The sequence below is a fragment of the Kogia breviceps genome, chromosome 4, assembly GCF_026419965.1.
Source record: "Kogia breviceps isolate mKogBre1 chromosome 4, mKogBre1 haplotype 1, whole genome shotgun sequence".
In the NCBI taxonomy this organism is placed as follows: Eukaryota; Metazoa; Chordata; class Mammalia; order Artiodactyla; family Physeteridae; genus Kogia; species Kogia breviceps.
The window spans coordinates 171,747,675-171,817,713 of record NC_081313.1 but is presented as its reverse complement, the minus strand read 5'-3'; the positions used below and the strand labels follow the sequence as shown (position 1 = coordinate 171,817,713).

Below are 70,039 nucleotides of genomic sequence, written 5' to 3'. Positions count from 1 at the left end.
GTCCAACACTCACTGCTTATTTTAATATCATAGTCACTATTGTATCATCATATTCTATGCCAGGGGGAATTAATTTATCACATCAACTACCATATCCCAGTTTTCATTTCATTTTCATTATCACTTGATTTTTTTCTCTCATTGTTCCTACACTAATCAAGAGTGTACCAATTAAGAGTGGATATTTAAGTGAAATAGAAACTATAGGCTTCCCAGATAAATATTTAATTAATGGGATCAAGTGAGGCACCTAAAAGACCTTAATGTACTTTTAGGCTACTTCCATCTAGTTTTTGCATTCTTTGTGACTTTGGAGTTACATTTAAATTATTTTATACATCAGGAAATTTGAGTTCTCATTGTTTGGAATTGTTAGAAAAGCCTATGAATTAGTAGGGAATATTATGTAAAAATTGACTAATTTTTGTCCATCTGTTTTGGCAATATAGAGAGAACACTTGATTCTATTTCAGTTGCTATGAAATAAGCAGATGGTGAAAATAATGTCAGCTCAGGGGAAGACATTATCTTAGTTGACATTATATGAGACATTATCTTATATCTCAGAGTATCCCCAGGTTGAGTTCATCCTTTCTTTGTTTCTGGGTTCTACGTGATGACATTCACAGGCAACGCAGCCATCATCTTACTTTCCCTCCTGGATAGCAGGCTCCACACCCCAATGTACTTCTTCTTCCCAAATTTCTCAATTTTGGACATGTGCTTTACTAACTGCATTGTTCCTCAGATAATGGTAAGCTTGTGGAGAAGTTAAGAATATCAGCTACATAAGCTGCTTTGTTCAGTATTCTGTGGCTTTGGCTTTTGGCTCCATGGAGTGTGTGCTTTTTACTGTATTGGTTGTTGACCATTACGTTGTCATCTGCTGGTCCCTCCACGCTGCTACAATCATGCACCAACAGATCTGTCACCTTCTTGCAGCCATGTCCTTGCTTACAGCGCTTGCCAACTCTCTCCTTCAGGCTTCACTGTCCATTGTTTGGCCTCTATGTGACCACTGCTGTGTGGATTATTTTCTTTTTGATCTCCTGGTCATTATCAAGCTCCTTGTGGACACTGATCCAACTGAACTGAAGATGTTATGTTAATCACTCACTGATCACTCATTGAATATCCTTACTATTCTAGTCTGCATCATCATTACTTCTTCTGACTGAACAACCATGTATGTGGTGGGAATGCCCTCTGCTGGCAAATAAACTCTGGAACTTGTGCATCCCACCTGAGGGTCATCTTGCTGTTCCCTAGAACCATCATGTTCATGTATTTCTCTAAAGGAGAGGAGAAAGGAGAAAAATAATACTTGCAGTAATAATGGCTGAAAATGTTCTAATTTGGTAAAAGATATGAATCTCCATATCTAAAGGGTCAATGGACTCTAATTAGGATAAACTAGGAAATCAAAGCCAAGACATATTATCATCAAACAGTCAAAATACAAAGGCAAAAGCAGAATCTTGAAGCAGCAAGTGAAAAACTAATTGTCACATATAATAGTTCATCAATAAGATTAGCAGCTTATTTCTCATGAGCAATGACAAAGGACAGGATGCACTAAAAAGCCTGATTTAAATGCCATATTTAAAGTACTAAGAGAAAAAATATATCAAACTGGGCTCTACATCTAGTAAAACTATCTTTAAATATGAATGATAAAGATGTTCCAAAGATAAGCAAAAGTTGAGGGAGATAATCATTAGCAGATCTGACTGACAAGAAATGCTAAAGGGAACCCTGCAAGCTGAAAAAAAAATGTCACTTGAGAACTACTCAGTGTCATATGAAGAATAAATGCTGGTAAAGGAAACTATGTAGATAAATATAAAAGCGAGTATGATTGTATTTAGGTTCATAGGTTCTCTTTTTTTCCTATATTATTTAAAAGTCAAATGAGTAAAACTTTAACATAAATCTATGTTAATAGACACAAGTATATAAAGGTAGAGTTGTGACAGTAAAAATATAAAGGATATATGTTTAATACATAGGGTTTTATAACATCTTTATTGGAATATAATTGCCTTACAATGTTTTGTTAGTTTCTGTTGTACAACAAAGTGAATCAGCTATACGTAAACATGTATCCCCATATCCTCTCCCTCTTGTGTCTCCCTCCCACCCTCCTTTTCCCACCCCTCTAGGCGGTCACAAAGCATGGAGCTGATCTCCCTGTGCTATGCAGCTGCTTCCCACTAGCTATCTATTTTACATTTGTTAGTATTACATAGTTTCTCATACTATAGAAACTATGTTGATATTAATTCAAACTAGATTATTCTAAGTTTAAGGTGTTACTTTTGACCCTCAGGGTAGCCATTAAGAAAATAACTAAAATAAGTGAGAAGAGAATTAAATGGTACACTACCAAAATAAAAACAATTAATTTCCAATTAAAAGGCAGAGAGACAATAATTTTTTTAAAAAAACGTAATTTAACTACATATCATCTACAAGAAACACACTTTAGATCCAAGACACAAGTAGGATAAAAATGAGAGGATGGAAATAGATTCTATATAAATAGTAAACAAAAGAATGCTGAGGTGGCAATCCTAATCTCAGACAACGTAGAAACTCAGGTGAATTTCTTAAATAAGACAAACTAGGAGATTGTATATTGACAAAAGGACCAATCCATCAACAATAGTTTGTGGTATTTGGTAGCTTATTCAGGGGAACAGTTAAAATACCCACTGTACAGGGCTTCCCTGGTGGCACAGTGGTTAAGAATCTGCCTGCCGATGTAGGGGACACGAGTTCGAGCCCTGGTCCGGGAAGATCCCACATGCCGCGGAGCAACTAAGCCCGCGCGCCACAGCTACTGAGCCTGAGCTCTAGAGCCCATGAGCCACAACTACTAAAGTCCACGCACCTGGAGCCCGTGCTCCACGACAAGAGAAGCCACCGCAATGAGAAGCCCGCGCACCACAACGAAGAGTAGCCCCCGCTCACCACAACTATAGAAAGCCCGCGTGCAGCAATGAAGACCCAACGCAGCCAAAAATAATATAATTAATTAATCAATTAATTATTTATTTTTAAAAATACCCACTGTACAGAGTGTACAAAGAGTGGCTTGTGCAGGATCCAAATCATTTGGTGATTTGGCAGACATCTGTACCAAAAAGGGTAGTGCTAGAGTCGTCTACAAGCTCCCAGAGAGGTTTGAAGTTGCCACTCGTGGAATCTGCAGAGTTTGTTACAATATTTTCCTAGTATGTCACCAAGGGAAGTCCCAAGGTCATGTTTGTGTTCAACGCAAAGAGAACATTTTTCATTAATTGTCTTTATCTGGTCAAGGGCCGGTCCTTGAACTTCTATACAGGTGGTCTGGGCCCCAAATAACTCACCAGAAGAAAATAACGCAGTGGTTATTTTTCAGTCTTGGATACCATAGCTGGTCATTCATCCATGTTTTCTACTTTAGCCCACCAGGTGTTCAATCAGCAGGGATGAAGACCAGTTCTGGTTCTTTCGCTCTATCTAGATTTGATATAACCAACAGTCAGATTGATTAGTTAACCTGACCAGTGTTTAGTAAACAGGCATAAGGGAGGGTTTGGTTTGTGCTCAGCGTGCTGAAAAAGTTAATAAGAGCAACACACAGTCTGAAAAAGAGTCTATAGTGGAGACCTAGAGAGTGAAGTAGGACAGTGAGAGACAAGTACTCTCCAGGCAGTTTTCTAATACATGATTAATAAATATGGGTAATTTGTTAATTATTCAGAAAAAGATTGTTTGTTTTTTAATATGTACACCATATTACTCTACTGATGGAAAAGTTAATTTTTCTTCCAGATAACATATACAGTCACTTCATATATCAATAGCAGTAATGCAAATTCATTTGCCTGTGTGGCCCAGACATTTATTGGGACATCTATTAAAGGTCCATCCAATTCAGAAGGATTTAAATCAGGCTGATTTTCTAGTAAGGAAAGTAGGAGGTGTTGTAACAGGGAAGAACAACTCTGACTCCATATTAGATCTGTTCCTCTTTAAACTTTGTGCCTTGTTACCTGTGCTTAGTCATGCTGGCTCTGCACTTTTCGAATGTTGCCTATAGCCTTAAGTATACAGGATAGTCTGTTCTCAGGGCTCTAACTAACCCTTAAGAGTCCATTCATACAGAGATAAAAAGTTGCAGAACAGAGAAGAGCATTTGTCTTGTTGGGGGGTTACAGGAACATCCTGACCTGACTTACATGGACAGCTGCAAAAACAAGAGTTCAACACCAAGAAGTTTGCCACAACAAAACACACCCCTACCTCACCTTGCTTTTAAAAGTGCTTTGTTGAAACCTTCCAGAGAGTTTCAGTTTGTTTGGCCTCACTGTGCATCGGGCACGTGAACTTGCATTCGGTTAACGGTGTGAGGCTTTTTTTTGTGTGTGGTACGCGGGCCTCTCACTGTTGTGGCCTCTCCGGTTGCGGAGCACAGGCTCCGGACACGCAGGCTCAGCGGCCATGGCTCACGGGCCCAGCCGCTCCGCGGCATGTGGGATCCTCCAGGACCGGGGCACGAACCCGTGTCCCCTGCATCAGCAGGCAGACTCGCAACCACTGCGCCACCAGGGAAGCCCCAGTGTGAGGCTTTAACTGAGGGCAGCGAAATAAACGCCCCTCCCATTACATTTTATAGAGGCATTAAATTTACATTAAAATCTCCACCAAGAAGTTTACTGGTGAACAAGTGGAAACTAGAATGGCCCAATGCATGTTATTGGGGGGGGCAGCCTAAAGATATTAGGGTGGGCTGAAATATTGGCAATGAAATAGTCTACCCAGAGTTTCCAACTGCTTGAACAAAATCACAGGTAGAGGCAACTTCCACTGAGCAGATGATAGAGGACGTTGCACCAGTGTCAATTAAGAATCCAGTGCCTGATTCTGTATTTTAGGTTTAATGATAAGTTACAGGGTGCAACAGAGGAACAGCTGACTCTGTCATTTGTGGGGGAATTGTCCCTCAAAAGGAGAAAAATGAACCTTCTGGCAGTCCTGGGCACAAAGGGATTGCTCCTTAAACCTTTCTTTCTCTTAACTGCAGGACAATTTCTCTTACAACCTCCTGATTTCTCACAATATCTGCAGTTGTCTGGAGGCAAATAGGAAGAGGGCTTCAAATTATTCTCAGATTTATGTTTTTGTTTCTCTAAATATTCAAGTTGTAAAACAAGAATTGTGGCTATTAAACTTTTTTTCTACATTTCTAGAAGCTACTTTCAAAGAACTGAGTTGTATCCTCAATTACCACACTTGCAGTTATTTTGAATTTGCTGTCCAGTATCACGGTGAAAAATTCTCACTGGAGCAGATATTAGTGTTTCCTGTGCTCTGGGCTTCTGTTTTCAATGCAGTTTTCTGCTAAAAATTTTGTATAAAACATTCAACAAAAGGTTCTGGATTCTTTCCTTCTTTTTTGAATATATAATTCAACCTTAGACCAACTAAATTTATGGGCAAAGGCCTTTAATATTTTTACTATCAAACCTTGAATATTAGCTTTCATTTAGGTCATTTCTACTTCAGTTGACTGGGAGAGGTGCTGGCCTCTCTGTTCCTCTCTGAAGGGGTTTTGTTTACCCAGAGTGTCATCTGGCCTACCTAATAGATACAGTATAATTTGGGGCTGGAAGAAAACCCTCTAGCAGTCAATTAAGGTCCCTATGATTGGGATTGTGAATAACAACTAATCTTTCTAATTCTGCCCTGAATTGATTGGATCTTCTGAGACTGGAGGTAAAATGTTTTATAATATAAAGATCTGAGGTTTTACAAGGGATCTGAAATTTTAGGGATGGGGTACAGTATACTTCAACAAAGGACATTGCATAGGAATGCCTGAAGCTGGCAGAGGCTGGTTAGCAAGATCTGGAAATTAGGAGTTATAAGGGACTGCAAAGTGAGCTTTGTTGTGCTTCTCAAGTACTCAGCTGAATTCACTTCTGACTGTCAGCATTTACAAAATAATCTGTATTCCCCAGGACTAGAGGTCAAGCCAATGTGCTCTCCGAAAAATCTTTTTAAAAAGAGAAATCAAAACAACCAGGCTGGGGCTTCCCTGGTGGCGCAGTGGTTGAGAATCTGCCTGCTAATGCAGGGGACACGGGTTCGAGCCCTGGTCTGGGACGATCCCACATGCCGCGGAGCAACTAGGCCCGTGAGCCACAACTACTGAGCCTGCGCATCTGGAGCCTGTGCTCCGTGCAACCAGAGAAGCCGCGATAGTGAGAGGCCCGCGCACCGCGATGAAGAGTGGCCCCCGCTTGCCACAACTAGAGAAATGGCCCCCGCTTGCCACAACTAAAGAAAGCCCTCACAGAGAAACAGACCCAACACAGCAAAAATAAAAAAATAAATTAATAAACTCCTACCCCCCACATCAAAAAAAAAAAATCACCTCTCCCTCCTTTGTTCCCCTCCGCCTTCCCTCCCCTATCCTCTCCTGGTAACTTTAAAACAACAACAACGACCAGGTGAGTGCTTTATGGGAAGGTTGCAGGAGTTTTAAGATTTAAGAGAACTGGGTGAGCTGATAGAGCTGGGTTATGAGGAATAGGTCATACCAGGATCCCAGAGGTCCAAATGATCTTATGGAGGAGGTGCAGGAAGTTGGGATTGAAGAGGAGTATAAAAGGAAAGAGAAGGGGAATTTACTTCAGATTTTTTTTAAAATTTGTTCTAAGTCTGGCTTCTGTTAATTCATTTTATTAAAGGATTCCCTAAGAATAGCATCATACCATTTTGTGTTCTCTTTTCAATTAGATCTTCCTGTAAATACCAGTATGACAGTTGTTTATGATGAGGGGGACGTAGTGAAAGACTAGCATTGACATATATTTACTACCAAATGTAAAATAGATAGCTAGTGGGAAGCTGCTGCATAGCACAGGGAGATCAGCTCGGTGCTTTGTGACGATCTAGAGGGGTAGGATACGGAGGGTGGAAGGGAGGCTCAAGAGGGAGGGGATATGGGGATATATGTATGCATATGGCTGATTCACTTTGTTGTACAGCAGAAACTAACACAACATTGTAAAGCAATTATACCCCAATAAAAACGTATAAAAAGAAAAGATTTTCAAACATAGAAGTTTTCCAGTTAAAATGATTCATTATCCTGTCACTGACGAATGGGATTTCCACTAGTATGTTTATTTCAATAATGACTCGATCCAGTAAGACTTTTGTGTGTGTGTGTGTGTGTGCTAGGCGGGCCTCTCACTGTTGTGGCCTCTCCCGTTGCGGAGCACAGGCTCCGGACGAGCAGGCTCAGCGGCCATGGCTCACGGACCCAGCCGCTCCGCGGCATGTGGGATCTTCCCAGACTGGGGCACGAACCCGCGTCTCCTACATCGGCAGGCGGATTCTCAACCACTGCGCCACCAGGGAAGCCCAAGACTTCTTATGGAAAGATACAGAGGTAACTTTTTAGGCTCAGAATAAATCTTTACCATGTATAAAACAGGCATCCCTAATGTGGCTGCAGATGATGTAGCCCCCATGATCGAAAGGTCTACTCCCAATATAGTCTGAGACAGTAAAGGCTTTTGTTGCACATGTGGTAAGGATGGTGTGATCAAATGTTGTCTCTGTTCTGTCATGACAATGTGAGATGCCTCCAGTCATAAATCTACTCATCTTTGGCACCAGCCAGTGCTACTGGAATGAGACTTTTTCAGCACAAAGCAAGGAATGTTGAGACAAGAAATGCCTCTATAGACTAGGACCCCTTATGACAAATACCTGTGAAATCTGGCATTGTCACAAGAAGAGAGAGATGCTTGTGATTTCCTGTCTCATGCCCCAGTCTATCTGGCCACCAAATAGATCCACCCCCAATAAATGCACATTTCAGAATGCAGTGACCAGACAGAATATTCTCACTGGTCATAAAGTCAAGCTCTCACAATATAGACCAAGATGGAAGGAATAAACTCTTCTGGTGTTTTTTTTTTTGCGTTACGCGGGCCTCTCACTGTTGTGGCCTCTCCCGTTGCAGAGCACAGGCTCCGGACGCGCAGGCCCAGCGGCCATGGCTCACGGGCCCAGCCGCTCCGCGGCATGTGGGATCTTCCCGGACCAGGGCACGAACCCGTGTCCTCTGCACCGGCAGGCGGACTCTCAACCACTGCGCCACCAGGGAAGCCCAACTCTTCTGTTTTTTACATGAGGGACCCACAGCAACATTTGTCTAAACAAACACTAGTGGGTGACAACCATGAACTCACCAGTCTGTGAGGCTTGCTTGAAACAGCAATTTTATAAAGAACCTATGCCTGCTATTCTGCCCTATGGTTCTTCCTCCTTGGGACAAATGACACAACAGACAGAGACAAAGAAAAGCAGAGACATTTTCTGGGAGGAAATGACCAATAAAAATGAAGATCACTCATTTACCATATTTTTATTTGAGTTGCTATGACAAAGGAGAAAGTTCCACACATATTTTCTCCTGCTAATCTAAATTTATAGAGAAAAATGACTTTTATCAGTTTCACTTCCACTGGCATTTCCAGGCAGAGATCCAGAAGGCTAATCTGTTAAGAACTTTTACCTTCTGCCAGCTTAAGTTTGTGGTCACAGTACCTCTCAATTCTGTAGCCTTAAGGGGAAGAGAGTGGGGTCCAGCTAGAATCCTGGCAACTAAAACAACTGCTGGGAAGGAGGAAAAGTAGCCCTCACCCCTTCTCAGTTCTTTCAGATGGTTTAACAATTAAATTGACACCAGACAGATTACCAAAGAAATAAACTAATTTATATGAACAGAGGTCTCATAGAAATGAGACCTTTGAAGACACTAAAGCAGCCACTCATATATCATTTTTAGAGAAAGAAACAATTATTTGTGAAGATTTAACAAAACAGAGGGGTTTGTGCTTCGGGCAGCAAACTTATGAAGAAGTAACAAAGTTTGTTTACATAGCTTCCTTAGCCTAGAATTCCCATATCTGGTGATAAGGATGCTTTCTATTATCCTGTTATACTGACAGTACATTCACATGGGAGATTTATTTCCTCTTCCAGGAGAGGGGGAGCAGAGAGTGCTTATAAATATAATTTTGTTTCATCAGTGGTTTCTCAAGGAAATTTACTATATCCAATATACCATTGTAGCCTATCTTGGGGCAGCCTGTCCTGAGGACTGAGAGGGACATCCAAATGCTCCTAAGTATGAATTTTTGACAATCATTGTAAAAAAGGTAAAAGAGTGCCCTATCCACATGCAACTGTCTCAAACATGTTTCATTCGAGAAGCTTTGCCTTTTATCTCATTATGTTCCCTGAACTAGATGGTTTAAGAAATAATCAAAGGAAAAAATATTAATGCACTTTTAGAATTTTACCTAACTAAAGTTATGGGGTGAGAAATTCTTTTTTGTTTGTTTGTTTCCTTTTTTTGGACAGACTTTTTTTTCACATCTTTATTGGAGTATAAATGCATTATAATGTTGTGTTAGTTTATGTTGTACAACAAAGTGAATCAGCTATAAGTATACATATATATATCCCCATATCCCCTCCTTCTTGAGCCTCCCTCCCACCCTCTATATCCCATCCCTCTAGGTCATCACAAAGCATCGAGTTGATCTCCTTATGCTATGCAGCAGCTTCCCACCGGCTATCCATTTTACATTTGGTAGAGTATATATGTCAATGCCACTCTCTCACTTCACCCCAGCTTCCCCTTTGCCCCCTGTGCCCTCAAGTATGTTCTCTACTCTGTGTCTTTGCTCCTGTCCTGCCACTAGGTTCATCAGTACCGCTTTTTAAAATTCCATATATATATGTTAGCATACAGTATTTGTTTTTCTCTTTCTGACTTACTTCACTCTGTATGACAGATTCTAAGTTCATCCACATCTCTACAAATGACCCAATATCATTCCTTTTTATGGCTGAGTAATATTCCATTGTATATATGTACCACATCTTCTTTATCCATCCCTCTGTCGATGGGCATTTAGGTTGCTTCCATGACCTGGCTATTGTAAACAGTGCTGAAATGAACACTGGGGTGCATGTGTCTTTTTGATTTATGGTTTTCTCTGGGTATATGCTCAGTAGTGGGATTGCTGGGTCGTATGGTAGTTCTATTTGTAGTTTTTTAAGGAACCTCCATACTGTTCTCCATAGTAGCTGTATCAATTTACATTCCCACCGACAGTGCAAGAGGGTTCCCTTTTCTCCACACCCTCTCCAGCATTTATTGTTTGTAGATTTTTGGATGATGGCCATTCTGACTGGTGTGAGGTGATACCTCATGGTAGTTTTGATTTACATTTCTCTAATCATTAGTGATGTTGAGCATTCTTTCATGTGTTTGTTGGCAATCTGTATATCTTCTTTGGAGAAATGTCTATTTAGGTCTTCTGCCCATTTGGGGATTGGGTTGTTTATTTTTTTGTTATTGAGCTGCATGAGCTGCTTGTAAATTTTGGAGATTAATGCTTTGTCAGTTGCTTCATTTGCAAATATTTTTCTCCCATTCTGAGGGTTGTCTTTTCATCTTGTTTATGGTTTCCTTTGCTGTGCAAAAGCTTTTACGTTTCATTAGGTCCCATTTATTTATATTTGTTTTTATTTCCATTTCTCTAGGAGGTGGGTCAAAAAGGATCTTGCTGTGATTTATGTCATGGAGTGTTCTACCTATGTTTTGTGTAAAGTAGAAGCAGAACAAAATGAATTTATTGACCAATTTTTTTTTCAGAAATGAACTGAAAATTTCATTTTCTAGCAGAAGGGCAAAAAAAGAAAAAAAAAACGACAACCCCCAAACCAAAAAAACCTCTGTACCATTCCAGTGACTTGACTAATGACCCAAGTGTGTTGTGTGAGATGGTGTGTGAGGAATGCAGCATCTCTGAAGGCAATAAAGCAAATCTGGGGGAGCTTGTTTCAGATGTCAGTGCCTATCTGCAGGCGAACACCCAGTGGTCATTGTGGTCCAGGTTCTCACCTCTTGCAATCTCAGGCTGAGCAGCCTGTAAACTTTTTTTTTTTTTTTTGGTAAATTCACAAAGCTTTGGAAGGAAAAGCAATAAATTAATATTTTCCAAAAAAAGACATTTCTAACGGCACTGGTTACATGAATGAATCAGGATAATCTTATTTCTGTAAGATGTGTTCACCACTCTGTGCTGCATATTACACACTCCCTATGGAGATGTGTAAAATATGTCAAGACTGCTAGTTGCATGAATGAATCCATATCATGTTTTTGTGTGGAACAGTGTGTTTCCCACTCTGTACTGCATGTTATACACTCTCCCAAGTCCTAGCCCGAGCCCAAGGCTGAATTTAAATCCAACAACAAACACCAACATGAATACAAACATGAACACATACACAAACCAGACCCAACTCCAACACTGAATCATGACCTTATTCCTGCCCTAATCCTCACCCTAACCATAATATTTACCCCAAATTATAACCCTAAATCTAACTTTATCCTTATCCAACCCCAACCTTGTCCCTCATTCTATAGGTCTTAAATTTTTATCTTGACCCTAACCCTCAAAAGTTGACCTTCATTTTAACCTTAATATTGTCATTGAAATTGAGCCTTGCCTGATTATCATGGTACTTTCAGACCTGTATTCTGTCTCTACTATATGACCTTTTCTATCACTGACTTTTTTTTTTTTTTTTTGGTTGTATCGGGTCTTAGTTGAGGCACACAGGATCCTCGCTGTGGCATGTGAGATCACTTCTCTCTAGTTGTGATGCACGGGCTCAATAGTTGCCCCATGGCATGTGGGATCTTAGTTCCCCGACCAGGGGTCGAACCCATGTCCCCTGCATTTGAAGGTAGATTCTTAACCACTAGACCACAAGGGAAGTCCTTCTATCACTGACTTTTAATTTGACCATGACCTTAATCTCCTATATCTGTGGGGTTGTTTTGGACCATGAACTTTACCTTGATCTTGAACTTGAATCTGACTTTTACCTTGACCCTGAGAGTCGAAATACTGCCATTGACTCTTTCTTAATGGAAATTTGTCCTGACCTTGGTGTTTTGATCTTGACCTTGAAGGTGACCTTGACATTTTTCAGATGCATATCATGTGTGAAACTTTCTCTCTAACCTTATTCCTTACTGACCAATAATTTGATCTTGATTTTTACCTTGAAGTTGACACTGACCATTTTTAATCTCTGTTCTGTCCTTTTGTTTCTTGCTTTTCTATTACAAATTGATTATTTTGAACCTTGCATTTGAATTTTGACATCTCCTTTGACCTCACTTTGTCCATATCCTTTGTCCTTTAACTTGATCTTCACACTGATTCACAATATATTCCAACCTTGATTATCATCCTATCAATTTACACCACTGAAATCCAATTTGAACTTGACCTGTCCTTTAATACAACCTTTAATTTACCTAAAGGTGACCATTACCTTACCTTGAACTTGCACCAATTACCCTATATCCTGTCCTTGTCTATCTTCCTGACATTTCTATCATTGATGGATAAATTGGACCCTGATCTTGACCTTGGCTTAACTTTGAATATTACCTTTAAAATCTTGAACTTGATTCCAAACAAATCCTGTCCTTGTCTATCATCCTGTCCATTTTATCTCTAACTGAAAATTTGAACTTGACCATGATTTTTAAAAATTATTATTATTTATTTTATTTGGGGCTGCATTGGGTCTTCGTTGCTATGTGCAGGCTTTCTCTGGTTGCGGCGAGCGGGGGCTACTCTTTGTTGCGGTGCGCAGGCTTCTCATTGTGGTGGCTTCTCTTGTTGTGGTGTATGGGCTCTAGGCACACAGGCTTCAGTAGTTGTGGCACATGGGCTCAGTAGTTGTAGCTCGCGGGCTCTAGAGCGCAGGCTCAGTAGTTGTGGCGCATGGGTTTAGTTGCTCCGTGGCATGTGGGATCTTCCTGGACCAGGGCTCAAACCTGTGTCTCCTGCATTGGCAGGTGGATTCTTAACCACTGCGCCACCAGGGAAGCCGTTGACCATGATTTTTATCTTTTCCTTTACCTTCATTTTCATATTGACCCTTCATTAGAACATTTTCTATCCCTAATTTTGATTCTATCCTCCTGCCCATCTTCACCATCAACTGATAATATAATCTTGACCTTGAATTTGAACTTGATCTTGAACTTGATCTCACACTTGGTGTGACCAGCTGCAAACCTTGAACCTTTTTAGAACTGTAAGAATATCATCATGACCATTTCTTTCATTGATTGGGGATTTGACCTTGATCTTGGCAATAACATAATTTTGAACTTGAAAGAGATCCTTGTCTCCTGCTATGGTTCAAATATTTGTGTCCCCTCGAAACTCATATGTTGAAATTCTAATGCCCATTTTATGTGTATTAGGATGTGGGACCTTTGGGAGATAATTAGGTCAGGAGGGCAGAGCCCTCATGAATGAGATTAATGCCCTTATAAAAGAGGCCCGAGGGAATTCCCTGGCAGTCCAGTGGTTAGGACTCAGCACTTCCACTGCAGGGGGCACAAGTTCAATCCTGGTCAGGGAACTAAGATCTGCAAACTGTGTGGCACAGCCAAAAAAAAAAAAAAAAAAAAAAAACAAGAGGCCTGAGAGAGCCCCCTTACCCCTTCCACCATGTGAGGATACAAGAATTCTGCAACAGGGAAGAGGGTTCTCACCAGAACCCAACCATAGCACCCTTATCTTGGATTTCTGGTGCCCAAATAAATTCATGTTGTTTATAAGCCACCCTGTCTGTGGTATTTTGTTATAGCAGCCTGAACAGACTAAGACATGTCCCTATCTTCCTGATAGTCTTCTTAATGACTGATAATTTATCTTGACCTTTACTTTCACCTTTCCTTGACCTTGACCTTTTCAGACTAATATCCTATATCAGACTATATTTTCATACCTCTAACACTAACTATTTGAACCAAGCTTAGATTTTTACCTTGACCTTGACCTCACCTTGACCTCACCTTGACCTTGACCCCTTTCAGGCCCATATCCTGTCCTTATCATGACAACTTTCTGTATCACTGAATGATTATTTTAATTTGACCTTAACCTTCACCTTTATATTGACTGATACAGACCAACTCCTGTCCTTCACAATCTTCAATGTTCGTTTCTACCCCGTCTGAAAACTTAAACTTGAATTTGACCCTGAATATGAACTTGACCTGGCATTGTTCTTGACCTTTATCTATTCCAGTTTTGTGCTCTATTCCTATCATTCTGGCATTCTCTACGACTAATAATTTTCCTTTGACCTCAACTTAATACTTTTTTTTTTTTTTTTTTTTTTTTTTGTGGTACGCGGGCCTCTCACTGTTGTGGCCTCTCCCATTGCAGAGCACAGGCTCTGGACGCGCAGGCTCAGCAGCCATGGCTCATGGGCCTAGCCACTCCACGGCATGTGGGATCTTCCCAGATTGGGGCACGAACCCACGTCCCCTGCATTGGCAGGCAGACTCTCAACCACTGCTCCACCAGGGAAGCCCTCAACTTAATACCTTTAACTTTACCTTGACCCTTATTTTAAACAAATCCTGTCCCCTATCTACTGTACTGATCCTTTCTATCACTAATTTTTAATATGACCTTGATTTTGGCTTTTTATGATACTGAACTTGACCATGGCCTAATTTTGACCTTCACCCTTTTCAGAACCATAGTCTCTGTAGAAATATTATCCTCCCCATTTCTAATAATGACTGAGAATTTGACCTTGATCTTGTTGTTGACTTGACTTTGAAATTGACATAATCTTGAACTTGATATAAACACTAGTTGAATATATCATGTCTCTGACTGTCTTCCTGAATTACTCTCTCTGTGACCAATAATTTAACCTTGGCCTGACATTGTGACCTGACTGTGAACTTGACTTTGCCCTTTTTCACCCATGTTCCTCTTTTCACCTATGTCCTGTCCCTTACAATTGTCTTGATCTTCTCTGTTACTGACCAGTAATTTGTCCTTGGCTTAAACCTCAACTTTGCTCTTGCCCTTGCCTTTCCCTCAAACTTGATCTGGACTTGACCTTGACTCTTCTCAGACCCATATCCTGTATCCTGTTAATTTTTATTACTGACTGATTATGTGACCTTGCTCTGGGCTTTTACATTGACTCTGTTTCAGATCAAACCCTGCCATTGACCATCATCAATGTATATTTCTATCACTGACTAATAATTTGACCCTGACCTTGACCTTTTGAAGACCCATATACTGTCCTTGACTAGCATCCTCATAATTTCTATCACTGTCTGAAATTTTTACTTCAGTTGAGTTTGGCCTTGAACATCACCTTGAATTTGACCTCAGGTTGACCCTGGCCTCAATGCTTTTTAGACTCTTATCCCGTGCTGGGTAAAGAACCTATACCACCACCTCTGCCAAGTGTCACAGACCAAAAGTAGCAGTGAGGTCAGGACATGTGGACAGATGAAAGCCAGCACATGTGCAATTCAAGCAGGAGTCATCTTGGATGGTGGAAAGTCTATAGCCCATTATTCTGAATAGCCAAAGATTAGCATATCACCACCATTCTGGTCGCCCAATCTGGCTGCCAGGTCAGAAAATACACCCCTACCCACATCAGTATGCAATATCTACACCACAGGCTGACTTCCTGGAACTTCAACCTGGCCACTGGGACCCACAAGAGCCTCATCACTGAGACCTAGAACCCTGTGGGCCATCTGGTTGCCTCCTTATATGGAGAGGCAGGAAGGCCTGGATCCCCATGTGCCCCACTCCAGACCCAGGCAAGGAGGGTACAGTCCAGGCCTTCAGAAGAGGACTTGGAAAAATTTTCAGGAAGCTCATCGGATGACCCAATCCCATACATACTACTCCTGGTCTCCACAGTCTTAGCCAGTGGGAGGGTCCCCCACCTGCCAATCAACCCACCTGCACTATCCCAGGTAATACCTGAACAGTGACAGTGGCATCCCTCCCCTATCTGTAAGTAAATATGTGGCAAATGTTTTCCCCTGACACACTGGGCATAGCAGAACAACCCTGCCATCATTGCCAGCCTCCTGAAACTCTGACTCAGGCCATAAAGGCCAGATTCAACTCCATTCCAGGGACACCCACATCTCTGGAGAAGCCACATAAAGGCAAAAGCCAGTCAACTCCCAATAGCCATCTTGAGCAGGAATAGGCCTATTCCAGGTCCTTGTGTTGGGGCAAGAGCTCTGCCACTTACCTGGCCTCATCCAAATTCCCCTCATAATCTTGGTCTGGGAAGGTTGAAGTGGCTGACTTGGGATAGTACCTCTTCTGAAGGGATAACTAGAAAAAATTTTAATGTGTACATGTAGCAACCATGCCCCATGTGGTCTCATGGCAGTGTTAGGGTACCCTTCTTGGGCCTCTGGCCATCTCCACAAAGGGGAACTTAGAAGAAATTTTAGGAAGCACATCCAGCAACTGAGTCCCATGAGGAGCCACAGCAAGGCCAAGCATTTGGAGAATTCACATTTCCTGATTTTAAAACTTATTACAAAGCTACAGTAATCAGAACAACATGGTACTGGAATTTAAAAAGACGTAGACTAATGGAATAGAATAGAGAGCTCAGAGATAAACTCTCACATATATGGTCAAGTGATTTTTAACAAGGGTGCCAAGGCCATTCAATAGTGAAAAGGACAGTCTTTTCAACAAATGGTGCTAGAAAATCTAGATCTCCACATGTAAAAGAATGGAGTTGAACCCTTACCTAACACCAAATACAAAAATTAACTCAAAATGGATCAAAGAACTAAACAGGAAACCTAAAATTATTAAGCTCTTAGAAGAAAACATAATTGAAAATGTTCATGACATTATATTTAGCAATGATTTCTTGGATATGACACCAAAACATAAGCAACAAAAATTAAAATAGGTAAATTGGACTACATCAAAATTGTAAACTTTTGTGCATCAAAGAATATAATCAGGGCTTCCCTGGTGAGGCAGTGGTTGAGGGTCCGCCTGCTGATGATGCAGGGGACATGGGTTTGTGCCCCGGTCTGGGAAGATCCCACATGCCACAGAGCGGCTGGGCCCGTGAGCCATGGCCACTGAGCCTGCACGTCCAGAGCCTGTGCTCCACAATGGGAGAGGCCACAACAGTGAGAGGCCCGCGTACTGCAAAAAATATATATATATATATAATCAATGGAGTGAAAATGCAACCCCACAGAAAGAGAGAAATATTTGCAAATCATAGATTTGATGAGTTTAATATCCAGAATATATAAAGAACTCCTATAGCTCAACAACAAAAAAAACAAATAATTTGATTTAAATATGGACAAAAGACTTGAATAGACATTTCTCCAAAGATATTACAAATGACCAACAGCCATATAAAAAGAAGCCCAACATTACTAATCATTAGGGAAATACAAATCAAAACCACAATGAGATATCACTGCACACCCACTAGGACAGCTGCTATCAAAAAAAAACCCAGAAAATAACAAGTGTTCGTGAGGAAACAGAGATATTGGAACCTTCCCGCACTGCTGGTAGGAAGGTAAAATAGTGCAGCCACTATGAAAAACAGTCTGGAAGTTTCTCAGAAAAATAAAAATATAATTACCATATGAGCCAGCAATTTCCCTTTGTGTATATGGCCAAAAGAATTAAATACAAGGTTTCAAAGAGATATTTGTACATCCACATTCATAGCAGCATTGCTCAAAATAGCCAAAAAGGAGAAGCAACCCAAGCGATTGATGAATGAATTAACAAATGTGGTATAGCCATACAATGGAATATTATTCAGCCTTAAAAATTAATGAAATTCTGACACATGCTAAAACATGGGTGAAACTTAAGACATTGTATGTTATAGCAGGAAAAATAAGGCACAGACCAACATCAGAGAGACCTGAGACATCCAGTAGTAACCCACGGGGTCCTTTCTCAGTCTCACAGAACATATTTCATCTTCAGATCATGAATCACCAAAATTGTGTGAGACATCTTCGTCTAAGTGGAGCCACAGCCTCATCTGAGGAAGAGTTTGTAATGCCTTTCTGAGCACACCACCAAAGGCAGGTTGCATAACCGGTCTCAACAGTAGAAATCAAAGAACACAACTGAAACCAATTGCAAACCATCAATCTGTATGTTTTCTAAAACCAATACTGATAAACTGCTAAGGCTTCACCCTCATGTTTTGCAGACCCTAGCACAGATCTATATCAATCACTAGCTAGCCACATTTCATTCCATTTTTGCCCAGAGTCAGAACCAAGACACTGGTGTTTCAAAGATAAACCAGGGTTGAAACAGAGTACCTGAGATTAGACCTGTACTTACATGGTCCAAGCCTCTGACCATTAGTCAAGCATTTTGAATTACAAACCACTCGTTATTATCCTTCCTTCTGAATCATTCAACATTTATAGAACAAAAGAAGTAGAAAGATATTACTAATTATTTGTATCTTGCAATGAAGGATAGATATTGCTTGAAAAAAACATTTCAGTTTACCAAATATTGCAACACAGACTTACTCATAAACAAGTACAAACATGACAACTCTTTTACCTCCTTCCATTATTAAATATGAACTTTATGAAAAGTATCAATAGACTGATGTAATGAAACAGTTAACTGATTATTAACAAAATCTGTTTTCTCTAAGCCAATCAGCTTTCTTCAGAAGAACAGCCTGTGGGAGTTTTAATTCATTCTCCCAATAAATTTGATCACTGATATCAGTTTAATAGTGAAATCAAATTTACCTTGGGCTTCCCTGGTGGCGCAGTGGTTGAGAGTCCGCCTGCCGATGCAGGAGACATGGGTCCGCGCCCCGGTCCGGGAAGATCCCACATGCCGCGGAGCGGCTGGGCCCGTGAGCCATGGCCGCTGAGCCTGCGCGTCCGGAGCCTGTGCTCTGCAACGGGAGAGGCCACAACAGCAAGAGGCCCGCGTACCACAAAAAAAAAAAAAAATTTACCTTAAAATTATACCAGTATTACACCAAAATGTGGTTCACTATAGATTCTTACAAAATAAATCAGTTAAATTACAGTAGTATTTATTTCAGCCTTCTCAGCAAAATCAGTCTTTGTACATATGTTGTCATGGATCAGGGTATAAGTCACAGGTCAAGTCTCAGTTAATTATGGATTCCAGAGCTCTCATAGGCAGAACTGTTGCCCTGTTTCATATACTTAACACTACTGAACTGTACACTTTAAAATTATTAGGATTATAAATTTTATGTTATGTGTATTTTTGAATAAATAAATAAATATTTTTAAAAACATTTTCAATTCCCCCTCCAGAGGAAGGGCACTGACTTGGGATGGGGAGAATGCCCTGAGAAGGTGCCCAGGGCCCGGCAGCATCCCACATGGGGTCCAGTTGTTGAATAAGCAACCCCCCCCCAAATTTTTCTGTCTCCCTCCAGAGGAGGCAACTATCCAGAACCATCCAGGGAGGCATCCTGTGCCAACATGGGACCCCACGTGAGCACCATTCATCACGTTCACCTCACAGAAATGCCTTTCAATCCCCCTTTCATAGTGAGGACCAGCCAGTCACAGAGGTCTGGGGAGAAGGCCTTGGGCCTGACAAAAGTCCCAGGCAGGTCCTAATTGTTAGATATGCCTCCCAAAAGATTTTCAAATCACTCTTGAAAGGTGGACTGTACAAAAGGATAAAGGTCAGGGACTTCCCTGGTGACACAGTGGATAAGAATCCGCCTGCCAATGCAGGGGACACAGGTTCGATCCCTGGTCTGGGAAGATTCCACATGCCGCGGAGCAACTAAGCCCACGCACCACAACTACTGAGCCTGCGCTCTAGAGCCCACGTGCTACAGCTATTGAGCCCGCGTGCCGCAGCTTCTGAAGACCGCAAGCCTAGAGCCTGTACTCCGCAACAAGAGAAGCCACTGCAATGAGAAGCCCGTGCACCACAACGAAGAGTAGCCGCCACTCACCACGACTAGAGAAAGCCCATGCACAGCAACGAAGATCCAACGCTGCCAAAAATAAATAAAATTAAATCTTAAAAAAAAAAAAAAAGGATAAAGGCCAGACCATACATGACAAGGGATCTCTGACTTACAAACTCTGCAGCAGTTGGTCCAGAGAGTCAAGACTTGGTTAATGACTGCAGCTTCCCTAACATTTGCCTCCCAAAAGCCAAATATGCCTCCCAACCAATCGCATAGGACACCTGCTTGTCATCAGCCACCCCTGGCTTCCTCAAACCAACAGCCTCCAATGGGCACACCTGAGTCTTCCCTTCTCCACAATAAAATTCTCCCTCTCCACTGCCTGCCTTTGAGTCTCTGCCAAATGCAGCAGTGGCAGCTGACCCCCTGGCTCTAGCAAGCTCTGAATAAGCAGCCTCTGTTGTTCTCATTTGGGTGGTCTTTGATTACTTCCATACCTCTAGAATGGGCATATCAGCACAGGCCAGGAGCCCCGGAATGTGCCCAGAGCTGAACCTTGGTACCCCATGGGCCCTGGTCATTGGGAACACCTCCTGAAAAGTCTTCTACGTCTCTCTCCTGAGACCTGGACCAGCCCAAACCAGACACTGAGGCCCAAGGAGTGTCCCGTGGGGGCCCAGTCACCAGATAAACCTCTCAAAATATTTTGTCTCCTTCCACAGTGGGGATCAGCTCAAACCAGTGAGGGAAATCCAGGAGGGTGCCTCTGGCTCCAGCCGCAGCCCCACACAGGTCCTAGTGGTAGGAGGCAATCCCAATAAATCTTCCTAAATCCCATTCTGAAGGAGGGACCTGGCCCTGCCCAGTCAGGAGGCAGGAAAGTGTCCTGAGCTTAGCCACCTATTACTTGGGCATTGGGCATCAGATGAACCTCCCAGAAACATTCAAAGTCTCCCTCCAGTGAAGGGACCTGGCTCAGGCCAGCTTGGGAGGTCCAGAGAGGGCATTCCTGGCCCAGCTATAGTCTCATATAGGGCCCATCATTGGAACTTCTCCCACAGAATATTCCTAAACCCCGTTCCTGTGGCAGGATGGACAGGGCAGCCAGGGAGGTTGTTTCCAGCCCTGTTTCAGGCCTGCATTGTGCCCAATTTTAGGAGGTACTCCCCCAAATCTTTCAAAGTTCCACTCTGGTTGCAGGGAACAGGCTAGGGCAGCCACGGAGGGGACCCAAGTCCCAAGCAGTCCTGGGTGGGCCCAGTTTGGGGGCTGAGGTGGGGGAAGAGAGTGTAGGGGAAGTCAGGCAATTCCTGGCATCAAAGCATGAAATGTGCTGTATCCATCAAGCTAGGCCAAACCTCCCATGTTTCGTGCAGGCTTGGGGAGTTGTCTTATGCGGCAGCTGCAGGAATGTCATGGACAAAAACAAATATGACACATGCCCGGTCCCTCTCCTGGCCTCCCTTGGAAATCTTGGGTGCAAATATTCACTCCAAGCAGCAACAGGACTCTAAGCCGGCGAGCATCATAGCTCAGCCCAACAGGACCATTCACCGTCTAGACTGATATAGTGACCTCACAGTGCTCTCCTCAGCCCCTCTCACAGTGGGACGTGCTCTCGAGGTCCTGCTGCCACTTGTCAAGGTGGGGCTCTCCTCTCACACACCACACAGCAGGGATTGGTGGGACCCTGAGAGCAAGAAAAACCCTGGGTGAGGGCGCCTGATGGATGGCCTGGAGCTCCCGGGGCTGTGAAGGGCAGTGCAGGTGAAAACAAGATGATCCTCCTGCCCCAGGGAGGGCTGAGCACAGGAGACACAAAGGGTCAGGGATGACTCTAATTCACTGAAGCTACGTCAGAGACAGCAGAAGCAGGGATAGAGTGGTGGGAGGGGGTGCATGCGGCCCTCAGGCATAGCAGGAAGAGCAGCCCCAATGTCCACATACTCTGGGGCATCCTAGGCCCTGCCCAGGAGAGCACAGAGTCACTGCATCCATTGGAGGCACCAAGCACAGAGCATCCATCAGAGGCATCTATTATGGGGCACTGATTGTCCTGAAAGCCCCAAGGAGGGACATAACTGCAATCAACCCCCAGGAGTGGGGGTGGTCCATGTATGACCTGGAGCCCATGGGGAATTCACTGCAGCCAAGCCTGGTGTGGCCTCTCAGGGCTAGTGGAGAGAGACTTGAAAATGTTTTCAGGGGCACCTCCAACAAGTGGGCGCCACAACATTCCTGTGGTGGTGGGGAAGGTGGGTAGCCTTAAAAATTCTAAAAAGCTGGGATGACCTCAGTAGTAGTGTTTGTTGCCTTGAAATGCAAAGCCCTGGGTGTTGGTGTGCACCCCATGAACAAGCAGCACTTCTTGCCATCTAGCACCTCTTTAATGGTGGCTGCTGAACCAGTTGAAGGAGGCCATGCAGCCCTGTAATTAGAGACCATATGATGCTGTCCAGGTCATATCAACTTCAACAGAAACACACAATATGAGACTTGTGAGTTTAAGTTTTATTCAGGACTTAAATTACTGAGTAATTTCTACAGGACTGAGACTGATGACTATAACCCAGGAGACAGCCACTCAATAGCTCTGAGTAAACTGCTCCAAAGAGGTAGGGAAGGAGCCAGTATATATATATACTGGATGGATGGCTGCCATCACAAAGTACCACAAACTGGGACTTCCCTGGTGGCACAGTGGTTAAGACTCCATGCTCCCAATGCAGGGGCCCAGGTTCGATGCCTGGTCAGGGAACTAGATCCCACATGTGTGCCACCACTTAGAGTTTGTGTGCCACAACTAAGGAGCCTGCATGCCACAACTAAGGAGCCAGCGAGCCGCGACTAAGGAGCCAGCAAGCTGCAACTAAGGAGCCCTCACACTGCAACTAAAGGAGCCTGCCTGCCACAACTAAGGAGTCCATGTGCCACAACTAAGGAGCCGGCAAGCCGCAACTAGGGAGCCCTTGAGCCACCACTAAAGGAGCCCACCTGCTGCAACTAAGGAGCCCACGTGCCACAACTAAGAGCCGGTGAGCGGCAACTAAGCAGCTGGTGAGACACAACTAAGCAGGCAGTGAGCCACAACTAAGGAGCCCTCCTGCCACAACTAAGACTCAACACAACCAAATAAATAAACATTTTTAAATAAATAAATAAGGAGCCAATCATATTTTTTAAAAAAACAAAAACAGGGACTTCCCTTGTGGTGCAGTGGTTAAGAATCTGCCTGCCAATGCAGGGGACACAGGTTCGAGCCCTGGTCTGGGAAGATCCCACATGCCACGGAGCAACTAAGCCCATGCGCCACTACTGAGCCCGCATGCCACAACTACTGAGGTCCGTGTGCCTAGAGCCCATGCTCCGCAACAACAGAAGCCACCATAATGAGAAGTCCACTCACCACAACGAAGAGTCGCCCCCACTCGCCGCAACTAGAGAAAGCCCACACGCAGCAACGAAGACCCAACACAGCCATAAATAAATAAATAAATTTATAAAAAGAAAAAAAAATTTTCCACAAACTGTGTGGCTTAAAAGAATAGAACTTTATTCTTTCACAGTTCTGGAGGCCAGAAGTCTGAAACCTAGCTGTCAACAGGGCTGTGTTCCCTACACAGGCTCCGAGGGAAAATCCTTTCTTGTTTCTTCCAGATTCTGGTATTCACTGGCATTCTTTGGCTTGTGGCTGCATCACTCTGCCTCCATCTTTACATGGCCTCATCCTCTTCTCTTCTCTGTGTATCTCTAATACTTGTCATGGAATTTAGGGCATACCCTAAATCCAAGGTGATCTCATCTCAAGATCCTTGTGTTAATTACATCTGCAAAGACACTTTTTCCAAATAAGGTCACATTCACAGGTTCCAGGGATTAGGACTTGGACATATCTCTTAGTGGAAGTATGGGGAGAGCACCATTCAGCCCATTACAGGGTGCTTGGCAAAGTAATATATCCATTAAACCATGCCAGCAGCAAGCACATGTGTGAGGCGGAAGGGGACAGGGGAGATTGAATGCTGTCAATGGTTAAAAGAAAAAAATTACACACTTTATTTCAGTAGAATTTGTAGAAACTAGCTCACAGTCACATTCTGAGGAGTAACGCCATATTTCAAGTTAAGCACACGAAGATCAAGGCATTTTTTGTGGAAACGTGCTAAGTTAAACAGTGCTCTCCAAACAAAGTTCTCCTTTCAGGTTAGAGCAAATCACAGTGCAGCTAAGCAACACTGAAACAAGCTCAGAGTCACATAGTATAAAAAAAAAAATATTGTGTTATTTCAGTTTAGAATAAATGAAGAAGAATCAATGCATTATTTGAGAAAATGTGCTGTATTAGACTTCTCTAGAGAAAGAAAACCAATAAGATGTATACATGTAAAGATAGATCCATACCTATCTACATAGTTCATACATACGTACATACATACATACATACATACAGAGAGACAGAGATTGACTGATGTTGAGGTATTGGTTCACATGATTGTGGAGGTTGACAGGTACAAAATCTGCAGGGCAGTCTGGCAGGCAGAAGACTCAGGGAAGAGTTGATGTTGTAGCTTGAGACCAAAGGCGGTCTGGAGACAGAATTCCTTCTTCCCTGGGGGAGGTCAGTCTTTTTTCTCTTAAGTCCTTCAACTGATTGGATGCAGCCCACTCACATTATGGAGGACAGTCTGCTTTACTTGAAGTCTACTGATGTAAATGCTAATTACATCTAAAAAATATCTTCACAGCAACGTCTGAACTACTGTTTGACCAAATATCTAGGTACCATAGCCTAGCCAGGTTGACCCATGAAATTATGCCTCACACATGCTCTGAGTTATAAAGAGCTCACAGGACTAAAATATTATTTTGACTTAGAGACTTAGAACAAATGAAGATGAACCAGTGTATTGTTTGTGAAAAGGAAGAGTCACACAATCATGCAAAACTAACATCAAATTAGAACAAATGAAAATGACCGTAATTGTAATTGTGAAAATGAACATGCAGCCACACTCAGAGGGTCGTGGAGAAGTCGCCTGGGCACGGCTGCTGTCCTACATGGATGCTAATAGTCAAAGAAGCCGCCAAAAAAGATTTCTAAGTCCCCCTCCAGTAGCAGCACAGGCCAGCCTGTGATAACCTGGGAAGGTGCCCTGGACTTAGTGGCAGTCCAGGTTGTGGCCCAATTGCTGGACAGGCTTCCCCCAAGTTTTTCTAAGTCTCCCACTGGAGGCTAGGACTGGCCCAGGCTATGCAAGAAAGCCTGAGAAGGGAGTCCCAGGCCTGGCCATAGTCTTGCATGGGGCCTGAATATGTGGAGAATCTCCCAGAAAGTTTTTTAAAGAGGGAAACTGGTGAAGGGCATTCTGGGTTCATCCCCAGCCCTGTGTCAGACAAAAATTTTTCTAGGTCACCCTCCCAACCAGGGAGGCTCTAGGAGGGTATCCTGGGTCTGCTCACAGCTGAAACGAAGGACAATTAGCATTCATTATAGCCAAAAGATGAAAACAGCCCAACTGTCCATCAACTAATGAATGGAAAAACTAGATGCAGTCCATCCATACAATGGAATATAATTCAGCCATAAAAAGGAATGAAGTACTGATTCATGCTACAATGTAGGTGAGCCTTGAAATCATTACACTAAGCAGTGATGGTTGCACACACCTATGAATGTACTAAAACCATCGATTCGTCACTTTAAATGGGGAATTGCACAGCATGTGAAATATGTCTTAATAAAGCTGTCATTTATAAACAAGTTGGGTTTTCCAGTTTCCGCATGTAAGTTTGGAAGTCACCACTCTGTCCTAACATATAAAAAGATAAACAGACTGAAACATCAACAACTCTTCTGGGATCTGGAAGGACAAACCACTGCCCCCAAGACTGGGGAGACAAACAGGTGAATACAGGGAGTCACAGCTTATCAGAGCAGAGACTCATCAGCAGAAACTGCTGCAGGAACCAGTGCCAAAGTAGGTAAACCTGAACTGTAACTGATGAGTTGCTGGAGGCTCAGTGTGGACCAGTGTGACAATTTAAAACTCCAAGGAGACCCACTCATAGAGGAGCCTCCACAATTTTTTGAGATTCACTTCCAGAAGCTTGACAGAAAATATCAGAAAAATCTCCTTGTGCTTCTGGCAGTGAGAAGGGAAAAGAAACCATTTGATAAATGCCAGAGCACTCTGTTCTTCCTCACAAAGCCTGCCATCAGGGGAAACTAGTTGACCAGAGCCTAACCTGCTGGGTTATTAGCAGTCTAACTGACCTGGGGAAAGGGAAATTACCCAGCTCCAGTCAGCTCTAGCCATTGTTTCCCACCTAAGGGAGTTCACAGTCTAGAGGCTCAGGCTCACTAAAACACTGAGACCTACTCTCAGCTCTATAACATACTTCCCCATCCCCCCACATCTCACCACCACATGACTAAAGTCCTATTTACCGTAGTCCCTTTGACCCAGTACATCATGTCTGGCTGAGAAAAAATTACAAGAGGGACTTGCCTGGTGGTCCAGTCATTAAGACTCTGTGCTTCCACTGTGCAGGGGGTGTGGGTTTGATCTCTGGTCCGGGAACAAAGATCCCTCAGGCTGCGTGGGCGCAGCCAAAAAAAAACAGAAAAGAAAAGAAAAAATTACAAGATATACTAAAAAGCAAAAAAACACAATTGGAAGAGACAGAGCAAGTATCAGAACCAGACATGACAGGAATGTGGGAATTGTCAGACCAGGAATTTAAAACAGCCATGATAAATGCAGTAAGGGCTTTGATAGATAAAAGTGTGGACAGGGCTTCCCTGGTGGCGCAGTGGTTGAGAATCCTCCTGCCGATGCAGGGGACACGGGTTCGTGCCCCGGTCCGGGAAGATCCCACATGCCGCGGAGCGGCTGGGCCAGTGAGCCATGGCCGCTGAGCCTGCGCGTCCGGAGCCTGGGCTCCGCAATGGGAGAGGCCACAACAGTGAGAGGCCCATATACTGGAAAAAAAAAAAAAAGTGTGGACAAAGAATGTCACCTGCCATTTCAGTAAACAGAGGATGCTGAGGCCATCAAGGCTTCAGCCTCTGCAGCCATCTCCAACGGTGGGATTCAGGATGGAGAAAAACAGGATACTGGCCATAGATAGTTAAGGTGGCCATAGATAGTTAATTATTCAAAGGAATAATTTCAGTAATCCCAGACTCTTATACCTTCCCATATACAAAAGCACTAAATTCATTAACTTGAAATGTCTGCTTTTCTTTAATTAACAATAATCTTTTTAAAATTAATAGACTTTATTTTTTTAGAGAGGTGTTAGATTTACAGAAACAAGAGTAGTCTTTTGATGTTCTGACTACATGAGATTTTTTTTTGCAAAAACTCCTACATATCCTGGCTCCTCCTTACCTCTTCAGAACAGTCCCTCAGAGCTTTCTGAAAGGCTGTCTCCTGGGCTTACATCCTCAGTATGTCTGCTGAATGAAACATAATTCTCAACTTTTAGGTTGTGCATTTTTTTTCAGTCGACAACAACATGCAAGATGGCCAATGCAAGCAGAGAGATGGAAATACTAAGATAGAACCAAAGATAAGTGCTAGAGATTGTTGACCTAAACAAAGAGGTAAACTGAGGCAAGTTCCAAAAGATGAGTTTATGCAGGAATAGTTAGAGGGATTGCAATTCAGGACAAGCAAACTGTACCAAGCTACAGGCAAGTCCATTCAGGGTTTGGGGCAGGTTGTATTTATGGGCAGGGAATGTAAAGAGAGGACAGTTCAGTTAGTCAGTTAAAATAAAAACCAGAGACCACCAGCCTTAGGAGAATTTCCTAAGCAGACAAAATCGATCCAGTCACACAAACAAAGCTCAATTCAGCCCACTTTGTGAAATCAACCTTGACATCTCCTGGGTCATCTCCCATTCACGCCTCTGACAAAACTTTCCAAAGTCAATATGAGACAAACTCTGATCAATCCTACATCATCTGTGAAAATTCCAATGCTATCATTTTCTGTAAATCAGGAATTTTACTGGAAATCAGTCTCTTAGTCCTTAAGTTTTGTCTTCCTGCGGGCATGTGTGTGAGATTCTCCACTTTATATCCTCTGGTTCTATTTTAGATTGCAATTCTTTCACAAGATCAAAAACAATGTAACAGGGCTTCCTTGGTGGTGCAGTGGTTAAGAATCCACCTGCCAATGCAGGGGACACGGGTTAGAGCCCTGGTCCGGGAAGATTCCACATGCCGCAGAGCAACTAAGCCCGTGTGCCACAGCTACTGATCCTGCGCTCTAGAGCCCGCGAGCCACCGCTACTGAGCCCGTGCGCCACAACTACTGAGCCTGTGCTCTAGAGCCCGTGCTCCACAACAAGAGAAGCCACCGCAATGAGAAGCCTGTGCACCGCAACAAAGAGTAGCCCCTGCTCGCCGCAACTAGAGAAAGCTGGCGCACAGCAATGAAGACCCAACACAGCCAAAAATAAAGAAAAAAAGCAGAAAAGGAGAATTTTCTCGCATACAAGGTAACTTATCCACTGCCTAGGCTATCAGCAGATTTCTCAGTAGAGACCTTGCAGGCCAGGATAAAACAGGATGATACATTCAAAGCACTGAAAGAAAAACACTGCCACAAAGAATAGTTTGCCCAGAAAAGTTGTCCTTCAAAAATGAAAGCTAAGGGCTTCCCTGGTGGTGCAGTGGTTGAGAGTCTGCCTGCCGATGCAGGGTACGCGGGTTTGTGCCCCAGTCCGGGAGGATCCCACATGCCGTGGAGCGGCTGGGCCCTTGAGCCATGGCCGCTGAGCCTGCGCGTCCAGAGCCTGTGCTCCGCAACGGGAGAGGCCACAGCAGTGAGAGGCCCAAAGCTAAATAAAGACTTCCCCAAACAAAGAAAGCTCTAAAGGAGTTCAGAGCACTAGACCTTTCTAACCAAAAGTTCTGAAATGAGTTCTTCAAGCTGAAACAAAAGGATGCTAATTAGTAATATAAAAACATATGAAAATGTAAAATACACCAGTAAAGGTAAGTATATAGTCATATTCAGAATACTCTAAAACTAATGTGATGGTGTGTCAACCACTTAACCCTAATACGAAGGTTAAAGAAAAAAAGTACTAAGAAATAACTAGCTACTGCTACAATAAGTTATTAATGGATACACAATATAAAGAGATGTAAATTGTGACACCAAAAACATAAAATGGAGGAGAGTAAAGGGTAGATTTTTTGTTTGTGATCAAAGTTAAGTTGTTATCAGCTTAAAATAGACTGTTACGTAAGATGTTTCAAGGAAGCCACAGCGTAAACATAAAACAAAACCTATAGTAGATACACACAAAATAAAGAGAAAGGAATCAAAGCACACTACTACAGAAAATCATCAATTCACAAAGGAAAACAGAAATAGAGGGGGAAAAACTACAAATAGCCAGAAAACAATTATTAAGACAGCATTAGTCTATGGTCTGCCATAGCTTGCATTTCCTGAATTGCAATTCCAATGGCTATTCCCAAATAAACTTGCTTTTGCTTATTAAAAAAAAAAATGGCATTAGTAAGGCCATATTGATGGCATCACCTATCAATAATTACTTCAAATACAAATGGATTTAATTCTCCAATCAAAAGACATAGAGTGGTAGTATGAATTAAAAACAAAAGATTCAAACTATATGCTTCCTACAAGAGACTCACTTTAAGAACACACATAGGCCCAAAGTGAAGGGATGAGACAAGATATTCCATGCAAATGGAGACCAAAAGTGAGTAGGGTAGCTACACTTATATCAGACAAAATAGCCTTTAAGTCAAATGATGTAACAAGAGACAAAGAAGGCCATTATATAATGATAAAGGGGTCAATTTATCAAGAGGATATAACATCTGTAAATATATATGCACCCAACATTGGAACACCTAAATATTAAATATTAAATGTTTAATAAATATTAAAACAGTAAAATACTAACAGATCTGAAGGGAAAAATAGACAACAATTCAATAACAACAATTCAATATCAGTAGGGGACTTCAATACCCCCACTGCACAATGGACAGATCATCCAGACAGAAAATCAATAAGGAAATACTGGACTTTGTGATATTGTGTTTTATAATAAGAAATGTAAATTTGGCCTTTGTCTTATTTCTGGCACAGAGCTCCTAAAATCCTTGGAATTTTCTAAGTTGTAAGAGCCATAAAGGTGTGTTAATATTCATAAAAAAACCCATTCAACCACACCTGAGTGTTAATGAGGTGACTTCTCGACCACACCTAAGGATGAGGGATGGCTGCCAGGGGAACCAACCATGTTATTGGAGGGCTGGAAATTTCAGTCCCATCCTCCTTGACCTCCAGGGGAGGGAGAGGAGCTGGAAGTTGAATTGATCGCCAACAGCCAATGATTTAACAAATCATTCCTATGTAATGAAGCCTCCATCAAAACCCAAAAGGACAGGTTTGGAGAGCTTCCAGGTTGGTGAACATTTGGAAGTGTTGAGAGAGTGGCAAACTGGGAGAGGGCACAGAAGCTCCAAGTCCTTTCCCCATAACTTACCTATGCATCTCTTCCATCTGGCTGTTCTTTAGTTATATCTTTTTATAATAAGCTGGTAATCTACTAATTTAAATGTTTCTCTGAGTGCTGTGAGTCACCCTAGAAAATTAACTGAACCTGAGGAGGGGAATCATAGGAACCTCTGATCTATAGCTGATCAATCAGAAGCACAGGTAACAAACTAGACTTTTGATTGGCATGTGAAGTGGGAGGTGGGCAGCCTTATAAGACCAAGCCCTTATCCTGTGGGATCTGATGCTATCTCCAGGCAGATAGTGTCAGAACTGAGTTGAATTGTAGTACACACAGCTGGTGTCAGAGAAACACTTGGTGTTGGGGAAAAAAACCTGCACATCAAAATTGGTTGCATAATCATGACTTGAATTATATTTTAGGCCAAATAGATCTAAAAGACATATACAGTACTTTCCAAGCAAGAGCAGCAGAATACACATTCTTCTCAAACCCTCATGAAACATTCTCCAGGATAGATCACGTTACACCACAAAACAAATCTTAGCAAAATGTATTTGTTTATTTTTTGCGGTACACGGGCCTCTCACTGTTTTGGTCTCTCCCGTTGTGGAGCACAGGCTCCGGAAGCGCAGGCTCAGTGGCCATGGCTCACGGGCCCAGCCGCTCCGCGGCATGTGGGATCCTGCCGGACCGGGGCACGAACCCGCATCCCCTGCATCGGCAGGCGGACTCTCAACCACTGCGCCACCAGGGAAGCCCTTAGCAGATTTTAAAAGAGTGAAATCACACCAAGTATCTTTTCTGACCACAATGATATGAAAGTAGAAATCAATAGCAAGAGAAAAACTGGAAATTCACAAATATGGGAAACTCAACAACACACTCCTGAATAACCAATAGGTCAAAGAAGAAATAAAAAAGGAAATTTTTTAAAATCTTGAAACAAACAAAAATGGAAACACAACATACCAAAACTTATAGGATGTTGCAAAAGCAGTGCTAAGAAAGAAGTTTACACTGTGTTGTGTTGGTCCCAGCCTATTAACAGTGATGCTATCAGCTAGGTACACCTGAGGCACTCACCCTGGCCCATATTACTCTTAGTGAGCCACACACACATTTCTCCAGCCAATGTTGTGGCTGGAGCAGCCCTTGGTTCTTATTATGATTGCAGGAAAAAAACCATCTGGGAATTTGAGGAACAAGATTTATTACTCACAGGTCCTGGAGCACACACAGCATAACCAGGGGCTACACGGTGAGTTCAGAGGTAGAAAGAAAGAAAGAGAGAGAGAGAGAATAGACCTAGGACTCTGTCTTTATTAGGATCCAAGATTGGTGTGTCTAGAGTTTTGTAGGCTCCTATTATTGGTTAATATAAAGCTTAAGAGGGATATTCCTTCTAAAAAAAAAAAATGGCTCTGAAGAACCAGAGGGCAGGACGGAATAAAGATGCAGACATAGAGAATGGACTTGAGGACACGGGGAGGGGAAGGGTAAGCTGAGACGAAGTGAGAGCGTGGCATGGACATATACACACTACCAAATGTAAAATAAATAGCTAGTGGGAAGCAGCCACATAGCACAGGGAGACCAGCTCAGTAGTTTGTGACCACCTAGAGGGGTGGGATAGGGAGGGTGGGAGGGAGGGAGACACAAGAGGGAGGAGATATGGGGATATATGTATATGTATAGCTAATTCACTTTGTTATACAGCAGAAACTAACTCACCATTGTAGAGCAATTACACTCCAATAAAGATGTTAAAAAAAAAAAAAAAAGAGGGACTTTCCTGGCTGTCCAGTGGTTAAGACTCTGCACTTCTACAGCAAGGGGCACAGATTGGATCCCTGGTCGGGTGGACTAAAATCCCACATGCCGCACAGTGCAGCCAATAAATAAATAAAGTTTAAGAGCAGGAATTAGGGCATAGGAAGGGAGAAGCAGGATCACTCAAATGGTCAGTTATCCAGGTTACCCAGGGCTTTCTGAAAGAGGGACCTTCATGGGTAGGGGATGGCCTAATTCCTTATCTGATTATTTTGCTAGTAGTTGTGTCATACAGCTGCCAAGATGTTTATTCAAGATGGATGTCTTTTGAATGGATGCCTTGACAATCAAAAGCTTAATGTCAGGCACTAATATAGCTATAAGTGCCTACATTTTAAAAAAATCTCAAATACATGACCTAATTTTTCACCTCAAGGAATTAGAAAAAGAAGAACAAACTAAGTGCAAAGTCAGCAGAAGAAAGGAAATAACAAAGATCAGAGGAGAAATAAATGAAATAGAGATTAGGAAAACAACAGAAAAAAAAAATAGGACTGGGCTTCCCAGGTGGCGCAGTGGTTGAGAGTCCGCCTGCCGATGCAGGGGACACGGGTTCGAGCCCTGGTCTGGGAAGATCCCACATGCTGCGGAGCAACTGGGCCCGTGAGCCACAACTACTGAGCCTGCGTGTCTGGAGCCCGTGCTCCGCAACAAGAGAGACCGCGATAGTGAGAGGCCTGCGCACCGCCATGAAGAGTGGCCCCTGCTCGCCACAACTAGAGAAAGCCCTCGCACAGAAACGAAGACCCAACGCAGCCAAAATTAAATAAATAAAAAATTAAAAAAAAAAAAAAATAGGACTTCCCTGGTGGTGCAGTGGTTAGGAATCTGCCTGCCAATGCAGGGCACATGGGTTCGAGCCCTGGTCGGGGAAGATCCCACATGCCACGGAGCAACTAAGCCCGTGTGCCACAACTACTGAGTCTGTGCTCTAGAGCCCATGAGCCACAACTATTGAGCCTGTGAGCCACAACTACTGAGCCCACATGCCACAACTACTGAAGCCTGTGCACCTAGAGTCCGAGTTCCACAACAAGAAAAGCCACCGCAATGAGAAGTCTGTGCACCGCAACAAAGAGTCGCCCCTGCTTGCTGCAACTAGAGAAAGCCCGTGAGCAGCAGCAAAGAGCCAATACAGCCAAAAATTAATTAATTAATTAATTAATTAAAATAACTATCATCTTTTAAAAAATGAGCTTAAGATCTGAATAGACACTTTTGCAAAGTCATATAAATGGCCAACAGGTACATGAAAAGGTGTTCAACATTACTAATTATCAGGGAAATGCAAATCACAACCATAATGAGTTATCACCTCACCCCTAGAATGGCTATTACCAAAAAGACAAGAGATATCAAAGGCTGGTGAGGATGTGGAGAAAACTGTGCACTATTGGTGGGAATGTAAACTGGTGCAGTCACTATGGAAAACAGCATGGAGTTTCCTCAAATAATTAAAAATAGAGCTACCATATGATCCAGCAATCATACTTCTGGGTATACATCCAAAGCAAAAGAAATCACTATCTCTAAGGAAATGAAATCAGTATCTCAAAGAGATATCTGCACTCTCATGTGCAATGCAGCATTCTTCACAACAGGCAAGACATGGAAACAACCAAAGTGTTCATTGACCAATATATGGATAAAGAAAATGTGAGATACATACATGTTATAAATATATCTGTATATATTTATAAAACATATATATTACAAATACATATATCAGTAAAATGTGATATATACATACACATTATTCAGCCATAAAAAAGGAAGGAAATCCTGCCATTTGAGAAAACATGGATGGACCTTGAGGGTACTATGGTAAGTGAAAGAGTCAGACAGAGAAAGACAAATACTGCATGATCACATGATTTATATGTGGAACCTAAAAACATGGAACTCATAGAGAGTAGAATGGTGGTTGCCAGGACTGAGGGGTGGGGGAAATAGAGAGATGATGGCCAAAGGGTACAAACTTGTACCCTTCCAGATACAAGATGAATATGGTCTGTTCTGGGGATGTAACATACAGCATGGTGACTATAGTTAACAATACTGTACTGTATACTTGAAAATTGCTAAGAGAGTAGATCTTAAATATTCTCACCACATACACACACACACACACACAACACAGGTAACTATGTGAGGTGATGGAGGTGTTAACTTATTGTGGTAATCATCTTGCAATATACATGTGTATCAAATCATGTTGTACACCTTAAACTTACACAATGTTGTACATCTATTATGTCTCAATAAAGCTGGAACACTTGAAAGAAAGGAAGAAAAAAAGAAATGTATGTCACCATGTTGCCATTTTAAAAACCTGTACATGGATGTGTACAGCAACTTTATTCATAATTGGCAAAACTTGGAAGCAACCAAGACGTCCTTGAGTAGGGGAATGGATAAACTGCGGTACCTCTGGATAATGGAATATTATTCAGTGCTAAGAAGAAATGAGCTATCAAGCCATGAAAAGACATTGAGGAACCTTAAATGCAACACTAAGTAAAGAAGCCAGCCTGAAAAGGCTACATATTGCATGATTCCAACTATATGATATTCTGGAAAAGAAAACACTATGGAGACAGTTGTGACAAAAACTCATACAGCAAAACAATGACTCATTTTTTGAAATAACACTGCTTCGGAATTCAAAATGTCACCAGGAAGGGGCAAATTAAACGGGACATTCTGTTTCTTTCCTAAACACGTAACTATTTGGAATCCAACTGTGATTTCACAGCTTTAAATCACTTTATATCAGCCTTAAAACCATTCTCCCTGAGCAAGGGAGCTTTAACTTATGATGATAAGTTAACATTGGAATGTGCTTCGGGAATGTTCAAAAATGATGAACATCTTGGACACCGAAAGCAGCATATAAATTTATAGATGCAAAGACCTGATTGACAAATAGTTGGTCTACGAAACAAACCTGTTTTGGAGAGCTAGATACGAATTCCTACAAGTCAAAAAGCTTGTTGTTGCTAGTTAGTAAAATCCATGCTGAAAGGCTTTAGGTGGGAGGCTATTTACCTTGATGTCTTCACATTGGAATGACACCAACAGAGTAGGGAGATCCCTGGAAGTCCAGTGGTTAGGACTCCATGCCTGTTCAATTCCTGGTCCGGGAACTAAGATCCTTCAAGCCGCAGGATGCGGCCAATAAATAAATAAATATTTTTTTAAAAAAGAGAATCAGAGTAATTGTGGGCCCGCTAAGAGCAGGGAATCAAGTCAAAGTGATGTCATCTTTGTGTTAGTTTTATCACCACATAAAAGAGAAAGATGTTCTAAAGGTTGCAGTCCATTCAAAGAAATATTTTTGGAAAAGAAAACTGAAAGTAAAAATATCCTACTGTGTAAAATGGGACAGAAAGAAATGTCACGTTATTTTTATTAAATATAGATTATCTAAGTCCTATTGCATTTATGTTCTCCCTTCGTAGTCTTACATGTATATACCTCGAGAATCTTAAGAATATGCAACAATATAACCTACAAATTTAATGTACAGTAAAAAGTTTAAAAGGTAGTTCAAATATTGCTGTATCAGAGGACAGAAACATTATAAATATATCATACACATTTTTCTCAAACATATTGTTGGATGTGTTTTCTATTAGTAGTACTACTAATTACTGAAATACTAATTGCCACTGTTAATTAGTCCTATTGTGGTTTTGTTGAAACAATAGCATTTATGTAACAGGAAAGTAAATAATAAACAATAAGTACATAAACACCAATTTTTCATATTCTTATGTTAAAGTAGTAACTTTGTGGGTATGTAATTATTATCTATTACATGACGCCTCCTGTCTGGTATGGCTGTGTCCTGTCTAGGCTCTCGAAGCCCACCAGCTCCGAGCCCCCTACCCAGGCCCGGAGGTAGGGAAACCTCACCCCACCTCCACCCCAACCGCACGCGCACAAGGCCCGCCCTCATGATAAATCCCGCCCCCTGAACACGGGTGCTTCTTTGGCCCCACCTCCGCAGTGTCCAGGCTCCGCCCTCGTAGCCCAGACAGTGCAGTCTCCGAGGAGGACTGGCCTCTTCCGACATAGGTTGTCATGGTGGCGCCTAACCCGCCTTGCCTCGTCTTTTCCGGTCTCAGTCCGGCGTGGCAAAGCAGGCAGGCTACCTTAGCCCTTTCAAGCCCTCTGTGTCATGGCGGCGCCCTGCCTCTCCTTCCGCCCACAGCCTATCATGGCGATGCCCTGAGTAGCCACTTCCGGACCCAGACTCTTACATTGCCCTGGCTTTTCTCACTCCTGGCTGCCATGGCGGCGCCCAGGGTTTACCGGAAGTACAACATCGGAAGTGAGCCGTAGCCTCTGCCCCGAAGCGAGAGCGGCGCTGGGAAAGATGGCGGCGGCGGCGGCGGCGGTGGGCAATGCGGTGCCTTGCGGGGCTCGGCTTTGCGGGGCCCAGCCCGCCGGGCAGCCCCAGCCCAGGCCGCTGCCGCGCACTCTCCTTGCCGCCGGGCCGGCGCTCATAGAGACCGGCGACGAGCTGGTCGCGGCCGTGTGGCCGTACCGGCGGCTGGCGCTGCTGCGGCGCCTCACGGTGCTGCCGTTCGTGGGGCTGCTCTACCCAGCCTGGCTGGGTGCCGCGGCTGCCGGCTGCTGGGGCTGGGGCAGCAGCTGGACGCAGATCCCCGAAGCCGCGCTGCTTGTGTTGGCCACCATCTGCCTCGCGCACGCGCTCACCGTTCTCTCGGGGCATTGGTCCGTGCACGCGCACTGCGCGCTCACCTGCACCCCGGTAAGTGTGCGCATCCGAGACCGACCCTCGGCATGGTCCGGCCTCACCGCGGATCCCAGCTACTGAGTTTGTGTCCGTCCCCAACCCAGCCGGGGCCTCCGCATCTGCTGGAGCCGGGTCCCTAGAGGCGCCCTCCACCCTTTTGCGCTAGCTAAATTCTGGCCCCGCTTCCGACTTGGCTGTGTAACCCTGTCGCAGGTTACTTCCCTTCTCTGGAATTCCGCTCTGGTGTGGTCATTTAGATTCGATAAGGTAATACCTGTAAAAAGCTTAGCGCAGGGCACGGCATATGTCACCATTTACTAGCTCCTATACTGGCGAGTACTCGGTTGTTTCTCCTGGAAACGGTCCTACCTTCTTTGTTGTCTGTCTCCTACCTTGTTGTTCGTAGTGTGAGGTTAGACCTGTGGGATGGGTTTCCCTGTCTGTGGAGCTTGCTTTGAGAACTGAGCATCAGTCCTGCTGGCCAGTGCTCAGAGCCCCCCACCTCCACCCCATGACGACCAAAATGAGCTTGAAATGCAGTTAATTGCAGCGTTTCAGAGGAGCAGTGGGTGTTTGTGAGCAAGTGACTTAACTGCTTGGAGTCTCTTTATGTCTGTCTGCAAGGGTGATGGTAATGAGGACTGCCCTCAGAATACAACAACAGGGTAGTGCATGTGACCCTTAGTCGTGAGATCTGGATGAATGAGAGCTGCCCTGGGTTAGCAGTTGATATCAGTGACTGTGCCACTGCCCTCTGGGTCTGCCTCGGATGACACCAGCAGGTTATGGAGCCATGGGCACTGAGGTCAGCCTCCCCTCTGATCCCACACAGGTTTGCTAAAAGAAGAGAAAAAGGGAACAGCACCCAGGGCTGCAGAAAGAGAAACCACACCATCACCCTCCCTCACCCCTCTGACTCTAAATGTGGACTGAATTCTCTTTCTCTTTTGAGAAAGTGAAATCTCTCTTATCCCAGGGGAGAGACTCAAAACTTCTCAAACTTCTGGGATTGGTGGCTTCAAGTCAGTACAATGAAGGACCCCAGGGAGGGACAAAAGAATGGAGGGAAGTTGGGGGGTAACACCCCCAAACTTCCAGCTGCCTGTTGGCCTGCAGCTAAAAGGTGTGACTATTAACTTTCTCTCCAGGGATGGAGAAGAAAGAAGAGCTAAGCAGCTGTGGGGTTAGGACAGGCAGATCTGGGTTTGTATCAGAGATCTCAGACAGGGATGCTTCTCTCTGGGTTTCCGTTTCCCCCTGTGTAAAGTGAGAACTGTAACACTTACCCCAGGGTGCCATTGTAAGAAGAAACACATGAACTCTGCGAAGCACCTGGCATGTGGCTGGCTGCGTGTAGTGCTTTGCACTTTTCTACATAGCGTTTCCTGAGTTCATGGTTTTGTCTTTTGTTGTTATTTTTGCCTGCTTTGGGGCCTGTGAACTTCTGGAGAGGCAGGGCCTTGTTTCTCAGGGTCACCGCCATGTCCCCCAACTTCCCCCCCCCCAAAAAAAAAAAAAAAAAACCAAAAACAGCAATACAGGTACTGGTGGAGCAGAGGTGCGATGGATGCAGCTCACAGGATTCAGGGAGTGCCAGTGCAGTTCCATTCAGTGCCTCCGTGTCTTAGGTGCTGGAGAAATAACAAAGAACAAAACAGACAAAACACATTGTTTTCATGGTGTTAGTGGGGGAGATGGAACTCAGCAGTCAATGCTAAAGAGAGAACACCAGGATAAGGATTTTGTGAGGGGTCTTTAGATGGAGCATCCAGGGGCAACGTCCCGAGAAGGTGACATTTGAGCACAGGCCTGAAGCCAGCTCTGTGATCATGCATTCCAGGCAGAGAAAACAGCACGTGCCCTTAGCTGAGGCAAGGATGAGCCTCATCATCCCTTGTCACTCGAAGACACAGCAAGAATAGTAATGGGGATGGGGGGCAGAGGGGGAGCAGCAGGCCAGGTGGGCTGTAACAGGGCTTGGCTCACGTGGACTGAGAGTGTACCTCATGCCGGGCAGCATTCTTCCTGTTTGAGTTCATCTTCGTCAGCAGAGCTCTGGGCCACTGTTCATGACCCTGGCTTTATAATATGGGCGGGACCAGAGGCCCAGTGAAGTGCTGTCCCTTGTCCCAGTGACAGACTGGGGAGTGGCCAGTCAGCACCCAGAGCCCAGTGGCATGTTCCAAAGCATGTCCACAGAGCTGCGGCACCCGTGAGCTCCCCAGTGGAAGCCGTGGAGCTGGGGCTTGAGAAGGGCTCAGCGGCAGCACTTTGCCTCTCACAGGAGTTCGACCCCAGCAAAGCAACCTTCGTGAAGGTGGTGCCGACTCCCAACAACGGCTCCACTGAGCTCGTAGCCCTGCACCGTGATGAGGTAGGGACCACCTGCTCCAGCATGGGCTTGGATGGGATCCCCAGGCCCTGACATTCCCAGATCAGGGGCCTCTGCCACAGACACACCTCCCACAGGGCGAAGACGGCCAGGAGGTACTGTCCTTCGAATTCCAGAAGATCAAGTATTCCTACGATGCTCTGGAGAAGAAGCGTTTCCTCCCCGTTGCCTTTCCTGTGGGAAACCCGTTCTCATTCTACCAGAGCAACAGAGGGTTCCAGGAGGACTCAGAGATCCGTGCAGCCGAGAAGAAGTTTGGGAGCAACAAGTGAGTCCCAGCATCCCCGTGCATCGCCCCTGCTGAGACAGGACTGGGCCTCTGCCTCTGGTCACCAGCCCGGGTCTCTGTCCCAGCTAGTGACTCCTTCCCCATTTATATATGCCCTGTGGTTTGGAGGAATCCACCTTTTCAACAAAACATCCCAGGTGGACGTGGCGGGCGCCCTCTGAGAAATGTGCTCTAGTCTAGTCTCCCTCAAACTTGCCTTCTGATAGGAACCCCCTGGAGGGCCCACAGCTTGGAGCCTGGCCCAGAGCTGTTCATCCTTGTCTTGTGTTTGTAACTTGTGTTCTCTTCTTTATTTTAAATTTTTTCTATAAATGTAAATTCTTGTCATTCTTCTCATGCATATCCCAGTACTTTGTGAGTGGTGATTAAAAAAAAGGTGGTGGTGAGCAGGATAGCTCATTTGTACCAGGTAGTATGCAGATGCTCTGTCAGCACTTTTTCATTTAACCTTTACCAAAACCACCAGTGTTGACAGGACCTGGGAGGGGTCAGAGCTGGGCTTCAGAGCCCCCATCCTGGCCATGGTGATAATTGTCCTTGACTCAAAAATGCTCAGAATCTCTAGGAAATTATTTCTTGACCTAGTTGCTTTTCAGAAAATTACAAATACGTTACTGCAACCAGCGATCTAGTAGGAAGGTTTATAGAAAACATTTACTGATCCTCCCCTCCCCAACCCAGGTCAGCCATGGTGGCAGCCTGGGATGTCCACTTTCACACCGTCCTCGCTTATGCAAAGGTATCCTACACAGTCCAGGGTGGGGCTCAGTTTTTATTGCAATGCAGCCACTGTGCAGTTTCTTTTTCTCAAATCCCGAGTCCTGGATATCACTCCAGTTCTGCAGGGCAAAACAAGGACGGCCGTAGTGGACCTGGCTGGTCCCATGGCCAGACAGGGCCACCACACAGAGTGCTGTAGAGCACACCTTTCGGCCCTGCTTCTCAAATTCCAGGGCTTTTATTTAGGAAGTCTTTGGAACATCCCAGCTCAGGCTCCCCCTCTCCATAGTCGGGTGGGGCTCAGGCACTGTATTTCAGGCCCCAGGGGACTCCACAGCACCTAGCTGCCGGGCCTCCTCTGTGCAGCTTCAGGGCTCCCATCCCACGGTCAGCCATTCCTCTCCCCTTGCCTTGTCACCCACCCAGATGATAGGTTGTCGTCTTGCACCAGCCCCGCTCAGGGGGGCGACTGCCTGAAGAGCCCAGTGCTGATTCAGAAGCTTCATCTGGGTTCTGCAGAGCAAAGGGCTGGGGGCAGTCAGCGCACCTGCTTCAGTGCCACACGGTCGAGGAGAGCCATAGTTGAGCATCCCAATGTCTGGAAGCTCACCAGGGCCCCTAGTTGCCCAGGGAGGCCGTCCGTGCCTGGAAGTGGAGGTGTCAGGGGTGGGGCCCCTGGGGCTTCCCACCAGGAACAGGACGTGGCATCTGATCTCTTTCAGGGCCGAGATGGTGGTGCCTGACTTCTCAGAGCTGTTCAAGGAGAGAGCCACAGCGCCTTTCTTTGTGTTCCAGGTAAAGCAGCAGCTCTGGTCCTTTTCCCCACCCTGTTCCTTGGGGCTTTCACAGTCCACCTCCAAACGTGAAAACCTCTCCCTGTCCTCATGGTCAGAGCCTGTGGGCGGAACGGCCCTCGTGTGCCATCCAGTCCTCCGGAGGCATTCTCCCTGCGTTCCCAGGAACAGACAGGCCCGTGTCCCATAGGTGTTCTGCGTGGGACTCTGGTGTCTGGACGAGTACTGGTACTACAGTGTCTTCACACTTTCCATGCTGGTGGCCTTCGAGGCCTCCCTGGTGCAGCAGCAGATGCGGAACATGTCAGAGATCCGGAAGATGGGCAACAAGCCCCACATGATCCAGGTATGGCCAGTAGCGTGACGGGTGGGTAGGAGGGTCCCTGTGGTCTTGGGCTGGGCGAGGCATGGGCGCATCCCCAGAGCTGACTGAACCCCACCCCCTCCCAGGTCTACCGGAGCCGAAAGTGGAGGCCCGTTGCCAGCAATGAGATTGTTCCCGGGGACATCGTCTCAATCGGTGAGGTGCAGCTCTGCTCCTTCCTGGTGGGAGCCCAGGCCTCAGGCTCTGTCCAACCCTCCTGCTCCTACCCTGCAGGCCGCTCCCCACAGGAGAACCTGGTGCCATGCGACGTGCTGCTGTTGCGGGGCCGCTGCATCGTGGACGAGGCCATGCTCACTGGGGAGTCGGTGCCCCAGATGAAGGTGCTGGGTCAGGAGTGAAGGGAGGGGGGTCCTCAGTCTACTCAGGCGCGTCACTGTCCCATCCATTGAGGAGGAAACGGGCCAGGGAAGGGCTGGTGGCTGGGCCAGGAGACTGGAGGAGGCATAGCATTCGGATGGAGATCCTGGGTTTCCTGGCAGGTCAGTGCCCTGGACTAAGGGGAGCCAGGTGGTGATGAGGAGAGGGAAGGAGATGAGAGGCCAGGAGCATTGGTGGGGTGTCAGGCACCCTGGGATCTCAGGCTGAGGTGGGCTGAGAGAAACCGGGAAGCTGTGAATCCAGGGTGAGGCCGGCTACAGGGTCACAGGGAATCTATGCTGCACGTGAACGTGGAAAGAAGACAGGGTGGAGCCCCCGCCCCTGTGAGGTGCACCGGCTTGGATGGGGAGCCCTGTAAGGGTCAGGCAGGTTCCTCCCAGCGCCAGGATCCAGCTCTCCAGCCTGGGGATGGAGAAGGAGGCCAAGGTGAGACTAGCCATTGACTCTACTGTCGTCCCCAGGAACCCATCGAAGACCTCAGCCCCAACCGGGTACTGGACCTCCAGGCCGACTCCCGGCTCCATGTCATCTTCGGGGGCACCAAGGTGGTGCAGCACATCCCTCCCCAGAAAGCCACCACAGGCCTGAAGCGTAGGTGCCTCAGGGGTGTCGGGGGTGTCCTAGCCCTGCCACCCCCAAACCCTCAAAGTCTGCTTGGCTCTGAGAGAGTCGGGATGAGCGGACATGAATGACGCTGGTTCTTTGTCTCCCCAGCGGTGGACAGTGGGTGTGTGGCCTATGTCCTGAGGACCGGATTCAACACATCCCAGGTGTGGCACCTTGCCCAGTTCTGAGGAGGGTGGTCCCTGGGGCGTATGGTGGACAGCTGAGATGGCAACTCTTTCAGACCCCAGAACATCCACCCCATAGGCTCACTCTGATACCAGGTACTGGGCTGGGGGCCAGAGTGCTGAGACAAGCCCCAGACTAGGCCTGCTTTCCCCGGCTGAGGTTCTGCCTCACGGACAGTAGACTGCTTTTGGTCCCGCACACTTGGGGATCACAGTCTGTGCCATAAACTCTTCACTAAAGTGGCATGAGGATTCCTTGGTAGAGACGGTGGTCAGATCTCCTTCCAGAAAATTCATTCCTCCGCCCCAATCTCAGCCACTTCCTTCCCTGACCCCAAATCTTCGGTCACTGGTCTCCGCAGCTCTGTAGCTATTGGCTGAGTTGCAGCCGCCCACATAGCTGTGCAGTTCCTGGAACAGCTGTGTTGTCAGCTGTGGCGCTCAGTCAGCCCAGGCAGGCACTCCGCAGCAGCAGAGAGAACCTGGCCCTGGTGCTTTTAGGCAGGAAAGGCCGCCACCCTCCCAGGAAAGAGCTCTGTTCCTCCGTCCCTCTAGGGCAAGCTGCTGCGCACGATCCTCTTTGGGGTCAAGAGGGTGACAGCGAACAACCTGGAGACCTTCATCTTCATCCTCTTCCTCCTGGTCTTTGCCATTGCGGCAGCCGCCTACGTATGGATCGAAGGTAGGCACCGTGACCACTCCCCCCCGCCCCCCACCATCTGCTGGACCCCGTGCCCATGGCCCCCAGGCTGTCAGGCCCTGTCTTCCCAGGTACCAAGGACCCCAGCCGGAACCGCTACAAGCTATTTCTGGAATGCACGCTGATCCTCACTTCTGTCGTGCCCCCCGAGCTGCCCATTGAACTGTCTCTGGCTGTCAACACTTCCCTCATTGCTCTGGCCAAGCTCTGTGAGTCGCTGGGGCAGGGACAGGGTGCCGAGCGGGCCGGGGCCCGGCAGCACCCCTAACACTGGCTTCCACCACCCAGACATGTACTGCACGGAGCCCTTCCGGATCCCCTTCGCCGGCAAGGTGGAGGTGTGCTGCTTTGACAAGACAGGGACCTTGACCAGCGACAGCCTGGTGGTGCGCGGTGTGGCCGGGCTCCGGTGAGCGTGGGGAGTCTGGATCGCGAGACGCCGAGCCAGGGGTGTTCTGGGAGCTCAAGGGACAGACAGCTGCCCAGTCCAAGCCTTCGAAGTGAGGGCCTGTCACAGGCCCTACCACAGAGGTTCATTCTAGGGGGCTCCCAAGCACTCTTCAGTGTGAGTGACAATGGCAGGCAGCTCAGCTTGGGCTCCAAGCAGCCACGTGACCTCTGGGGGCATTCATGAGACGCGTGCAGGTGTCTCAGGGACCAAGACAACACAACATCCTGCGGGCCCCCCACTGTGACCAGCAATTCCCAGGGCGTCCCTCTACCCAGTCTCCTCCACCCTGGTAACCAGCTATTCTTCCTCCTTGCAGAGATGGGAAGGAGGTGACCCCTGTGTCCAACATCCCCATAGAAACACACCGGGCTCTGGCCTCATGCCATTCCCTCATGCAGCTGGATGACGGCACCCTTGTGGGTGACCCACTTGAGAAAGCCATGCTGACTGCCGTAGACTGGACACTGACCAAAGGTGAGGGGCTGGAGCCTCGGCCACACCGCCAGCTCTTACGTCCCCCGGCAGGCAGGGTGTACCTCTCAGGCACCACCTGTGTGTGCGACTCAGGCAGGTGGGTGGGCACAGGCTCACCTCTGACCTGGGGCAGGGTCCTCCATACCCAGATCTCCCAGCTCGGACCCCTCCCAGAGCCAGGAGTTCCTGCAGGCCCCGGCTCTGGAGGTGGGGGGAGGAAGGGGATGGAGGGAGGAAGGGCACGGAGGGGGCAGGTGGGGGCTTGGCTGCCTCTTTGGAGCGAAGGCCCTCAGGACTCGTACTTATTTGTTTCCAGATGAGAAAGTATTCCCCCGAAGTATTAAAACTCAGGGGCTGAAAATTCACCAGCGCTTTCATTTTGCCAGTGCCCTAAAGCGAATGTCCGTGCTCGCCTCCTACGAGAAGCTTGGCTCCACCGATCTCTGCTACATCGCGGCTGTGAAGGGGGCCCCTGAAACCCTGCACTCCATGGTGAGCCAGCCCCGGCCCAGGGTGGGGAGGGAGGTGCGGGGCGGTTGGTGACATCCCCCTGCGTTCCCTGCAGTTCGCCCAGTGCCCACCTGACTACCACCACATCCACACGGAGATTTCCCGGGAAGGAGCCCGTGTCCTGGCGCTGGGGTATAAGGAGCTGGGGCACCTCACTCACCAGCAGGTAAGGGCCCAAGCCCCCCACCTACCGGCCCCTTGTCCACATCACTTCTGTCCCCTGTGGCACCACCATGAATGGGCACAATTTCATCTTCCTCCTCCCTCGCCTCTACCTTTGGAGGCCCCAGGTGGCACTCAGTCCTCATTTTTTTCTCCTCCCCTACATGCTCCATTCCCCATGGACCCCATCCCACCCCAGAACCCAGGGCTGCTCCCTAGAGAGCACACCCAGGTCTCACTTCCTATCCTCACATCCACGGGTTCTCTCACACCCCCTTGGGGAACGCCCCGGGGCACCTTGGATTCTCTATCTCCAGCCCAGCTCCAACCCTGCCTTGCCCAACCACCTGGTCACTGCATGATCTTGGGGTATCCCCAGCCCTCGCTCTCACCCCACGTCCCATTGGCTGTAGGCTCTCCTCCCACCTCCAGTACCAACGCTGCTCCTTTACCTGCTTCCACCTTGGCCCTCATCCAAGTGGCTTTCATCTGTTTGCACCTAGTGGCCATGAGATCCTTCCAGAATGCACACCAGGTCACACCTCTGTTCAGAGGCTCGATCAAGGCCCGTTCCTGAGCCTAGTCACAGACCTTTCAAAGCCACCCAGCTCTGTGCCACCCCACTACCCTCTCTGCCCCATTCCCCTGGCTTTATCTCTCTTGTGGTACTCAGTGCTCTGATTTCTGTGACTTCTTTATTACATGTCTTTTCCAGTAGAAGGCAAGCTCCGTGAGGGCAGAGATCTTTTAGTTTCTGGTATGAGTTAGAGAGTGTGAGCTCTTGCTCAGTGGTTATCAAAGGAGAGTCCCAACTTTCCTGTCCTGGAAGATGAAATACAAGGACGTTGTGTCACGCTGTTGTCCATGGTAGCGGGTGGAGGCACCATTGGGGGGCCAGGACCACCCAGCCACTGCTGAGCCCCTCTGCCACTAGGGCACCTCTCACCCTCCACACACCTCTCACCTTCTGACCCTCCAGTGTCCCTCCTGCAAGGATGGGGCCTTCTCTGACCTCCCCCCACCCAGCGTGTTGTCAGAGCTTGGGAAATGGGGGAGGGGGAGAGACAGGTCATGAGGGTACTGCTGTGTCCATCCACAGGCCCGGGAGCTCAAGCGGGAGGCCCTGGAGTGCAACCTGAAGTTCGTCGGCTTCATTGTGGTCTCCTGCCCACTCAAGGCTGACTCTAAGGCCGTGATCCGCGAGATCCAGAACGCCTCCCATCGGGTACAGCCACTGGACCCCTCCCCACCAGGCCCCATGGGTGGGCAGTCTTGGCTACTCCTTACAGAGAGGGGGATGTGACAGTAGAGGACAGTTCCATCCTCAGTGGGGCACTCAGCGGTGGGTATCTGGGTTTTGGAAGCAAAGGTTCCATGGCTTTTGGTTGAGCTCCACCGTGGCTTGGACGTCCATGCTGTCCCTCATGCCTGAGGATGCTCTGGGACTCAGTCTGTGCCCATCCTTCTCACATCACTTTCTCAGGCCCCCAGCACCACTGGGAGATGAGGGCTATTTCCCCCACTCTGCCCCATCTTAGGAAAAAGCTGAGGCTGGGTTGGAGGATGTGGAGACAACGCCCAGACAGGCTGTGTGTGTCCCAGTGGCTTTCCTCTGTCAGTCTTGGTGATTGGTGTATTCTAGTTCAGGACTCAGTTTAGGGTGTGGGAGGCGAGCCTGGCATTGTCAGAGGGTAGTGACGTGATTCGTCCTCACCTGGCCTCAGCAGTCAAGGCCCATCTTGCCATCACCGGGCTCTAAGCCAGAAGGCTAGAGTTTGTGTCGTACCACCCCCAATCTCCTGCCTGGAGCATCTACCAAGCCAAGAGGGTCCACACCAAGGGCTGGCTTTTAGTTTGTGCTGCAAGTAAAGGCTATGGGTGTTCTCAGAAAGACACACATGCACATATCTTTTGCAGAAAACTCTACCAGGTGAGGCAGGTTGAGGCTCCTGGAAGCCCAGTCCCCATTAGGGGGCCAAGCGCTTCCTCTGTGGCTGTCCTCAGAAGGGACTTAGCCCCCAGATCTCCAGGCTGGAGTTCTGCTCCACTGAGCCCTGCTCCACTGAGCCTCCGCCCTCTCCCCAGGTGGTTATGATCACAGGTGACAACCCGCTCACTGCCTGCCATGTGGCTCAGGAGCTGCACTTCATTGAAAAGTCTCACACGCTGATCCTGCAGCCTCCCACGGAGAAAGGTGAGGCCCCATGTGGTTGTGGGCTGGGGGGACCTTGAGTCCAAGAACAGCTCCCGCCTGGTGGCTCACCTCTGTGCCAGGCCTGAGTGAGCACACCCAGCGTCATCCAGTACCCGTGACACAGGCCTGCGGATCACAGCCCCGCCCCACGCGCACACTTGGGCTGTCTGGCCGGGGAGCTCCACACCCCACCTGTGTGGCAGCATGCAGACGGTCACCGGCTCTGGGGCCAGCCACACCTTACAATCTTAAGGCGGTTGGTTGTCGTCACACCAGCCCACGTTTCATAGCCTCCCACCCACCTTGGGCCTGGCTGGCTGCCTGTGCATGGCGAGTGCTCCCCTCTTGAGCACCAGGACTGCAGGTGCTCGTGTTTGGTGTGGCCAGGACCTGGGGCAGAGGGCTTGGTTTGCATTCGTCAGACTCTCTGCCCCACACGGGAGGGCTTGCCGTTCCCACACCACGTAGGAGGAAGCCAACCAGGTCAGCTGTTGGGGCCCCTGCTCTATAGACAAGGAGACAGAGAAGTGAATCCATCCACCTGGATCATTGGGAGACACTGTGGCTGAGGATTTGAACTCAGATGTCCTGATTCCAGAACTCATGGTCTCTGGGCTCTCCTGAGTAACCAAATTGGTTGCAAATGGTGCCTCAGAATCAGAAAAATCAAGGGACGAATCCAGCCCCAGCACCTCTGGCTGGTGGGGAGGTGTCTGTCAGATGCCGTAGGACAGCACCCGGTGCAGGGCCTGGCTTGGGAGCAACATGCACCGGTGATGTTACTGGGCTGCAGGCCAGGGGAGGGTGCTGGTATGGCCCGGCCAAGAGGGCTTCCAGAACCTCCCAGCCCTTCTCTCCATCTGTGCTGTTGAGCCCAGGTCTCTGTCCCAGTCCCAGGCACTGGGCTCTTCCAGAGCCTGGGGATCGTAGGCAGGTGGCCCAGAGGCGGCTGCCAAGAGTGTTGATGAGCAAGTGAAGCTGCTCTAACAGAACAGCCGCAACAAGAGCCAGGTGGAGATTATTTTCCTTTCAAGCTCTGACAGCTCAGGGCCAGCGGTCCAGTGCTGAGAAGGCTGGTGGGCTGCCCTTAGCTGTCCTCGGCGCTCAGCATCCACACCTAGACCAACCAGCTGGAAAGGGGAGGTGGATAGCGAGCAATGTCTGGCCTGAGGAAGTGATTCGGGGTGCCCTGGCCCTAGGAGAGCAGAGTTTCAGGCAGGCCCCCGGGGCTGGGGGTTCGTTAGGTGAGGGGTTGGGGAGTGGGGGGTGCGTCTGAGGTCAGGCTGCCCGGGTTTGAATCTGGCCCATCACATGATCTCAGGCCAGTGGCTTAGGCCCTGGGTTTTCAGATCCTTTGCATCGGAGGTTTCTGTGCATGGTCTCTGTGGGGTGCCTAGTGTCTGGGGTACAGGTTGGTATGGACCTGGGGTGGGGGCCAAGAAGGTGCTCCAGAGACGAGAGACTGGGGCTGCACACGTGGGGTCCAAGTGAGAGGGTCCACCTGAGCAGCTGAGCCCCATCCCTGACCCTGGGCACTGGCCCTGCAGGTCGACCGTGTGAGTGGCATTCCATCGACGGCAGCATCATGCTGCCCCTGGCCCAGGGCTCCCCGAAGGCAGTGGCCCTGGATCACGCCCTGTGCCTCACGGGCGATGGCCTGGCCCACCTGCAGGCCGAGGACCCCCAGCTGCTGCTTCGCCTCATCCCGCACGTGCAAGTGTTCGCCCGAGTGGCCCCCAAACAGAAGGTGGGTACGGGGTGGCGGAGGGCAGGCAGGGCCCTGGGGATGGCACGCAGCCCTCACTCAGCCCGTCTCTCCCCGAACAGGAGTTTGTCATCACCAGCCTGAAGGAGCTGGGCTACGTGACCCTCATGTGTGGGGATGGCACCAACGACGTGGGTGCCCTGAAGCACGCCGATGTGGGTGAGCCCCTGGGGTTCGGGGCTGTTCTGCCAACACCGGCTTACCGTCAGGGATGCGCCACTGAGCAGGTTCTGTGAGGAAGCAGTAGTGAAGGGACGGGGCAGGGACTGGTGGGATTGGGGATCTGAAGGGCTCCAAGGCCAGGAAGATATACAAGTGTCTGAGGAAGTGTGGTGGGGACCACCAGGAACCTCTGGTGAGGGTCCAGGGCAGCTCCATGGGGTAGACATGACTTGCTTTTCTCAGGCCCCCCAGGCACTGGATGGGCTCCAAGGGCCAAAGCCAGAGGCCAGGGAGAGTTTATAGCCTCGGATCTGTGTCAACAGAACATAGATGTCAAGTTGATGTTTGAAAACCAATTTAACCTAGTTTCATTTCAGTGCCTTTCAAATATTCATTCGGTTTATCAACTACAAGATTTATGACACATCATTTACCTCATGATTCTTGGCAATAAACTTCTTTGGAAATCAGTTAGTTTTGACCTACATAGCGTTATATACTTTGTTTGGGTATTGTTTTTTTGTTGTACTTAAGTAGTTGGTAGAAAGTAAAATAGGCGCTCTCTGAGGCGCTCCTTGGGGTGAGTGATCAGGTAAAATGGGGAGGTTTGGCCCCGGGATTAGCTGCGTTGAGCAGACACTCCGTGCTCTGTGCCGGGGTGGCAGGCTCCCTCTGGCTTCTGACACACACTCCCACCAGGTGTGGCCCTCCTGGCCAATGCCCCTGAGCGGATCATCGAGCGGCGGCGACGGCCCCGGGACAGCCCCGTCCTGAGCAACAGTGGAGTTAGGGCCACCTCCAGGGCAGCCAAGCAGAGGTCGGGGCTCCCACCCTCTGAGGAGCAGCTGGCCTCCCAGCGGGTGAGTCTCAGAAGGGGGGCACCAGCACCCCCTTGTTGTCAGGTCTCACCCCTTGCTACCTGCCTCATAGGACCGCCTGAGTCAGGTGCTTCGGGACCTCGAGGACGAGAGCATGCCCATCGTGAAGCTGGGAGATGCCAGCATCGCTGCGCCCTTCACCTCCAAACTCTCTTCCATCCAGTGCAGTGAGTCCTGCTGCCGTGATCCTCCCCTACCCCACCCCTAGGCCCATCCTGCTGGCACCCACGCCCACACCTGCCTTCCCCCGCAGTTTGCCACGTGATCAAGCAGGGCCGCTGCACGCTGGTGACCACACTGCAGATGTTCAAGATCTTGGCGCTCAATGCCCTCATCCTGGCCTACAGCCAGAGTGTCCTATACTTGGAGGGTGTCAAGTTCAGTGACTTCCAGGCCACACTGCAGGGGCTGCTCCTGGCTGGCTGTTTCCTCTTCATCTCCCGCTCCAAGGTGGGCCAGGACCCTGAGCAAAGCAGGGCCTCTCGCCCCAGCCCAAGGCTGCCCTCTGCTTCCCTAAGCCATGGTTGTTGCCCCAGAGGTGCCGGGAGCCTTCTCGGATTGACGGCTGGCGACGCTTGAGCCAGCCAGGGCAGGCTGTTAAAGGCGCCACCACATGTCTGTTCTATCCTCACAGCAGCCCTTGGGATGGGAACTCTCATCGCCAAGTTACAGATGGGGATCAGGGGGCCGGGCGGGTGCCGCCGCTCAGGCCCAGCACTGTCCACAGGCTGGGGTCTCAGGTGGGCCACACAATTGAGACAGATGGGAAAACGATCATCAAGACCACTCAGTATGCGGTGCTGAGAAAAACACCAAGTAGGTCGCACAGACTGTGAGGAATGGCCTCAGGGTCGTTCAGGGAGGTCTGTGTAACGCCGACGTTCGGGCCAACGCATAAAGAACAAGAGAACCAGCGAGGAACTAGGCACAAAGGCCAGAGATGGTCATAGGCCGATGCAAGGAGGCCCTGGTGGCCAGAGGGGGTGGGAGGTGGTCTGGGTTGATCATACATGCCCCATGAGCAACAGGGAGGGCTTTAAGTTTATTCTAGAGCGGGGGCGGGGTGGATCTTAAGACCCCTATGGCTGGGCATTGAGCGAGGCGGGGGTGGCATCTGCACTGAGAGGATGGGGGGCGGACAGGGCTCTGGGGACTAGTGCTGACCTGTGAACCCCAGAATTTGGTGACCACTGTCTGCACAAGGCCTGCCAGGAAGCAGGGTAGGTGGGTGACCCCAGGGCGAGCCTGGGCCCTGACCTCCACTCTGCCCCTGCAGCCCCTCAAGACCCTCTCCCGAGAGCGGCCCCTGCCCAACATCTTCAACTTATACACCATCCTCACTGTCATGCTCCAGTTCTGCGTGCACTTCGTGAGTCTCGTCTACCTGTACAGCGAGGCCCAGGCCCGGAGCCCTGAGAAGTGAGTGCACTCCCAGCCTGGGGGTGGACAGGGTGCTCCCAGAGGAGGCAGCATCCCTGCGGTTGGGGGGTGGCAGGAGAAACATGCAGACGTTGGCCTGGGGTGACCAGGGCCAGGCCCGCAGAGTCCACCAGGCAGAGTCCTGGTTCCGCGGGGAGGGGCAGCAGGAATCATGAAGGGGCCCTGACCCCCATGTGTCCCTGAAGGCAGGAGCAATTTGTGGACCTGTACAAAGAATTTGAGCCAAGCCTAGTCAACAGCACAGTGTACATCATGGCCATGGCCATGCAGATGGCCACCTTCGCCATTAACTACAAGGTGAGGCCCAGCCCCTGCCCGAGCACACCCTGCCCACCCTCTGGGCTGCCGCAACACAACAGCTGCCCATCTGCCTATCCCCACAGGGCCCACCCTTCATGGAGAGCCTGCCTGAGAACAGGCCTCTGGTGTGGAGCCTGGCCGTGTCACTCCTGGCCATCGTGGGCCTGCTCCTTGGCTCCTCACCTGAGTTCAACAGCCAGTTTGGACTCGTGGACATCCCTGTGGAGGTGAGGGGCCCTGTAGACGCGGTCCCAGGACTTGGCCTGGACCTGCCTGCAGGCACCTGACTCACCAGCACTCCCTGTCCCACAGTTCAAGCTGGTCATTGCCCAGGTCCTACTCCTAGACTTCTGCTTGGCACTCCTGGTCGACCGCGTCCTGCAGTTCTTCCTGGGGACCCCAAAGCTGAAAGTGCCTTCCTGAGATGGTGGTGCTGGCACCTACTGCCCACTCTGCTGCCGCTGGGCAGGAGCCCCGCGAGGGCCCCAGGAGGGAGCACTGCCCCCACGGTGAGGCTGACCTGGCCTTGCCCACCAAGACTGAGCTGGGACACCCCCACCCCACCCCCTACGGCTGTTCTGAGGCCTGGCTGGCGGAACCAGCCCTGGGCCAGCGTCTTTGGTCAATAAAGCAGCATTGGTGATTTGAAGAAGCCTTGCCTCCATCTCTGCACCACAGAAGGGGCCGCTGGGGGCCGGGTGGTCCCCAAGGAAGGTCCTGGCACCCTTCTCATGGACTGTGTGAGGTTCTAACCTCCCTCTGTAACACATTCAGCACTTGGACAGGCCAAGCTCGGAACCCAGAGAGCTCTGCGTATTTCCTAGTTTTGCAAGCGCCCCCATGTTTCTGTGGTCTCTCAGCTTCACGTTTTGACACCTGAGGCACTGAAGGGAGTTTTAAGATGGATGCCATTTTTCTCTTTTCAATAATATGCAGAATAACAGCATGCCTTTCTCTCGTAGTGTCAGATATGAGGAAGTTCAATCCAAATCGTTACGAATACTGACTCGGGTCACGCTCGGGATTCTGCACCTCACAGGTCATAGCCAGGGTCTGACCTGCAGCCTGGCTCTCATACTGTTACTGTCCTTCCTTTCAAAAGGTGCTCACTCACTACAGCTCAGGAACTGTGGAATAGTTAGCATGAAAGCTAAGAGCCACAGTCAGAGATTTCTTGAGAGCCAAAAACTAGTAAAAACTATTTCCAGTCAGAAATGACCGAGTGTGGGGTGTGGGTGCATTTTTATAACTTTGGCACGCTGCATGTGATGACCTCAGGCCAGGGAACCCAGGCCCGGGCTTCTGGACGATTTCCCCCTCCCCACCAATGCTCAGTGAGGAGCTCTCTACCCTGTCCTGCCCTTGCCCCTTGGTCATCCTCAGCACCCCACCCCTGACAGGCTTCCCATCAGGAGGAGTGTGGCCCACAGCCCAGGGAAGGCCCTGGGAGCCAAAGTGGGAAAGGGGCTGGGACCAGCTGTGAGCATCAGGTGGGCCCCAAACACTGGCCAAGGTTTCTGGAGGGGCGTGGGTGCCAGACCCCATCCAGCAGAGGGGCTGCTGGGGTCACGTGGAATCCTTGAGACAATTTGAGGCAACCAGAAGGGGAGCACTCTGGACTTGGGATTTGCTGAGGATGATTCTTGCAGGGGCTCAGGGCGAGGATCTCTGTGTCCTCCGTGCCTGAGAGAGGTGCCAAGGGCGCTCTGGCTCTGCTGTAACGGTCTTCAAGAGCCTGATCCAGCACTGAGCATTACTGGGTGTCCCCTAGTTGTATCTCCAGCCCCAGCGTGTTAGGCGACTTCAGTTTCAACTGGAATTAGGCGGGACATCACGCCTCCAACCAGGGGGCTCCCATTGCCCCAACCAAGTTGGGATGAGTTCAGAGGTCCAAGAGACCCCTGGGCAGGGGCATCATTGTATAGTAGAACATGAAAGGTTTGGGACAGGCTCCTCAGGCCAGGCAGATTCTGGACTCACTGCAAGGGGAGTGTGCTTGGGGTTTGGGGACCCCGCAAAGATATGGGGAGGGTAACCCTGGCCGGGATGGAGTCATTTCGGCAGGTCACTCAGGAGGTCCTGGGCCCAGCCGCATACCCAGACGCTCAGGCAGGGGGCGTGGTCCGCGCTTCCCTGCCTAGAGAGTGTGGCCGATCAGCAGAGGCGTGGTTAGGGGCGGGGCCTCCGCGAGGCGGGGCGACGAGGAACCCGGGCAGCGGCGGCCGCTGCAGGAAATCGGGGCTGGGCCCCGCTGGCGCCGGCGCGCGATTCCGTCCCAATCCCCTTCCCAGCCGAGCGATCCTAGGGCCGGACCATGGACTCAACAGAGCCGGGTAGGCGGTCCGGGATACGGGATCAGAGAGGGGCCTCCCCCGACAGTATCCTACTTCCTAAATCAGTGAGGGACCCCGCCTATCCCTCTCCGTCCAGAGAGCCGGCAGAGGAGTTCCTGAATGGGGAGGACACGGGGATGCTCCACTGTGGGAACCCCCAAGCTGAGGGGGACCCGGGACACCAGTCCCTGATCCCCCCTCCCCCTTTGGAGTCTTCACCCCGGATGCCTGGGGGAGGGGGCCCAGGAAGGGGAAGTGGCCGCTTCTGCTTCTGATATCTGTGATGGGGGCAGGGTGTCACGACCGCTGATGGAGAGGGCAACGCGGCAGGATCCCCACCCGGCTACTCCATTGCCCGGGTAGGGGAACATGCTGATCTGGGCTCCCTAGAAGTGGTGCCTGCGGCAGAAATGTGGAAGGTCCGACTTCGTTTCCGCCTGTCTTTGTGTCTCTGCTTTGCATATTGATTGTCATTTGGTCTTTATGCCTCTTGTGGTTTCAGGCTGCCTGTGTGTGTTTCTGTGGTAGGCCATGTGCCGTTCTGTCCCACGTGTATTTCCATCTGTCTGGGCTGAGGTCCATGTGGTTCCATTGTCAAGCCGGCTCTGTCCCGGGAGACAGTGCGGCTGTATCTAGGAAGTCTGTTTTGCCGCTCTGCTTCTGGGCCAGTGCATGTGTGGGTGTCTCTGCTCCTCTAAGCAGCTGTCTCTGTGTTGGGTTGTGCCTGTCCCAAGTCGGGCCCCACCCAAGCCCACACTCCCTCCATCCCAGCTCAGACACCCATGCTATCCTATACTCCCCATGGGAACAGAACTGTCTCTCTCTTCCCTTTCCCTCTCTCTCTCTCTCTCTCTTTCTCCACCCCCCCCAGCCCAACCCCGACCCTCCAAACAACCTGCCAAAGTGCAGTGGGTGGAGGGAGGCTTCTGTTGGCCCATGTGTGATACTCCCCTCCCCAAGGGCTACCCTCAGCTCCTGAGAGCAGGAAGAGGTACAGTGATATCTTCCGGAGCCTGGACAACCTCGAGATCTCACTCGGGAATGTGTGAGTCTGTGCCTGAGTAACCCCAAATTCCACCAGAATCCCCCCAAATCCCTAAGCATTTAGGTGCCTGAAACACCATTAGGAACCTGCAACTTCTGGATCCTCAAAACACCTGAATATCCCAACATTGAACCCCCCAAATCCACCTGAAATCCCCAAAGTGCTCCTAGGGCCCCCACGTATCCTTCTCGTGACCCTTGTGACCCCTTAAAACATTTGAGAGCTTTATAATCCCACTCTGAACCCCAAAGTTACCTGGGATCCTTCAAATTCTATCTCAAGTCCCATAAAATAAGCTCACCTACTTTCCCCCCTAAAGCCCCATCCCTCAGGACTCCTAGATACAGTAGACATCACAGAGGTGATATCTAGGACCATCCCCAAACTGCCTTGGGACCCCCAGCACCCCTAGGTGGGACAGGCTGGGTGGAGGGTGGCATCCTGACACCCTTACCTCCCAGGACCCTTGAGATGCTGGCTGGAGACCCTGTGCTTTCAGGAGACCCAGAACCTGACAAGACCCCCACAGCCACTTTGGTGAGGGATGGGACCAAGGGGACAGGGAGGAGGGGACCTCAGAGGAGGGAGTCTGAGGAAGGTGGAGCCCCTCCCCTGCTTGTTCCTGAATGCTGTCTCCCTCCCCCTCAGACCAGTGAAACCAACCGTTGGAGTGGTCCCTCCCCAGAGGATCCTGCACCCCTTACAGGTAGGGGGGCTTTGAGGCCAGGGCAGTGGGCGGGGGGCAGAAAGGAATCCTTCCATCATCAACTGCCTGTTCCACGCACCAGGGACACGGCAGTGCACACAACAGATCTGAACCCCTGTACTCAGGCAGCCCCCAGTCTGAGTGGAGAATCAGTGTAAAACCTGGACAAATGAAAACAAGGGGGTCTTTGGGGAAGCCATAGGGTGTAGAGCAGGGTCGACTGGTCTGGTTTGAGAGCTCAGGGAAGTCTTCCACGGGAGAGTTCAGAGGTCAGAGGTCCAACCGTCTGCCCCAGGGGAGGAACTGGACTTGCGGCTCATTCGGACCAAGGGGGGTGTGGATGCAGCCCTGGAGTATGCTAAGACCTGGAGCCGCTACGCCAAGGAGCTGCTGGCCTGGACTGAGAAGAGAGCCAGCCATGGTGAGGGCCCCTTCTACTGGGTCCCAGGCCCTGCCCAGACCCTGCAGTGCTCACACCCTGCCTGACTCAGACCCCTGCTGTCTGCCCCCAGAGCTGGAGTTTGCCAAAAACATCATGAAGATTGCTGAGGCGGGAAAGGTGTCCATCCACCAGCAGGTAGCCATGAGCACACCCCCCCAGAGCCCAATCCCTCCAGAACCCCAGCCAGATACCCCTAGATCCTCAGCATCCTCCAACACCAGCCGGCCTCCCCCCACCCTCAGAGCCACATGCCACTGCAGTACATCTACACCCTGTTTCTGGAGCACGACCTCAGCCTGGGAGCCCTGGCCATGGAGACAGTGGCCCAGCAGAAAAGAGACTACTACCAGGTGAGGGGGCCCTTCATGCATTATTCCATCCACAACCACCTGGAGGAAGGCACCGTTACCATCAGCACCATTTGCTGATGAGGAAGCTGAGACCCAGGGATGCTGAGGAACTTGCCCAAGGTTACCCAGCAGAGATTCAAACCGGGCTTCCTGTGCTATTGCAAAACCGTGCTTTTGTTCTTCTGCGGGCCACGGGGCGAGGTGTCAAGTGTGCCCAGAAAGAGAGCCTTGGCATCTTTGGGTCCAGGCATAAAGGGTGGAGGTGACCACTGAGACTTTCTGGAGACACCGGGCTGGGGGAGGGCAGAGGTCTTCTGGATGAGAAGACCCAGGAGAGAGAGTGCAGACCCAGAAAAGGGTCCAAAGGATGAAAGACATGTGGCCCCAGTGAACGGAATGATCGAGTAGCCCTGAGGCAGCATCCCCATTCCCCATCCTTCCCAGCCCCTGGCTGCCAAACGGACTGAGATTGAGAAGTGGCGGAAGGAGTTTAAAGAGCAGTGGATGAAAGAGCAGAAGCGGATGGTAAGGTCTAGGGTGGGGGGCTGGGGAAGCGGGCTGGGGAAGGAGATGAAGAAGCAGTGACCGCGTCCCTCCTCCGCCCACAGAACGAGGCGGTGCAGGCACTGCGGCGGGCCCAGCTCCAGTATGTGCAGCGCAGCGAGGACCTGCGGGTGCGCTCCCAGGCGTCCCCCGAAGACCCGGCCCCCCAGGCCCAGCCGGGACCCAACAAGCAGCAGGAGCGGCGGCGGCGCTCGCGAGAGGAGGCCCAGGCCAAGGTGGGAACTTGGCCCCGTGCCCCCCTGTGCTTCGGCGCCCCTGGTCCCACGATCTGTCCCACACACCCTCCCTGCCTTGGTCTCTCCAGGCGCAGGAGGCCGAGGCACTGTACCAGGCCTGCGTCCGCGAGGCCAATGCGCGGCAGCAGGACCTGGAGGCCGCCAAGCAGCGGATCGTATCACACGTGCGCAAACTGGTGCTGCAGGGGGACGAAGTGCTGAGGCGGGTGAGACCCTAAGCCGACGGCTGCCCACACTCATTCGCCCCGGCGGGGCGCCCCCTGCCCCTAAACCGCCTCCAGGGCACCAGGACCCGCTCCCTCTCGCTGGACAGCCAGTGCCCGCCCCCCAGACCCTGACTGCACTTCCCCCTCGGCCCCCTCCCAGGCCGTCCTACCCCCAACATGACCCACCCTGGTTCTGACCACACCCCCAACCCCAGCTGCGCGCTCCTGTCCCTAAGCCGCCTCCCACTGCCCGGCCCCGCCCCCAAGCCGGGACCGAGCTGGTATCTCTCGGGGTCAGGCCACGCCCCAGGCTCCCAGGCCCAGCCCCTCTCTGACCTGAGGCCTCCGGCCCACAGGTGACCCTGGGATTGTTCGGGCTGCGAGGGGCTCAGGCAGAACGCGGCCCCCGCGCCTTCGCCGCCCTGGCCGAGTGCTGCGCGCCCTTTGAGCCGGGCCAGCGATACCAGGAGTTCGTGAGGGCGCTGCGGCCCGACGCCCCGCCACCCCTGCCACCAGCCTTCTCTTTCCAGGAGTTCACGCACAGCTGGGTCCCCAGGAGCGGGGTCAGGTAGGAGCCAAGCAGGTGGGTGGGGTTGTCCCATTCGTGGGAGAGTTGGGAATTTGGGGCTACTGCACTGGGGGCCACCATGCTCATGGCCATAAGAGCTTGCAGACCCAAGTACTTGGAGTTGGGGCCTAAACGGGATGCCAGGGTGATGCCATCCCAGGCCAGTTTCCTGGTTATCACAGCCCTCAAACCTCTCCTTTCAGTTCCCCTCTGGACACAAGAAAGAAGCTCTCTGGAGCCCCACCTCCACCGCTGGATGAGAGTGCAGCTGAGCCAGGCCCTTGGGAGGACACTGGCACAGGCTGGCAGGGTAAGTGCCGTGAAGGGCAGGCAGGAGTGGTGCTGGGGCAGCAGGCCATACCTAACTGGCCTGTCCCCTCCTAGGAACTCTGAGCCCCACTCTGGCCAGTGATGTGGACAGCATGGGTGGTGGCAGCGAGTCTCGGTCCCAGGACTCTCCCTCTTCCAGCCCAGGTGGGACCACCCTCCAGCCCCTGGCCAGGCTCTGACCCTCAATCTCAAACCCATTCTTTGACCTCTGACCTACCCTGCAACCCTGACCTATTTTCTCAACCTCTGACTCATTCTCTTGATCCAACTTCTGAACCACCCCCCAGGTTCTTCAACCCCTAACTCCTGACCTGTCTGACCCACCCCCTCCTGACCTCTGACCCTTCCCCCAAGGGCATCTGTGGGTGGTTTTGGAAGGCCGAAAACCAGGAATGTTTCCTTAGCCTTGGAGCCTCCCCATGACCTCTGTGACCCCCAACCTCTGTAACCCTCTGACTCCAGGCTCTGGCATGAGGCGGCTGGTGAAGGTCTCGTCCACAGGCACCGAATCTTCAGATGACTTGGAGGAGCGAGACCCTGGTGAGGCTGGAAGCAGGTAGGGGTGGGGTGGGGGTGGACTAGGCACTCCTGACCCTGTCTCCCTGCAGACCTGGGAGATGGGCTGGAGAACGGGCCAGGCACCCCGTTCAAGAAGTGGACACTGTCCAACGCGGCCCAGACCCACCGGCTGCGGCGGCTGCGGGGTCCAGCCAAGTGCCGAGAGTGCGAGGCTTTCATGGTCAGCGGAACAGAGTGCGAGGAGGTGTGACCTGGGCCGATGACCTAATGACCTCTGCTGAACCCCAGTGACCTCTCTGACCCCAGGCATCTCTCTGACCTGAGACCCCTAAGACCTTCCCACCCCTGGGACCTGCCCTGATCTGATGATCTCCCCTCCTCAGGGAGCAGGGACTCCCTGAGGATCCCTATGACCTCCTCTTCCCCCGCTGACCCCCGATGACCTCCCTGACCCTGTGACCTTTCCCTCAGTGCTTTCTGACCTGTCACAAGCGCTGCCTCGAGACTCTACTGATCCTTTGCGGACATAAGCGGCTTCCAGCCCGGACCCCCCTCTTTGGGGTCAACTTCCTGCAACTGCCCAGGGACTTCCCGGAGGAGGTGCCCCTTGTGATCACCAGGTGCACCACCGAGATAGAACAGCGCGCCCTGAGTGTGCAGGTGCCGCCTTGACCCTTGACCCTTGACCACCCCCAAGAGTGAGTGACCCAGCCCTCTCAATGGTCAGATTGCAAGACAGCTGTCCAACTTCCCACCCCTGCCCTTCAGGGCATTTATAGGGTCAGCGGGTCCCGGGTCCGCGTGGAACGGCTGTGCCAGGCTTTTGAGAACGGCCGAGCATTGGTTGACCTGTCAGGGAACTCGCCTCACGATGTGTCGAGTGTTCTCAAGCGATTCCTCCAGGAGGTGGGTGCTCAGCAGCTCAGGAGTCAGAGGCCGGGTGGGCTCAGACTGAGGACCCTCTGCAGCCCACCCACACCCATGTCCCCCCTGCCATTCCACCCCCAGCTCACTGACCCCGTGGTCCCCTTCCACCTCTACGACGCCTTCATCTCTCTGGCTAAGACCCTGCATGCAGACCCTGGGCACGACCCTGGGACCCCCAGCCCCAGCCCTGAGGTTATCCGCTCGCTGAAGACCCTCTTGGTGCAGCTGCCTGACTCTAACTACAACACCCTGCGGCACCTGGTGGCCCATCTATTCAGGTGTGCACTGTCCTTGACCTTGACACGTGACTTCTGACCTGAGGCACGGACCCAGGACTCCTTCCTTGGACATGTGACCACTGACCCCTGACACTGACCTCTGAGTGTGTTTTCTGAGCTCTGAAACTTAATACATGACTCCTGACTTTGGATGCTGACCCCTGACCCCCATCGCCAGGCATGTGGCTGCTGGTCGTACACAATGACTGGGACCACTTACCCATGACTTGGGCAAGTCGCCACTAGCCTGGCTTGCAGGTCCTACCCGATGACCAATAACCATACCCTCTGTGCCCTGACCCTTCTCCTCACACTGTCCCCAGGGTGGCTGCACAGTATGAGGAGAACAAGATGTCTGCCAACAACCTGGGCATTGTGTTTGGGCCGACACTGTTGCGGGTGCCGGATGGTCCAGGGGTAGCCAGTGCCGGCCCTGTCATCTGCCTGCTAGACTCCGTGCACCAGGCCCAGCTCATCGAGTTCCTCATTGTACACTATGAGCAGATCTTCGGGATTGATGACCTCCTCCTGGCCACTGAGCCCCTGCCCGAAGACCCCAGCCCACCCCCTACGACCCTCCCAACCAGCTCCCAGCCACCACACTCACAACCTGCCCTGGACGCCCTGCCCATATCCCTAGCCTCGGACCCCAACCCAGACACCATGCCCCTTAGTGCCCTGGAGAAGCATCCCGAGACCACACCCACAGAGGTAGGAACCTGCTGGGCCCACAGACATGGGGAGAGCCTTCTCTCCATTTAATCCTCTCGCTCTCTCTCCTGTCTTCCTTCCTTCCTCTCCCTTGAGAATTTTCTATTTCATTCCCTTTCTCCTTTCCTTATTTACCCTGCACTCATTCTAAAAGGAAAGGTAAGGAATGGAGTGGTGGGAAATAATGGAGTAACAACAGGGTAGAGCCTTGCAGAGATACTAACATGAGTACCATTCATTCCTTCAACAGAATATTTATTGAACACCTACTATGTGCCAAGCATTATTCTAGGCATCAGTTAGCAAAATATTCAAAGACTCCATCCTCTTGGTTGCCTACCTTCTAGTGGGAAAGAAACCAACAATAAACAAGAAATATGATACAAAGTCAGTTATACAGGATGTTACAAGGTGATGAATACTATAGAAAAAAGAAAGGGCAGGGTAAAGTAGGGGACATCAAGGGCACCAAGGTGAGAGGTGGTGGGCAGTTTGTAGCAGTAAATGGGAAGCTGTGAGTGGGTCTCATGGAGAAGATGGGTTTGAGCAAAGACTGGAAGGATGTGAGGGGGGAGTAAGCCAGGTGGAGATCAGGGGAAGGGTGTTTCAGGCAAAGGGAACAGCCAGTACAAAGGCCCTGAGGTGGGACCATGCCTGGTGTGTTCAGGGCACAGCCCCATGCTGTTATGAATGAGTGAGGGGAAGGTGGAAGGAAGTGAGGCCAAAGAGGGGTGTGCAAGCCTCCATAGACTGCACGCCTACAATGCAGGGGTGCTTGCATAGTAATTGCCCTAAGAGGTAAATACTGTTACTGAAAACCACTTACAGATGAGACTCTTAGGGGAGGCTTCCTGACCCTCAGGTCCTGATACACTCACTATTCCTGAGAGCTAGGATCTCCCCTGCAGCACCCCAGAGCTGGGAAAGCTGCTGCTGGTGAGGTGTGGGACTCTGAGAACTGGATTACCTCAGAAAGTGCTCGGGACACAGAGAAAGAATTCCAATTGCTATTAGCATTTAGCTAAAGGATGAACTAAAAGATATTCAGATAAGCTAAAAACCAGGCCTGAAATTGCAGAAAGTAGAGCAGGATGAAGACCGGTAATTCACCCATTCCTAATGCAGAGAAGGCTGTCACTTTCTGGGCTGGTCCTCTGTTGAACAAAGGCATTCCTGCCCTCACAGAGCCCACAGTTCAGATTAATGACACTGCTCTTCACAGGAGGACAAGCAGTACACTCTGAATGGCATCATCTCTCCCCAGATACCAAAACTTGCAAGGGAAATTTTGCATGTCTATGAGTCTCAAAGAACTGGCATTTTATTGCTGGAGGTCTCATTCTTGGGTTCCTTCTTGCAGGTTCCAACTCTGCAGAGGGACCAGGAAGAGGAAGTAACCAAAGACACCAAAAATGAGGGAGAGGAAGGTGAGTATGCTGTGGGGTAGCCCAGGGGTTCTGGGGTTACCCCTGCCTTGGGGTAGCTTGGCTGAGTGATGACAATGGGGGAGGGGTGTATCCAGAAGACTTAGGGGTGCTCAGCATTGACCACCCTATCCCACAGTGTCCAGCCAAAGCCCTGAAGACTCACCCCTGGGGACACAGTCCCGTGGCCACTTCAGCCGCCAGCCAGTGAAGTATCCCCGGGGGGGTGTACGGCCTGTCACCCACCAGCTGTCCTGCTTGGCCCTGGTGGCTTCCAAATTGTGCGAGGAGACCCCTGTCACATCAGTGCCCCAAGGGAGCTTGCAGAGACCAAGACATGGCCCTGCCACCACCTCCCGTGAGGGCAGCCCTCTGCGCCGCACCCCACTGCCCAAGCATTTTGAGATTACACAGGAGACGGCCCGGCTACTCTCCAAGCTGCACAACGAGTCTGTGCCCAAGGCCACCTGCTGCCCAGGCACCCAGCCTGAGGAAGCTGAGGACCATTTCTGACTATCCCAGCACTGTGACCAAGAAGCCCAGGACTGAGAATATGGGCCCAACATCCCAGGAGTCCAATGTTGGGGTGTCTGGAGAGTTCCTATGGGGAAAGACTACATGGCTAGGGGAGAACTAAAACCCTTCAGCAGCAATGTACCAGGATCCCCCCCCCCACTAGACACAGGTCAATGTCAAGCGACAGGGCCACTCAGGTTCAGAGGTCACTCAGGGTCGATACAGATCATGGGGTCCTTGAGGTCCACCCTAGTCTCTGACCCCTGGGATAGGGGTGCTTTTTGCTACTTTGGTTGTTGCCACTCCCCCATCTCTGTCTGCCTCCTTAGCTGATCCCAAGTGACCAGATATTGGAGGGTGTGGGCAACCCAGACTCAACATCCTGCCTGGGGTCTGGTGGTCTCGGAATAAACTATGTCCTTTATAACCTTGAGTGTCTTTCTTTGCCAGGGAAGGGTGACAGGGGAGAGGTCGGTGAGGCAGCATCCTTTCGCCCCATTTTAACGACCAGGGAAACCAAAGCCCCCTTTCTTTCATCTCAGAACACCCCCAGCACCTACATGCAGTAGAGGCTGGGCCTGGGCACCTGGCTGAGTCACACCGGGCCGGCCCCTCCCGGAGCTCAGCGTGGATCCGGTCCTACACAATCAAACAAACATAACTAAGTGCAGATAACCGAGACAATGGGGCTGTGTGCTCTGGGCCGTGGGAGTCCAGGGCCGCCACAGGCGTGGGCCGGGGAGGGAACAGCGCTGCCGGGGGCTGGATTTCGAGAAACCTGAGTGCGGCCGGAGAGTCAGCTGGGGCCAGAGAGGTCAGCGAGGAAAGGGAGCTCTAGTCCGGCGAAGCCGAGGAGGGGCTGGGGTCGCGGCGGTGGGAGCCGGGTCGGATCAGGGCGTGGCTTAGAACTCGGCGACGGATTGGACACGAGGGAGCGGGAGGGGTGGGGCCGGGGCAGGGGCGCCGACCCTGAGACCACCCGGAGGTGGGCCCGGGCGGCGCCAGGTCACGGCGGGAAATCTCGGGCAGCGAGTGACTCAGTCCCGCGAAGGCCCAAAACTACGGGCGCGTGAGGTGTTCGGGGACTAGGGGTGGGGGTCCCGCGCCGGAAGTGGAGAGGGGCGACCGAGGAGACGCGAGGCGGAGAGGAAAGAGGAGAGCTGCGGTTCCGGGCGATCCTGTCCCCGCCGCGGCAGCGGAAGAGAAGCTCCTCCAGGTAGTGGGGACCGGGAGGGGCGGGGCTCCCCCAGGTGGTGGGGGCGGGGCGCTGCGGCGGGGGCGGGGCGTAGGGACCCCGCCTCCAGCCCTCTCTTGGCCGCTCCCGCCAGGCGCACCCAGACGCTCTTCTGCTCCCGCCCTCTTCGCCCGGTCATGGGTCTCGGGCACGAGGCCACCCTGTCTGCGGCGTGACGGGCGGCTCAGGTGAGACCCGCGAGGACGGAGGAGGGTGGGCGCGGGGCCTGGGGAGGGCGCGGCACGTGCTGCGGGGCCTGGGCGCCGCCCCCTCCTCTCCTACCTCCTCCTCTTCCTCCCCCAGCCTGGGGGCCCCCAGAGGCCCGGCCTGCTGCCGCCTTCCTGATCGCCCCTTTTGTCCCACTCGGAACGGCCCGATGCCCCGCCTATTTCGGGAGCGCTCGCGCCCAAAGCCCGCCGCCCAACTTATGGGGCTGCCTCACTGCCCCCAATCTGATTGCCTGAGTCACTTCCATGTCCCAGCACCGACCTCCTGCAAGGTTCTAGCAGTGGCCCCACCCTTCGCGCACACACACCCCATGGGCTCCGCTCCCTGCGCTGACCCCAACACCAAACTGACCCTCCTTGCCTGCTTTCACAGCCCACACCCCTTTGTCCTGCCCTAACCGACACACACACACACACACACAGGTTGGTCACAGGTTGGCGCCATGTGGGCAGATGAGTTTTGTTTTGATTCTTTAGGTTAAAACCAAAACCACCCAGTCGTTTGATTTGGGAAATACCTAAGAGTCTTATTAGTAATTAAGCAACAGCTGCCCCACCCCACCCCCAAACTCACAGAGCTTGCTTTTCCAGGTCACCCTGGTCCCTACCACTACCACTTTGCCCTCACGCATTTGAGTTTGAGACCCTTGCCCTTCCTGTCCTAATCCTCCCTCTGGCTGCTGCTCCCTCCTGTGTCCTTCCAACAAGGACCTTCTGTACTGACCTTTCCCTCTGTGCCCCCAGATGGCCACCATGGGCCAGTGCTACTACAATGAGACCATCGGCTTCTTCTACAACAACAGCGGCAAGGAGCTCAGCTCCCACTGGCGGCCCAAAGATGTGGTTGTGGTGGCACTGGGGCTGACTGTCAGCGTGCTGGTGCTCCTGACCAACCTGCTGGTCATCGCGGCCATCGCCTCCAACCGTCGCTTCCACCAGCCCATTTACTACCTGCTTGGCAACCTGGCCGCAGCTGACCTCTTTGCCGGTGTAGCCTACCTCTTCCTCATGTTCCACACAGGCCCGCGCACAGCCCGGCTCTCACTTCAGGGCTGGTTCTTGCGGCAGGGCCTGTTGGACACGAGCCTGACGGCGTCCGTGGCCACACTTCTGGCCATCGCCGTGGAGCGGCACCGCAGTGTGATGGCCGTGCAGCTGCACAGCCGCCTGCCCCGAGGCCGGGTCATCATGCTCATCGTGGGCGTGTGGGTGGCCGCGCTGGGCCTGGGGCTGCTGCCCGCCCACTCCTGGCACTGCCTCTGCGCCCTGGACCGCTGCTCGCGCATGGCCCCCCTGCTCAGCCGCTCCTACCTGGCCGTCTGGGCCCTGTCCAGCCTGCTCGTCTTCCTGCTCATGGTGGCTGTCTACACTCGCATTTTCTTCTATGTGAGGCGGCGGGTGCAGCGCATGGCAGAGCATGTCAGCTGCCACCCCCACTACCGTGAAACCACGCTCAGCCTGGTCAAGACTGTTGTCATCATCCTGGGTGAGTGGCACCCTGCTTCCCAACTCCTGCAAGACTGATAGAGCATGATGGGAGGGGATGATGTGGGTGGGGAATGTTCTCCAAGGAGGTGCTACCTGAGCAGAGGCAAGGCAAGAGTTCCAAGCAGAGGGAACAGAAGGTGACAGCCCCAAACAGGACCAGCCCAGTGTCTCCAAAGAGGGGAAAAGGCCCACGTGACTGGTCCGCAGGAAGAGAAGGTCAGCACAGCCTCAAAAGGCACAGACAGGAGTCATATTTTGTTCTGAGTTCCATGGGAAGCCCGTAAGAGTTCTTAGCCAGGAGGAATGAGGTCTGGCGGTTGAATGTAGTAGAATGGTCTGAGCAGGGGAGGTGCACACACCACCCCCAAGAAACAAAGAGCATCTCTTCCTAATCATTCCTTTTCCGCCACCGAGTAATCGGTCGGTCCGGTCCCACAGTGACCTTTCCCCCAGAGAACAAATCTCCATGTAGGAATGTCCAGGGTCCTGTCCACTGTGTACCAGTTAGGAAAGGCTTTCCTCTGGCAGACAATCAGAGAAAGGTTTCCCCTCTTAGCATTTCTGTCCCATCATGCTGCAGAGGCAGCAAGACAGGCAGCTCTTCCCTACAAACTGCACAGCTGTCGCCCAAGCTCTGGAGACTACTCCAGTTCTGAGCCATTGCAACAGCTGGCCCTGCTCACATCAGGCTCCATCCCGCAGGGGCGTTTGTGGTCTGCTGGACACCGGGCCAGGTGGTGCTGCTCCTGGATGGTCTGGGCTGCAAGTCCTGCAACGTCCTGGCTGTGGAGAAATATTTCCTACTCTTAGCCGAGGCCAACTCGCTGGTCAACGCCGTGGTGTACTCATGTCGAGATGCTGAGATGCGCCGCACCTTCCGCCACCTCCTCTGCTGTCTGTGCCTTCGCCGGTCCACCCACAAGTCTGTTCGCTACACACCCTCCACCCAGACAGGCACTAGCACTCGCATCATGCTTCCTGAGAATGGCCATTCCCTGATGGACTCCACCCTTTAGCTAACCTTGGACTTTAGCAGGGTACAGCAAATGCCAGAGCTCTGCCCCTGGCCACGTGTGGGTGTGCCTGGCTCTACCCAATCTGCGGGCCAGACTTAAAGGCAGACCCCCAGTCTGGCTTGGCATGAAGCTACTGCCAGCCCTACCCAGGCAGACAACTGTGCCTATCTCAGGGCCTGTGGGTTGGGGTCATCTAAGCACCTGGGAGAGAGTTGAATGGGGTGCAGGAATCTGGCTCTTCAGTCATCTCAAGTTCTGGGGCTTTTTAACGGACACTTTTCTGTTTTTACTGCACATGCCTGGCAAGCCCTGTTGGACTGCTTCCTTGTCCATGGTGGCATGGGTAATAAAGGTGGGAGAGATGAGGGCTCCCTCAGGCCACGCTACCCAGTGCAACAGGGTAACAAGGATGGACCATGGGTGCCCCATCTGCCTGAGGCTGATTGTTTAGGGGTACAGACTGAGGAGTGCTGAGCGTGAGCTGGGAAAGGTTTATGGCCTTTTGCAGCCTCTAGTGGTCTTGCCTATCCCCATAAGAATTAAGGGGGTCTACAAGGAGGGGGTCTATAAGGAGTAAACCTTTCCGCTCTGAGGTCTCCAAAGCCTCTTCTGTTGTAACCTTAACCTGTCTGTCCCTATGTCCCAGAATTGTCCACCTCAGCTCAGGCTGAGCTGGGATCCTTCAACATGACATCTCCTGGACCCTGTTCCCATTACCCTTTGGTCTCTGCATGGTTGTTGCTTCATCTCTCTTGTTCCCTTTTGCCTCTGTCTCCTCCACCTCTTTCCCTGCCTTCATCTTGCCACCTGCCTCTCTGTCTCCATTCTCTGGAGCCCAGAGTAGTCTCTGGCCTGTGTGAGGCTTCTCTCACCTGCCTGCCCCTTTGTCTGAGTCCAGACTTAATAGTCAGATGTGTCCACCCCACTGCCCACTCCATCACCTACATACACACCTGTGGGCTTGGGGTAGTGGGGTCCATGGACCAGAATGCAGGATTTTAGAGTTGCCATTTCTCAAGCTTCTCTGATGTGCCTGGCACACTGATAAGCATTTTAGGTGCATTATTTAATCACCACCTGTATCTTGTGGCATAGGTATTATATATATTTTCATGTGAGGACAGTGGCTCAGAGAGATTGAAATTTGGCCCATGGTTACATAGTTTCAAAAGGGCACAGAGGTACATCGAGGGACTAGAGAGGCCCCTGAGGAAAGGACTTCGGATTTCCACAAAGTCTGGAGTTGGTCACAAGCTCAGCCTGGCTTTCCCCACTTCACCCTGTGGTCTAATGTGCCAGACCCATGATGAGTCCCCCTCTCAGATACATAGAGGCACCCTGCTAGGCACGGAGTAAACCAGGATCTGGATTCTCTCTGCTTACACACCTAGCCAGAATTTGAACCCAGGCCTCCCATCAGAGGCTGAATTCTTAAACTACTAAAGCATGCATTGCCAAAGAACCAAAAACGTGTAGATCTTTCTACAATAAATGGGGCTGAGTTTCCCTTTGGGAACATTCTCCCTGCCCTACAACAGCTTTGTGAGGAGGCAAGAACAAACTGGGGTGCCAGGTACTTCTGCAGGGTCCAAGGTAGGCAGTGTGGCTCCTTGAGCCTGGGGCCTGAATCTCAGAAGTGATGACCTAGGCCAGCACCTTCAGCCACGTGGATGGGTACATAGTCCTTGTCTCCAGGGAGCTCTAGGCCTTTTGGACAAAAGTATCACTTTGGGTGCCAAGGCAGCCAACCATTCCTATGGGGTGGGGACCCCTGACGGTCTCCAAAGGTAGCTCTGTTTCACCTGCTCTGAGCTGGCTGCTCTTGCATCAGCATCTTCCATGTTCTAACCCACACTCTTCTGGTCTCCTTCAGGATCTTGTCCCATCAGTTTTTCCCTCTCTGTAGGTCTCTCCTCTCCACCAGGTGACTTAAGGTTTTTGTCTCAGATGGTCCCTGAAGCTCTCAACCCGTCCCCCCACCACTGTTCTCTGAAGGATGCCAAAGTTACCCACTACCTTTCAGATCTCCTGTGTGGTGCTGCACTAGTGGCTGACCTTTTATCTTATTTTTAATTTTTTTTTGTGCGGTACGCAGGCCTCTCACTGTTGTGGCCTCTCCCGTTGCGGAGCACAGGCTCCAGACACGCAGGCTCAGCGGCCATGGCTCACGGGCCCAGCCGCTCTGCAGCATGTGGGATCTTCCCGGACCGGGGCACGAACCCGTGTCCCCTGCCATCGGCAGGCGGACTCAACCACTGCGCCACCAGGGAAGCTCTGACCTTCTTGTACAGGGTACCAGCTCTCCATGGTCCCCACATGTTCTAGTACTTCCTGTTACTGGGGCCAAGTGTCAGGTTTCCTTCATCAAGGAGCTTTCTAGGTTGTTCTTACACTAGCCTACATCATTCATTTCCATTCCCTTTGGAGTGCTGAATCTAATCAGACCAGTTGGTGTTTGCATTTCCTCTCCAGCAGTAATGGGAAGAAGATGGGCCCTGTCCTGAAGGGTTCCCAGGAGGTTGAGGTCCCTTTATGAGCCTGGTCTGGGGTCTCTCGCCAGTGCAAACAGGCTCTAGGAGGTCCCATGACTTTGGAGAAGTGATTTATGTACAAGAATAAATCGTTTTCTCTCGCATAAGAATCCTCTGATGCCAGGAGTCCTAACAGCTAGAAACAAAGGCCTGTGAAGATTCGCTCTGATTTGGGGGTGCATCACAGGGTAGGTCCTCAGAAAGCATCCTTCATGTGCTAGCGGAATGCTGTAGAGCAAAAGAATTAATAAAACAAGGTCACTCTTAAGCTGGACCTTGAAAGGTGAATAGAAGGGATTTCTGCAACTGAGAAAATCACTCAGTTTTGACCTTCCAACCACCATTACCACACGTACCCGTACCCCCTATGGAATATTAGAGGTGGGTCGGGGGGGGGAACTGGGAGGCCGGGAGCCCAAGTGACCCACCTGCAGGCACTGAGGCTGAGGGGAGCAGGGGTCTGGGGCTCCAGGCTTCTGGAGATGAATGGGGGTAGGGGTGTTGATGGGGTTCTGAGAAGCAAGGGGTGGCTTGGAGGAAGAGTGCAGTGCTCTGAGAAGTTAAGAC

At 50.1% G+C, this 70,039-nt stretch overlaps 3 protein-coding genes across 10 annotated transcripts; all 3 read left to right on the top strand.

Moving 5' to 3' along the window:
• Positions 1-36,614: 36,614 nt before the first annotated feature.
• Positions 36,615-52,473, top strand: ATP13A1 (ATPase 13A1). Of its 2 annotated transcripts, XM_059063382.2 has the most exons (26): positions 36,615-37,051; positions 39,321-39,410; positions 39,506-39,696; positions 41,160-41,232; positions 41,422-41,577; positions 41,682-41,751; positions 41,830-41,936; positions 42,456-42,585; positions 42,709-42,764; positions 43,341-43,467; positions 43,557-43,694; positions 43,774-43,894; positions 44,253-44,410; positions 44,727-44,902; positions 44,976-45,086; positions 46,182-46,307; positions 47,168-47,276; positions 48,824-49,023; positions 49,104-49,200; positions 49,903-50,063; positions 50,134-50,248; positions 50,335-50,531; positions 51,358-51,500; positions 51,707-51,818; positions 51,905-52,048; positions 52,134-52,473. In XM_059063382.2, the coding sequence occupies exons 1-26, from the start codon at positions 36,653-36,655 to the stop codon at positions 52,242-52,244; spliced, it is 3,618 nt and encodes a 1,205-aa protein (XP_058919365.1). In that variant the 5' UTR covers positions 36,615-36,652; the 3' UTR covers positions 52,245-52,473. The 2 variants fall into 2 exon arrangements, with proteins under 2 accessions (XP_058919365.1, XP_066888689.1); XM_067032588.1 differs by having other exon boundaries at positions 36,629-37,051; positions 51,707-52,048.
• A 1,514-nt stretch (positions 52,474-53,987) lies between these two features.
• On the top strand, positions 53,988-63,403 carry GMIP (GEM interacting protein). 7 transcript variants are annotated; one of them, XM_067032583.1, is made up of 22 exons: positions 53,988-54,154; positions 54,448-54,573; positions 55,026-55,199; positions 55,661-55,736; positions 55,848-55,905; positions 56,201-56,326; positions 56,418-56,482; positions 56,590-56,697; positions 57,142-57,222; positions 57,306-57,476; positions 57,566-57,703; positions 58,060-58,271; positions 58,475-58,581; positions 58,656-58,745; positions 59,064-59,141; positions 59,210-59,364; positions 59,592-59,780; positions 59,889-60,026; positions 60,129-60,325; positions 60,649-61,036; positions 62,397-62,463; positions 62,600-63,403. In XM_067032583.1, exons 4-22 carry the CDS (start codon positions 55,671-55,673, stop codon positions 62,971-62,973), a joined length of 2,808 nt encoding a protein of 935 aa, XP_066888684.1. In that variant the 5' UTR covers positions 53,988-54,154; positions 54,448-54,573; positions 55,026-55,199; positions 55,661-55,670; the 3' UTR covers positions 62,974-63,403. The 7 variants fall into 7 exon arrangements, with proteins under 7 accessions (XP_066888684.1, XP_058919368.1, XP_066888686.1 ...); XM_067032582.1 differs by having other exon boundaries at positions 54,018-54,154; positions 55,115-55,199; XM_059063385.2 differs by lacking the exon at positions 54,448-54,573 and having other exon boundaries at positions 53,994-54,154; positions 55,115-55,199.
• Positions 63,404-64,333: 930 nt separating this feature from the next.
• On the top strand, positions 64,334-69,576 carry LPAR2 (lysophosphatidic acid receptor 2). The gene is made up of 3 exons (XM_059063399.2): positions 64,334-64,398; positions 65,182-65,923; positions 66,628-69,576. Exons 2-3 carry the CDS (start codon positions 65,182-65,184, stop codon positions 66,939-66,941), a joined length of 1,056 nt encoding a protein of 351 aa, XP_058919382.1. The 5' UTR covers positions 64,334-64,398; the 3' UTR covers positions 66,942-69,576.
• The last annotated feature ends 463 nt before the right edge of the window (positions 69,577-70,039 follow it).

Coding starts and splice junctions, on each gene's coding strand:
- ATP13A1 (XM_067032588.1), top strand. CDS start 36,653: ATGGCGGCGGCGGCGGCGGCGGTGGGCAATGCGGTGCCTTGCGGGGCT. Junction 41,752..41,829: donor CGGGGACATCGTCTCAATCG/GTGAGGTGCAGC, acceptor CCTACCCTGCAG/GCCGCTCCCCACAGGAGAAC. Junction 44,903..44,975: donor CTGAAACCCTGCACTCCATG/GTGAGCCAGCCC, acceptor CGTTCCCTGCAG/TTCGCCCAGTGCCCACCTGA.
- GMIP (XM_059063385.2), top strand. Junction 58,272..58,474: donor GTCCCCAGGAGCGGGGTCAG/GTAGGAGCCAAG, acceptor CTCTCCTTTCAG/TTCCCCTCTGGACACAAGAA. Junction 61,037..62,396: donor CCGAGACCACACCCACAGAG/GTAGGAACCTGC, acceptor TCCTTCTTGCAG/GTTCCAACTCTGCAGAGGGA.
- LPAR2 (XM_059063399.2), top strand. CDS start 65,182: ATGGCCACCATGGGCCAGTGCTACTACAATGAGACCATCGGCTTCTTC. Junction 65,924..66,627: donor GACTGTTGTCATCATCCTGG/GTGAGTGGCACC, acceptor TCCATCCCGCAG/GGGCGTTTGTGGTCTGCTGG.